Raw genomic sequence first — 72,089 nt, 5'->3', positions numbered from 1 at the left:
TAAAGATTTACAGTGGCAATCCTCACACCAATGCTCCCTTGGCCCAGAGCAGTGATAGGAGGGTGCATGCACCCTTTCTTCCCTCGGAGCACACCCTTATTTTGGGGCTCCTGCCTGATGGCAGTTAAGGTGCCCTTGGCGTTATGAATGTTTTATGGGTGCAAGGCATGAGATGTAGGTGCTGTGGCTGGCAAATGGTGCGGGAGTCGGTAACCAGGCCAGTTGTAGAAAATGAGCAAGTCTCACTTTACTAAAGTGCAGAATGGGAGTTGCAGTACATCCGACGGTATCGAAAAACAGTTCCAATCAGTTCTCAGTGCAAATATTCCCAGATAGCAATATAGGGACATAGAACAAGCCAAAAAGATGAGGACAGCCGTTGTGATGATGAGGTTCTTTAATCCATAGAAATGATCCTATAAACCCAAATACATGCGACGTTTCGGCTGACACTCAGCCTTCTTCAAGCATAAACCTTGGATCCAACTTCCAAGAAGGTACTTTCAACTTTCTTGTGGACAGCCACACAGAATCACCCACTATCAAGGCCCGGACCATTCATACGTCTCTTGCCATACGTTTATACTTGTTGCCCATTATTTTTTTAAAGATTATTTTGAATTTTCCGCCAAGTAGATGACAAAGAAGAGGAAAATCGTTCCTCTTCAGGTATACCAGAAAATATACCTCCGTACCAAAAAATGTGCCAAATTGCAGGTGGAACCCATATGCCCCAAAAAACATGACTTATCAGTGGACTCCTGTCTATGGTTATTTATGGCAAACTCGGCTAAAGACAGAAATGAGGACCACAACTGGTTCTCCGAGACAAAACATCTCAAATAAGTCTCCAGATTCTGGTTAGTGCGTTCAGTCTGTCCGTTCGAGGATGAAAGGCCGAAGAGAAGGACAATTGTACCCCCAGACGAGTACAGAATGCCTTCCAGAAGTTGGAAACAAAGTCCCCCTATCAGTCACCACATCTTAAGGAATACCATGTAATTTCACGATGTTGTCGACAAACACTTGTGCAAGAGTCTTAGCATTAGGTAACCCAGGCAATGCTTTAAAGTATGCCATCTTACTAAAGCGATCAACAACCACCAACATCACAGTTTTCCCTGATGAATTAGGTAAATCTGTGCTAAAATCCATGGATAGATGAGTCCAAGGTCGGGATGGGACGAAGGGTGAGCGAAACCCGGGTCGGGCAGGAACACGAGGGCTTGCAACTTTTATGAAATGTTTTGAAGTCGTCTATGTTTGTGAGTATAATAATTTTTTTAAAATTGTCCTTGGCTGACAGTGCATTACTATCTGTGCGACCCCTTTGCTGATTCACAGAATGGCTCACTGAGAAGGAGATCGGCTTATGTGGATACCGTTGTCCTATATCTGAAGGTGCATATGGCTCCAAATTAAAGAGGAACATTTCCTGAAGATTCTGAGCAGCGCGGTCCGATAAATACAAAAACAGTAATAGGCTGTTTTTATGTGCGCTTTATGTGCGCTTTATATGCGTTTTATATGCGTTTTATATGCCTTTGTAATGCGTTTTTTTATATATACATCATGTGTCTATATGCTAATTTATTAGGGACCCTACAATGACATTTGGTCGTATATGTGAGTAAATTGAACCTGAGATCGATCCAATCAACATTGAGTTCAGTTCCAGGATTTAGAAGTGTCCTGATTACCTCAAAGAACCTGGGGTATATAAAGTCCATTGAAGCAGTCTATTGTTATGACCACTGATGAAGGGGTGTAGACCCTGAAACGCGTTTGAGTTGGACAATAGACTTGACATATCTCTTACAGAGAACTCCTAATACGGATATTCACGATATAAATTCTGATAATTCCGTACCTACATTTTCCAAGGCGGCTGTCCCGGAGGCTGAGGTGAATCTAGGACCCAGCGAACAACAAGGAAGCTGCTGGAGGCAGATGCAGGGTCACGTGGGACGATACGTTTGAACCTAGAGACCGCGCGGGACATCGCGCTGGTCCTGCCAAAACTGAAAACCGGAGGGTGTATGAACCGGACATCTCGGGAGTGGTAAAGTAATACAATTGCAGTGTAACTAAGGGCTCTTTCACACTTGCGTTGTCCGGATCCGTTGTGCACTCCATTTGCCGGAGGTGCCCGCCGGATCCGTAACAACGCAAGTGAACTGAAAGCATTTGAAGACGGATCCGTCTTCAAAATACGTTCAGTGTTACTATGGCACCCAGGACGCTATTAAAGTCCTGGCTGCCATAGTAGTAGTGGGGAGCGGGGGAGCAGTATACTTACAGTCCGTGCGGCTCCCGGGGCGCTCCAGAATGACGTCAGAGCGCCCCATGCGCATGGATGACGTGATCCATGCGACACGTCATCCATGAGCGTGGGGCGCCCTGACGTCACTCTGAAGCGCCCCGGGAGCCGCACGAACGGTAAGTATACTGCTCCCCCGCTCCCCACTACACTTTACCATGGAAACCAGGACTTTAGCGTCCTGGAAGCCATGTTAACCATTCAGAAAAAGCTAAACGTCGGATCCGGTAATGCGCTGAAACGACGTTTAGCTTAACGCCGGATCCGGATTAATGCCTTTCAATGGGCATTAATTCCGGATCCGGCCTTGCGGCAAGTGTTCCGGATTTTTGGCTGTAGCAAAAAGTGCAGCATGCTGCGGTATTTTCTCCAGCCAAAAAACGTTCCGTTCCGGAACTGAAGACATCCTGATGCATCCTGAACGGATTTCTCTCCATTCAGAATGCATGAGGATAATCCTGATCAGGATTCTTCCTGCATAGAGCCCCGACGACTGAACTTTCTTGCCGGAACCCAACAACGCAAGTGTGAAAGAGCCCTAACCAACTCTCTCCACCTGAATTATATCTACTAACATGGCTTACCTCTATTGAGTCGAGCCTATACAGCCATACTGCTATTGAGTCGGGCTATACAGCCATACTGCCACTGAGTCGGGCTGTGCACATTGAAACTGCCGGTGATTTTAGCACTAGTCCGGACTTATCAATTGAAATAGACACTACTTGATCCAGGGGACACATCCACTACAGTGCCCTTGGGACTATCCCATCATTTGTGCCTATTATTGGAGTTTTTTTTAACCGCATGTTTTTTTTTATATGTATGTTATATGTATTTTAGTCAAGTGTAATTGAAGCCAATGCATTAAACATTATTCTTGTGTACCGTAATTCCCATTTAGCGAGTGCCCCTCCATAATTCTATACTAAAAGCAGTAATAGGATGAATTGCTCCCTCCAAAAATGACACCACTCCTCAAAAGCCAACTTGATGGCCAGCAACTCTCTATTACCCACATAATAGTTTCTCTCTGCGGCCGAGAGTTTCTTAGAGAAGAATGCACATGGGCGCCATTTACTAGGTGAAGGACCCTGCAACAAGACTGCTCCTACCCTTACCTCGGATGCGTCAATCTCCACAATGAATGGTTGTGACACATCTGGTTGCACCAGTATAGAAGCAGAAGCGAAACATTCCTTCACTGCTGAGAAAGCTTGTAATGCTGCATCAGACCAGGTTAAGACATCCGAACCCTTTCTAGTCATGTCCATTCAAGGTTTAACCACAGACGAGTACCGAATTTTTCGCCCTATAAGACGCACCTGCCCATAAGATGCACCTAGGTTTTTGAGGAGGAAAATAAGAAAAAAAATATTTGAACAAAAAGGTGTGCTTTTGGTGGGTTTTGAACTAATGGTGGTCTGTGGATGACACTATTATGGGGATCTGTTGAGGACACTTATGGAGGATCTGTGGGTGACACTGTTATGGGGGATTTGTGGGTGACACTGTTATGGGGGATCTGTGGGTGACACTGTTATGGGGGATCTCTGAATGGCTCTTATTGGGGTCTCTGGATGACACTGTTATGGGGATCTGTGGATGACACTGTTATGGGGGGGATCTGTGGATGACACATATATGTGTCATCCACAGATCCCCTCCATAACAGTGTCCCTGTAGTGTGAATGACCCCCAATACAGGGGGTGGGGGTCGCATCTCTTTTTATAATGACAGCGTGGCCCGTGCAGTGACTGTATTCTACTACACGGGCCCCGCTCACTGTATATACCGTAATCTTATCTATAATTGTGGGATTGTTAATAGTAATCAGCGCTTGTATTACTTACAACAAGCGCTCGGTAGCAGAGAGGAGGGAGGAAGCAGGCCGGGAGGACGGGCGCTGGCAGCGTGAGTCACTATGTCATGCGCCCATGCCGCCTGCTTCATTTATAAAGTGGGCGGCGCAGGCGTAGTGACTCACGCTGCCAGCGCCCGTCCTCCCGGCCTGCCTCCTCTCTCCTCTCTGCTACCGAGCGCTTGTTGTAAGTAATACAGGCGCTGATTACTATTTACAATGCCACAATTATAGATAAGATTACGGTATATACAGTGGCGGAAATAATTATTTGACCCCTCACTGATTTTGTAAGTTTGTCCAATGACAAAGAAATGAAAAGTCTCAGAACAGTATCATTTCAATGGTAGGTTTATTGTAACAGTGGCAGATAGCACATCAAAAGGAAAATCGAAAAAATAACTTTAAATAAAAGATAGCAACTGATTTGCATTTCATTGAGTGAAATAAGTATTTGAACCCTCTAACAAAAAAAGACTTAATACTTGGTGGAAAAACCCTTGTTTGCAAGCACAGAGGTCAAACGTTTCTTGTAATTGATGACCAAGTTTGCGCACATTTTAGGAGGAATGTTGGTCCACTCCTCTTTGCAGATCATCTCTAAATCCCTAAGGTTTCGAGGCTGTCTCTGTGCAACTCTGAGCTTGAGCTCCCTCCATAGGTTTTCGATTGGATTAAGGTCCGGAGACTGACTAGGCCACTCCATGACCTTAATGTGCTTCTTCTTGAGCCACTCCTTTGTTGCCTTTGCTGTATGTTTTGGGTCATTGTCGTGCTGGAACACCCATCCACGACCCATTTTCAGTTTCCTGGCAGAGGGAAGGAGGTTGTCGCTCAGGATTTCACGATACATGGCTCCGTCCATTTTCCCGTTTATGCGAATAAGTTGTCCTGTGCCCTTAGCAGAAAAACACCCCCAAAGCAAAATGTTTCCACCCCCATGCTTGACGGTGGGGACGGTGTTTTGGGGGTCATAGGCAGCATTTTTCTTCCTCCAAACACAGCGAGTTGAGTTAATGCCAAAGAGCTCTATTTTGGTCTCATCAGACCACAGCACCTTCTCCCAGTCACTCTCTGAATCATTCAGGTGTTCATTGGCAAACTTCAGACGGGCCTGCACATGTGCCTTCCTGAGCAGGGGGACCTTGCGAGCCCTGCAGGATTTTAATCCATTGCGGTGTAATGTGTTTCCAATGGTTTTCTTGGTGACTGTGGTCCCTGCTAATTTGAGGTCATTAACTAACTCCTCCCGTGTAGTTCTAGGATGCTTTTTCACCTTTCTCAGAACCATTGACACCCCACGAGGTGAGATCTTGCGTGGAGCCCCAGAGCGAGGTCGATTGATGGTCATTTTGTGCTCCTTCCATTTTCGAACAATCGCACCAACAGTTGTCACCTTCTCTCCCAGCTTCTTGCTAATGGTTTTGTAGCCCATTCCAGCCTTGTGCAGGTCTACAATTTTGTCTCTGACATCCTTGGACAGCTCTTTGGTCTTTCCCATGTTGGAGAGTTTGGAGTCTGCTTGATTGATTGATTCTGTGGACAGGTGTCTTTTATACAGGTGACTAGTTAAGACAGGTGTCTTTAATGAGGGTGACTAATTGAGTAGAAGTGTCTAACCACTCTGTGGGAGCCAGAACTCTTAATGGTTGGTAGGGGTTCAAATACTTATTTCACTCAATGAAATGCAAATCAGTTGCTATCTTTTATTTAAAGTTATTTTTTCGATTTTCCTTTTGATGTGCTATCTGCCACTGTTACAATAAACCTACCATTGAAATGATACTGTTCTGAGACTTTTCATTTCTTTGTCATTGGACAAACTTACAAAATCAGTGAGGGGTCAAATAATTATTTCCGCCACTGTACAGTGAGCGGGGCCCGTGTAGTAGAATACAATCACTGCACGGGCCACGCTGTCATTATAAAAAGAGATGCCGGCCCCAGCCCCTCCTCCCTCTTAGCTGATACACCCGCGGCGCGGCATTGCGGCGCGGCATTGCGGCGCGGCATTGCGGCGCGGCGTATCATTGACAGTTCGGCAAAATGCAGCATTCGCCCCATAAGACGCACTGCTATTTCCCCCCCACTTTTTTGGGGGGGGAAAGTGCGTCTTATAGGGCAAAAAATACGGTAGTTCAAAATGAATTTACGGTAGTAGTTGGTGAACCCCAAAAAACGCATAAGCGCTTTCAAATTTTCGGGTTGATCCCAGTCCAACACAGCACGGACCTTCTCTGGATACATACGAAAACCTGAAGGTGAGAGTAGGTACCCCAGGAATTGCACTTCCTGAACTGCAAATAAACACTTCTCCATCTTAGCATGCAATTTATTCTCTCTTAGGATCTGTAAAACCTGTCTCATGTGATCCTGATGAGTCTCCTTGTCTGGAGAATAAATTAGTATGTCATCCAGATAAACAACAACAAACCTCCCAACCAGATGATGAAAGATATTTAACAAAATGCTGGAAAACCGCAGGAGCATTAGTTAACCCAAACGGCATGACCAGACTCTCAAAATGACCCTCTGGAGTATTAAACGCCATCTTCCATTCATCCCCTTCTTTGATCCTGATCAAATTATGTGCACCCCTTAAATCCAACTTGGAGAACACCTTGGCACTGACAATCTGGTTAAACAAGTCAGGAATCAAAGGAAGGGGGTACGGATCACGGACTGTAATCCGATTGAGTTCACAGAAGTCCAGACATGGCCTAAGAATTCCGTCTTTCTTCTTTACAAAGAAAAACCCTGCCACCACTGGGGACTTGGAAGGTCTAATATGTCCCTTAGCCAAACACTATACCCTCACATGAATGCTCTTTTGGGTTCAGAAAGGTTATATAGCCTAGATTTGGGCAATTTCGCTCCGGGAATAAGATTGATATGACAATCATATTCCCGATGTAGGGGTAACCCCTGGCAACCACTCTCAGAGAAAACATCAGAAAAATCTGAACTGAAGGAGGGAACAGCGTTACTGGTCAAGACAGCAAGAGATGTATTAAGGCAGTTGTCCATGCAATAATTACACCAATCCAGAATCTGTCTTGCTTGCCAGTCAATAGTAGGATTATGTTTGCTCAACCATGGTAAACCCAGAACCAACAGAGCAGGCAGACCCTCCAGCACAAAACACAAAATGGATTTCTGATGAAAATCACCCACTCTTAAACGGATGTCCTGCACCATCTGTGACAAACATTTCTGAGTAAGTGGTGCGGAGTCAATTGCAAACACTGAAATATTTTTCTCTAATGCACTTGTTGTCAACCCATGTATACGGACAAACTGACCATCAACTAGGTTAACCCCTGGCCCACTGTCAATAAACACCTCAATTCCCACAGTTTTGGACTCTAGCGCCACCTCGGCAGACAGGAGAAATCAGGTACTACCAGTAAATTACAAAAGTAAGTTCTTTGACTCCAGACCCACACCACCAAGAGTAAGATGGAAATTAGATGTTTTCTTTCTTTTGTTTTCACCTTGATGCTGAACGTAAGGACAAACATTAACAACATGTCCCCTTTTTCCACAGAAAAAACATACTCCCATCTTATGACTAACACTCTTGCAAGCAGTTCCAGGGGTAGGTCCCCCTAACTGCATAGGTTCTTCACCAGGCCTAAACTCAGGAGTCTCTCCACCCAGAGTGTCAGAGGAAGCCGCCACATTATATGATGTTCGTCCTGAGAGTGAGGGACCTTAGATATCTCTCTCAGGCATCTATCTATACTTACAGGAAGGGTCATAGCCGCTTCTAATGATTCGGGATTTTCTTGAAAAGCCAACGCTATAGCCTCTCAGATAATCCCTGGCAGAATTGGCTACGGAGAGCTGGATCATTCCACTCCGTATCCGTAGCCCATCTCCTAAATTCAGAGCAATAAATCTCTGCAGAACACCCTCCCTGCTGTAAACCACGTAACTCCGTCTCAGCCAGGGAGATCCGATCCGGGTCATTGTAAATAAGACCTAGAGCTCTGAAAAATTCATCTACCGACCAGAGGGACAATGATCCAGTCGGTAGAGAAAAAGCCCAAGACTAAGCGTCCCCTTTAAGCAATGAAATGATAATACCAACTCTTTGACTATCATCCCAGATATGAGGGGACGTACAGTAACTTAAAGTACAATTAACACAACTCTTTGAAGCAAATGAAATTATCGCTTCCCCAAAAAAAATCGGTCAGGAAGTGCGACCTTGGGTTCAGGACAGGCCTGGTAACTACTACGGGCACCAGCAGCCTGTAATCCCTGGATATGCGTGCAGAGGTCAGCTACCTCCAAAGACAGACCCTGCAATTGTCCAGCTAGTGCAGCAATAGGATCCATAGCCTCACTGACACAAACAAAAATGGCGGTTTTCGGTGGTTGATAATGTCACTGTGCGGTGTGGGGAAAACACTCCACACCGAACACAGGAGGGAGGGGGGAAAGGTACTGGGCCTGGAAACTAGGGATACCACCTCAATGGTAGGAGTGTTCATACGCTGTAACCTAGGCCCTATCTCACCCTAACAGAGCCCTGGAGATAGTGTCAGTACAATAGGTGGCCTGTTCCTTCCAAGCTGAAGGAATAGGAGACCCCCTCAGGCCTAATACCAAAAGGAAGGGGAAAACCACAAACAAACAAACAATAGGAAAAAGAGACACTTAACTCAGAAGTATGCGGACGATCAGGAACTCAGAGGAGAACCAATACCAGCGCTTCCACAACAAAAGGAGCTATCAACCTGATAGCATGATGGGTGAGGTCAGACTAAATAGAGAAGTATGAATTACCATTTAAGCTATACCTGAGACCAGAGGTGTGGTCATACCCAGCAACAACACAGAAGAGTGAAACCAGAGAGGCTGTCAGCTCACATCACGTGCAGCCAGTCTCCTAGATCTTCTGACCCCTGTCCCAGTAGAGACCGTGACACTATATTGACAGGGAGCATTCCACAGGTTTGGCACTTAGCAAATGTGGTGTCAATATAAAAAAAAAAAATGTCAAAATCAGAGCCCGGAAACTTTAGATAAGTTTAACATCTGTCGTGGGTAAACTGTTTTAAGGTTTTCTAAGAGATGCTATCCTGGAGTATCTCAATGAAAATAAGTGTATAACACAGTATCAGCATGGCTTCATGAGGGATCGGTCATGTCAAACTAATTTAATCAGTTTAATCAATTTAAGTTATAGACTTGGCTGGGGTGAGTCAATGGATGTCATATATCTTGACTTCTCCAAAACATTTTATACTGTGGCCCATAAAAGGTTAGTATATAAAATGAGAATACTTGGACTGGAAGAAAATGTGTGTATGTGGGTAAGTAACTAGCGTGATAGAAAACAGAGGGTGGTCATTAGTGGTACACACTCAGATTGGGTCACCAACACCGTATTGGGCCTTATTCTCTTCAATATACATATTTATTAATGATCTTATAGAGGGGTTGCACAGTAAAATAAAAAAAAATCGGATTACACTAAACTGTGTAAATTAATTAACACAAAAGAAGACAATATGAGGTTTAACACTGGCAAATGTAAGGTTATGGACATGGGTAGGAAAAATGCAGGTCAGTCGTACATACTAAATGGTAAAACACTGGGTAACACTGACATGGAAAAGGACCTAGGAATTTTAATGGACAGAAAACTTAACTGTAGAAACCAGCGCCAGACAGCTTCTGCCAAGGCCAGTAGGAATATGGATTGGATCAAAAAGAGTATAGATGCACATGATGAGAACACAGTCCTGCCACTTTTCAAATCGCTAGTCAGACTACACATGAATTATTGTGTACGGTTATGGGCTCCAGTGAACAAGACAGACATAGCAGAGCTAGAAAGGGTTCAGAGGAGGGCAGCTGAAGTAATAACTTGAATGGGTGGACTACAGTACCCAGAAAGATTATCAAAATAAGAGTTATTCAGTTTAGAAAAAAGACAACTAAGGGGAGATATAATAACTATGTATAAATATATCATGGGTCAGTACAGAGATGTCTCCCATCATCTATTTATCCCCAGGACTGTGACTGTGAAGAGGGGACATCCTTTGCGCCTGGAGGAAAGAAGGTTTGTACACAAACATAGAAGAGGATTCTTCACGATAAAAGAGGTGAGACTATGGAACTCTCTGTCTGAGGAGGTGGTGATGGTGAATTCACTAAAGAGGGGCCTGGATGTATTTCTGGAGTATAATTATATTACAGTTTATAGTGATTAGATTTCTGGAGAAGGGTAATTAACCCAGGGAGTTATTCTGATTGCCCTATTGGAGTCAGGAAGGATTTTTTTCCACTAAAATGAGGAAATTTGGCCTCTACCACACAGTTGTTTTTTTCCTTCCTCTGGATCAACTTGCAGGATAACAGACTGAACTAGATAGACAGATGTATTTTTTCAGCCTTACAAACTATGTTACTATGTTAACTATGTTACTATGTTAAACCAACAAATCCCAAAAATGGAAAATCTAACATTAAAAGGGTTTTCCAAGATTTTATAACTGATGACCTATCCTCAGTTACACATATACAACCCTGCTGGAAATTCTGTATGTTCGCTAAAAGGCATATGCTTGGAAAGTAGGAAGGGGAGGTTAATGCGCTTCTTTATGTCTTTTCATGATACAATGGTATCTTGAGAAATACTGAATATTTGAAAAATTGTAGCAGCTTGGAATATCTTGTGTGTAACTGCTTTTAAATGCCATGGAGAGGCTAGCACTTTCGCTGACGAATAAGAGGAATAATGAGAATGAATCCAACATATGTCTAAAGAGACACGTAATGTTGCAGCCCTAATGTTGGGCAAATTTAGGCCACCAACTGGTTTATACAACATGGGATTCTGAAGTGCCACTATATAATTTGTCTAATCATCTTTTTGTTTAATCACTTCATTACCAGAGCCTTTAATCCCCTTCTTTACCAGGACACGTTTTCATTTTTAGCAATGGGCCTTTCTAACTGCAAATAACAAATTAATTTCTAAGCCAAACTACATGTTCTACTTGATGGGCTCCCCATAAGACTTCAAAGGACTAGAGTGTATTTTGGATTTTCTATTTTTCTATTGCTGGTTCTATGGCACCTGTACTTTCAGTACTTTCAACACAGATGCTGTTCAGCGCTAAAACATTAGAAGCCCCTTCAAAGTTTTGTTTTTTGTGTTGTCCCCCTAAGGTATTAATCTTGGGAACATTTGAACATTTTAAGCTTTTGTATTTTTTTTACAAATAAAAATGCGTTTATTTGTATATTTTACACAGAATTTATTTTTACTACACTTAATATAGCTAACGCAAATACCTATATTTAAAAAAAAAATTAAGAACGCAAAAAAGAAAAAAGATTTGTGTAAGTTTAGATATTTTACACACAAACGCTTTACTATTGCTAATACGAATACATTTAAATTTTAATTTTATTTGTGAACGAAAAAGAGGGAATGGGTGTATGTGTGTGAATGTAGTCTGCTGTACTATTGCTAATACTAATAACTATAGCTATAACTTTTTTTTTTTTCTTTTCTTTATTTCAATTTTGCTTTTTTTATTATTATTTTTTTATTGTATTGATTATTTTTTTTTACTTTTTATTTATTGTTTTTAATGGAAAAAAAAACTGAGACTGCAGGCTAACATATAAAGTCGTGCAGGAGTAAGCAAGTGGTTAAGTAGCATTGGGATCGTCTGGAGAGGATATAACAACCTAGGAAAATGTATTATCTTGATCAAATGATAACGGACAAGAAATAAAAGGGTGAGATGTTGCCACTGACTTAATTCAGAGTATAATGCTGTCCAGTCAACGCAGACAGCTTAAGAGCAGTAGATGCAGCGCGATCTTTCGAGATATACCTAGTCATCCGAGATCACGCTGTGTTTTTACAGCAGTCCGTGTCCACAGGATTCGGGAGTTTGATGGATGCACACCCAGCAACAGAGCCTTCTAAATTTTTTAAGATGTTTTTGATTATAAAATGATTATGGCAGGGCACAATAGATTTGTTTTTTTGCCTGGAATTTTGCTTTTCTTAGAATATACTGTAGCTTTGAAATTTAATTTCTCATGGACATAAAATCAAGAACCGTGTGTACTAATGTCTGAAGCAGGGAAGTATTTTCCTGTTAGCTTCCCTTTCATATCACTGACTTATGCAATCAAACTTGTAAACAGAAACATCAGTGTATCTAACAAAACAGGAAGTATAGCAATTTTTCATAATGTTTTTAATTTTTCGAGAACCTCACGATAAATACACTTACTCAGGAAATAATGTAGAACCTGCTAATCGATTACGCTTACTGTTGTGTTGTCATCAAAAATTGTTTTATATCTGAGGTCCATTTATTTAGTAGAGAAGCAGATTGCGGAGAATTTACTAAGATTGGCATTTCATACACCAGTCTTAGGCCTCTTTCACACTTGCGTTGTCCGGATCCGGCATGTACTCCACTTGCCGGAATTACACTCCGGATCCGGAAAAACGCAAGTGTACTGAAAGCATTTGAAGACGGAACCGTCTTCCAAATGCTTTCAGTGTTACTATGGCACCCAGGACGCTATTAAAGTCCTGGTTGCCATAGTAGGAGCGGGGAGCGGGGGAGCGGTATACTTACAGTCCGTGCGGCTCCCCGGGCACTCCAGAATGACGTCAGAGCTCCCCATGCGCATGGATGACGTGATCCATGCGATCACGTGATCCATGCGCTTGGGGCGCCCTGACGTCACTCTGGAGCGCCCGGGGAGCCGCACGGACGGTAAGTACACTGCTCCCCCGCTCCCCGCTACACTTACCATGGCTGTCAGGACTTTAGCGTCCCGGCAGCCATGGTAACCACTCTGAAAAAGCTAAATGTCGGCTCCGGCAATGCGCCGAAACGACGTTTAGCTTAAGGCCGGATCCGGATCAATGCCTTTCAATGGGCATTAATTCCGGATCCGGCCTTGCGGCAAGTGTTCCGGATTTTTGGCCGGAGCAAAAAGCGCAGCATGCTGCGGTATTTTCTCCGGCCAACAAACGTTCCGTACCGGAACTGAAGACATCCTGATGCATCCTGAACGGATTACTCTCCATTCAGAATGCATTAGGATAATCCTGATCAGGATTCTTCCGGCATAGAGCCCCGACGACGGAACTCTATGCCGGAAGACAATAACGCAGGTGTGAAAGAGCCTTTAATTAGATGTGTGCTACAGTAAAATGGGCCAAATTTTCTAAGAAATTTCAAATTTGGTGCATCTTCTGGCAGGTTGTACACCTAAAAAGCAAAGTTACACCAGCATGAGCAGAAATAGAGTTGCACTATAATTTATTCCACTTTCTGGCAAAAAATGAACTAATCTGTTTGGCTCTACAGTCATGTCCCCTTAAGGCTGGGTTCAGACCTGAGCGTCTTTGATATGCGCGTTTTTGACGCGCGTTTTTGACGAGCGTTTTTTGCAATAGTAAACGCGCGTTTGACGCGCGTTTGTGTGATTGACTGCAATGTCCTATGGCCACAAACGCGCGTCAAAACGCCCCAAAGAAGCTCAAGTACTTGTTTGAGCGTAGGGCGTTTTACAGCGCGTTTTTCAGCGCTGTAAAACGCTCAAGTGAGAACCAGGGCCATAGGGAAGCATTGGTTTTCATGTGTTGAGCGTTTTACAGCGCGTTTGAACGCGCTGTAAAACGCTCAAGTGTGAACCCAGCCTAAGCCTCCTCTCATACACATTAGACTATTTTTGTCTAAACCCACCATTTTCAGCAGGTCTAGCCAACAACCTAATGTGTATTTGGTTAGTAATTTCCATCAGTTGTTGCGAGTCAAAACCAGTAGTGAAGCCTACACATAGATTAGGTAGAATGGGCAGATTTGTTTTTGACGTGCACCTGGTCCTGGCTCACAATAACTGATGGAAATAACTGACCAAATAATTGAAGTGTGAACTAGGCCTAACTCTCTCCCACAATATCTGTTGAATTTTATTCCCCAACCCTTTAGTTCATATGGGACATAGGTAACTGGCAGTGTTTTTCCTCTCTCTCCCGATTCAAAATACATGCTTGGCTGTGTAGAGTATTCATGTGTATCAAGGATTGGGGAAATATGGCTGTTCAGCCAAATGTTAGTGATATTGTATGGCCTTTAGAGGTATAGCAGATAAAACTGTTAAATCGTATTAATCAGGTTCCTATCTTATTAACTAGGTCAAATGTTCCTCCCTTGATTCCTCATTACAGGTGCTATATACTCTCATACAATCATATGGAAATGGGCTAGCTATCCTGAGTGGACATCCCTTTTACACAGAAGCATAGTCTTAAAATGTTATGATATAAAACCCATCACTGTTAAATCATAATTAGTGAGATGCTTATAGACCTATTGTACTCTTTAATATTCTTTCTTTTCTAAAGAGGTCCTCTATTTTGAGGTCATTTGGCCATTGTTTGCACATTTTTTTTTTAAATAAACTGGTCCAAAAAGGGAAGAAGCAAGGAGTCATTACCAAAGGAGAAGCTGAGTTTATAAACATCCAATTTCCAAGAACACCAATCTTCTACTGTCTACCTAAAATCCATAAGAGTAAAACTCAACCACCAGGGAGGCCCATAATATCAGCGGTTTGACTTCTAACCTGTCGAAATATGTTGATGTTATTTTACAGAAATATGTACAGAAACTCCCCGCCTACTTGAAAGATACTCAACACATTTTGCAAATATTAGAAACCACGGAATGGAAATCGGGGTACATCCTAGGGACGTTGGATGTAACCTCCCTATATGCCGTGATTGAAAATAACAAAGGCAAGGAAGCTACCGAATACTTCCTACAGAAAGAAAAAGAGTTGCCAGCAGAACAGATTGATTTTATTGGAGAATGTATTTTGTTTATTTTAAACCACAATTTTTTGAAATTCGAGGAAACCTTTTACCTACAGACCTGGGGGACCGCTATGGGGACCAGATTCGCACCGAGTTTCGCAAATATATATATATGGGAAGATGGGAGGAGCTTACCATCTATCCCAATGGTAAGCTCCACGCGAATCTGGTCCTCTGGCAGAGATTTATCAATAATATTGTTTTTATATGGAGCTGCGGAGAAGACGCCCTCCATGAATTCTTATTGGAAATAAATAAAAATGAATTTTATTTACAGTTTACCCCAACTTTAGTACAGAAAAGGTACATTTCCTGGACTTAACTATTAGTATTCAGAACAATCAGATTCATACCCAGACCTATTCCAAATGAACCGATAGCAACAGTTTTATTTCATTAGATAACTGCCACTGACCTGTGTGGCTAACTAAGATTTCTCGGAGTCAATTTATAAGACTGAGGAGAAATTGTAGAGCGTTGGATACGTTTGAAAAAGAGGCAGATAATTTACAGAAATTTGAGGAAAAGGGTTATGAGAAAGGTGAACTAGAAAGAATTAAAGAGGAAGTAAGAAAAACAGACAGGAAGACATTGCTGAATAAAATAAAAAAGGACCAATCAGAACAGAGCAGAAAAGAAGCTGCTGAATTTAAAGTCCCTATTATCACCCAATGCAACCAAAAGGAGTTTATTCTCAAACAAATTGTGAAACAACGCCACTGGGAGATCATAAAACAAGATAAAATTATAGGGGATAAACTACCCCAAAACCCATGTTTCATATTTAAGAAAGCACAAAATCTGGGAAATTTAATAGCCCCTTCTATTAAAGCTAATTTCAAAGAATCAAAATCTCAAACAGTCCGGAATACTAAGTCTGGTTTCTTCCCTTGCAAAGTATGCAAGTCATGCCATCTTGTAAAACAGAATGAACCAGTGAAAACAATAGAAACTGCACACAACATTTATAGAATAAAGAATCACCTTACGTGCCACACTGGGGGCGTTATCTATTTTATAAAGTGCCCGTGTCCAAAGTTATATGTGGGTAGAACCAAAAGAACGCTATTAACTAGAATAGGGGAACATATTAGAAATATAAATAAAATGTTTGAGGGCCATCCGCTCTCATACCACTAGCAAGAGATACATAACAGGAAATTTGGGGGTCCAGGTTCAGAGCATTGGAACAAATAAAACCTGACCCTAGAGTGGGAGACTTCATTAAATGAATGTCAAGAAACTAAACAAAGTGGATCTATGACTTAAATAGCCTTGCACCAGCAGGGCTTAACCAAGAGATTGAACTATTCGTATTCTCATAAACACAAATATAAACATAAAAATAATGCAGATAGGGCCACACCAACATCCACTAATGTGGGTACATCAAATCAAGTAATTTTTGATAAATATATCTTCAAACACATACTTTAATATCAGCCTATACCAGTGCTTCTCAAATAGTGGGGCGCGAGGCTCCGTAAAGGGGGGCTCGTTTGACCTCGGCAAACACTGTCATATTGGATGTCCAGATCGGATTATCCGACTCACTCGCAAGCGGCGTCCCACACGGCGTCAGTTGCCTAGCAACTCTACGGCTGGAGAGAGGGAGCAGCGCGGCGCGATCACTGGAGATTGTTGTCCCAGCGCAGCCCCAGCAGCAGCCCGACGCGGAGGACCACGTGACCGCCAACGCACGTGACACATGCAGAGGACCCGTGGAGACATACAGGAATCAATACCCCGGTTCCTAGTGCCACTCACAGAGGAGAAAGAGCAGGACGCCGGCATGTCATCAAGGCAGAGTCGCAAAGATACATCCGCAGCATCACCAGGTGGAAAAACAAGAGCTGAAGCACAGAAAGAACATAAAGAGCAGGGGTCAAGGAGAGGAGGTAGGACAAACACAAAATCTGATAATAAAACTGAAAAGGGGAAAAGAAATAGTAACTAGGGGATGGAGGAGGAAAAAGTATACGAACTAGAAGGCAGTACCCTGGATGATGCTCTATCCTGATTGGCCAAACCCGCCCGTGTGACTTTTAGACCCGGAAATCGGTCCTCTGTACAGAAAAACGCCTGAAAGAAAGGAGTTGAACACACATAAAGGGACACCGCCGATTCAGCCAAAAAAGGTCAGTGTTCTGATGAAAAGGCTTTTATTATGCTTTGAAACGCGTCAACGCGACCTGTAGGGGGCATTCATCCATCTATGCCTTATTGCCATTGCTCCACAACTGATGTAAGTGTGGCTCATTTTTATGCTTTTAATCTTTGTATTTTACAAACTTCTTTTTTTATTCTCTTATACGTTAATAGGGATACAGTGTTATGCAGAGGTGTACTTATTACAATTTTATAGACAAATGATACTATTTACAGTCGCGCGGGGGGCGCAAAATGTTTTCTTCTTCCTAGGGGGGGCATGACAGAAAATAATTGAGAAGCACTGGCCTATACTGATAAGACGGATCCATATAGAAAAGTTATAGGAGGTGGAACGAGATATGTCATCTACAGTAAGTGGTCTATGGAACACTGAGATGAATAGGACTGGTAACCATGGAAATGAACGCCTATTTATCCGTGAGCAGGAGGGACCAGAATAATCCCTGAGGAAGGAGCTCGACAGGTCCAAAACACGTTGCAGGAGTTTTGGTCCAAGTAGGCATCCATACCTGGTGTGATGTCACACAGAAGATTCACTCCATTGGATTACTAGCGTGGCTTCCCTCGCGTGCACGTGTCACCAGCTGGGACCGGGCGCGCTGGCAGTGGAGGCTAAAGACCTGCTAAACTTATAGCTGAACAGTGAAACAGCACCACCGCTCCTGTTTAGAGAAACACCGCTCGCAACAAAACAGGCAAGTAGTGTGCTTCTCTCGCATCACCGACCTAAATTGATGTAACCCCTTTATTACTATCAAGCAACAGCATGGAAGACAATAGCCCTTAACAATTGATAAAATACACTATAAAAATTAAAAATAAAGCTAATTAATACATAGTATCTCTAATAAGTGTATTACTGCTGAATATATAGTTTAACCCCTTCAGGACACAGCCTTATTTCACCTTAAAGAGGACCTTTCACTAGAATAGAAAATCTAAACTAAGTATACAGACATGGAGAGCGGCACCCAGGGATCTCCCTGCACTTACTATTATACCTGGGCGCCGCTCCGTTCTCCCGGTATAGGCTCCGGTATCTTCATATGTTCGGCTCCACCCAGTGGAGCCTGCCGGCGTCTCCTTCTCCCATGCTGTAGCGCCGGCCAATCAAAGCGCTCAGCTCATAGCCTGGGAGGTTTTTTTTTCTCTCTCAGGCTATGAGCTGAGCGCTGCGATTGGCCAGCGCTACAGCATGGGAGAAAGAGACGCCGGAAGGCTCCACTGGGTGGAGCCGAACATATGAAGATACCGAAGCCTATACCGGGAGAACGGAGCGGCGCCCAGGGATAATGGTAAGTGCAGGGAGATCCCTGGGTGCCGCTCTCCATGTCTGTATACTTAGTTTAGATTTTCTATTCTAGTGAAAGGTCCTCTTTAACCACCTCAGCCCCCAGTGCTTAAACACCCTGAAAGACCAGGCCACTTTTTACACTTCTGACCTACACTACTTTCACCATTTATTGCTCGGTCATGCAACTTACCACCCAAATGAATTTTACCTCCTTTTCTTCTCACTAATAGAGCTTTCATTTGGTGGTATTTCATTGCTGCTGACATTTTTACTTTTTTTGTTATTAATCGAAATTTAACGATTTTTTTGCAAAAAAATGACATTTTTCACTTTCAGTTGTAAAATTTTGCAAAAAAAATGACATCCATATATAAATTTTGCTCTAAATTTATTGTTCTACATGTCTTTGATAAAAAAAAAATGTTTGGGTAAAAAAAAAATGGTTTGGGTAAAAGTTATAGCGTTTACAAACTATGGTACAAAAATGTGAATTTCCGCTTTTTGAAGCAGCTCTGACTTTCTGAGCACCTGTCATGTTTCCTGAGGTTCTACAATGCCCAAACAGTACAAACACCCCACAAATGACCCCATTTCGGAAAGTACACACCCTAAGGTATTCGCTGATGGGCATAGTGAGTTCATAGAACTTTTTATTTTTTGTCACAAGTTAGCGGAAAATGATGATTTTTTTTTTTTTTTTTTTTTTTCTTACAAAGTCTCATATTCCACTAACTTGTGACAAAAAATAAAAACTTCCATGAACTCACTATGCCCATCACGAAATACCTTGGGGTCTCTTCTTTCCAAAATGGGGTCACTTGTGGGGTAGTTATACTGCCCTGGCATTCTAGGGGCCCAAATGTGTGGTAAGGAGTTTGAAATCAAATTCTGTAAAAACTGACCAGTGAAATCCGAAAGGTGCTCTTTGGAATGTGGGCCCCTTTGCCCACCTAGGCTGCAAAAAAGTGTCACACATCTGGTATCTCCGTATTCAGTAGAAGTTGGGGAATGTGTTTTGGGGTGTCATTTTACATATACCCATGCTGGGTGAGATAAATATCTTGGTCAAATGCCAACTTTGTATAAAAAAATGGGAAAAGTTGTCTTTTGCCAAGATATTTCTCTCACCCAGCATGGGTATATGTAAAAAGACACCCCAAAACACATTCCCCAACTTCTCCTGAATACGGAGATACCAGATGTGTGACACTTTTTTGCAGCCTAGGTGGGCAAAGGGGCCCATATTCCAAAGAGCACCTTTCGGATTTCACTCGTCATTTTTTACAGAATTTGATTTCAAACTCCTTACCACACATTTGGGCCCCTAGAATGCCAGGGCAGTATAACTACCCCACAAGTGACCCCATTTTGGAAAGAAGAGACCCCAAGGTATTCGCTGATGGGCATAGTGAGTTCATGGAAGTTTTTATTTTTTGTCACAAGTTAGTGGAATATGAGACTTTGTATGAAAAAAAAAAAAAAAAAAAAAAATCATCATTTTCCACTAACTTGTGACAAAAAATAAAAAATTCTAGGAACTCGCCATGCCCCTCACGGAATACCTTGGGGTGTCTTCTTTCCAAAATGGGGTCACTTGTGGGGTAGTTATACTGCCCTGGCATTTTCCAGGGGCCCTAATGTGTGGTAAGTAGGTAAATGACCAGTGAAATCCGAAAGGTGCTCTTTGGAATATGGGCCCCTTTGCCCACCTAGGCTGCAAAAAAGTGTCACACATCTGGTATCTCCGTACTCGGGAGAAGTTGGGGAATGTGTTTTGGGGTGTCTTTTTACATATACCCATGCTGGGTGAGAGAAATATCTTGGCAAAAGACAACTTTTCCCATTTTTTTATACAAAGTTGGCATTTGACCAAGATATTTATCTCACCCAGCATGGGTATATGTAAAATGACACCCCAAAACACATTCCCCACCTTCTCCTGAGTACGGAGATACCAGATGTGTGACACTTTTTTGCAGCCTAGGTGGGCAAAGGGGCCCATATTCCAAAGAGCACCTTTCGGATTTCACTCGTCATTTTTTACAGAATTTGATTTCAAACTCCTTACCACACATTTGGGCCCCTAAAATACCAGGGCATTATACCTACCCCACAAGTGACCCCATTTTGGAAATAATAGACCCCAAGGTATTCGCTGATGGGCATAGTGAGTTCATGGAAGTTTTTATTTTTTGTCACAAGTTAGTGGAATATGAGACTTTGTATGAAAAAAAAAAAAAAAAAAAATCATCATTTTCCACTAACTTGTGACAAAAAATAAAAAATTCTAGGAACTCGCCATGCCCCTCACGGAATACCTTGGGGTGTCTTCTTTCCAAAATGGGGTCACTTGTGGGGTAGTTATACTGCCCTGGCATTTTCCAGGGGCCCTAATGTGTGGTAAGTAGGTAAATGACCAGTGAAATCAGAAAGGTGCTCTTTGGAATATGGGCCCCTTTGCCCACCTAGGCTGCAAAAAAGTGTCACACATCTGGTATCTCCGTACTCGGGAGAAGTTGGGGAATGTGTTTTGGGGTGTCTTTTTACATATACCCATGCTGGGTGAGAGAAATATCTTGGCAAAAGACAACTTTTCCCATTTTTTTATACAAAGTTGGCATTTGACCAAGATATTTATCTCACCCAGCATGGGTATATGTAAAATGACACCCCAAAACACATTCCCCAACTTCTCCTGAGTACGGCGATACCAGATGTGTGACACTTTTTTGCAGCCTAGATGCGCAAAGGGGCCCAAATTCCTTTTAGGAGGGCATTTTTAGACATTTGGATACCAGACTTCTTCTCACGCTTTGGGGCCCCTAGAATGCCAGGGCAGTATAAATACCCCACATGTGACCCCATTTTGGAAAGAAGACACCCCAAGGTATTCAATGAGGGGCATGGCGAGTTCATAGAAATTTTTTTTTTTTGGCACAAGTTAGCGGAAATTGATATTTTTTATTTTTTTCTCACAAAGTCTCCCGTTCCGCTAACTTGGGACAAAAATTTCAATCTTTCATGGACTCAATATGCCCCTCACTGAATACCTGGGGGTGTCTTCTTTCCGAAATGGGGTCACATGTGGGGTATTTATACTGCCCTGGCATTCTAGGGGCCCTAAAGCGTGAGAAGAAGTCTGGAATATAAATGTCTAAAAAATTTTACGCATTTGGATTCCGTGAGGGGTATGGTGAGTTCATGTGAGATTTAATTTTTTGTCACAAGTTAGTGGAATATGAGACTTTGTAAGAAAAAAAAATAATAATTCCGCTAACTTGGGCCAAAAAAATGTCTGAATGGAGCCTTACAGGGGGGTGATCAATGACAGGGGGGTTGATCAATGACAGGGGGGTGATCAATGACAGGGGGGTGATCAATGACAGGGGGGGTGATCAATGACAGGGGGGGTGATCAATGACAGGGGGGGTGATCAATGACAGGGGGGGTGATGAATGACAGGGGTGGTGATCAATGACAGGGGGGTGATCAGGGAGTCTATATGGGGTGATAACCACAGTCATTGATCACGCCCGTGTAAGGCTTCATTCAGACGTCCGGATGCGTTTTGCGGATCCGATCCATCTATCAGTGGATCCGTAAAAATCATGCGGACGTCTGAATGGAGCTTTACAGGGGGGTGATCAATGACAGGGGGGTAATCAATGACAGGGGGGTGATCAGGGAGTCTATATGGGGTGATCACCACAGTCATTGATCATGCCCCTGTAAGGCTTCATTCAGACGTCCGGATGCGTTTTGCGGATCCGATCCATCTATCAGTGGATCCGTAAAAATCATGCGGACGTCTGAATGGAGCTTTACAGGGGGGTGATCAATGACAGGGGGGTAATCAATGACAGGGGGGTGATCAGGGAGTCTATATGGGGTGATCACCACAGTCATTGATCATGCCCCTGTAAGGCTTCATTCAGACGTCCGGATGCGTTTTGCGGATCCGATCCATCTATCAGTGGATCCGTAAAAATCATGCGGACGTCTGAATGGAGCTTTACAGGGGGGTAATCAATGACAGGGGGGTGATCAATGACAGGGGGGTGATCAGGGAGTCTATATGGGGTGATAACCACAGTCATTGATCATGCCCCTGTAAGGCTTCATTCAGACGTCCGGATGCGTTTTGCGGATCCGATCCATCTATCAGTGGATCCGTAAAAATCATGCGGACATCTGAATGGAGCTTTACAGGGGGGTGATCAGGGAGTCTATATGGGGTGATCACCACAGTCATTGATCATGCCCCTGTAAGGCTTCATTCAGACGTCCGGATGCGTTTTGCGGATCCGATCCATCTATCAGTGGATCCGTAAAAATCATGCGGACGTCTGAATGGAGCTTTACAGGGGGGTAATCAATGACAGGGGGGTGATCAATGACAGGGGGGTGATCAGGGAGTCTATATGGGGTGATAACCACAGTCATTGATCATGCCCCTGTAAGGCTTCATTCAGACGTCCGGATGCGTTTTGCGGATCCGATCCATCTATCAGTGGATCCGTAAAAATCATGCGGACATCTGAATGGAGCTTTACAGGGGGTTGATCAATGACAGGGGGGTAATCAATGACAGGGGGGTGATCAGGGAGTCTATATGGGGTGATCAGGGGTGATCAGGGGCTAATAAGGGGTTAATAAGTGACGGGGGGGGGGGGGTAGTGTAGTGTAGTGGTGCTTGGTGGGACTTTACTGAGCTACCTGTGTCCTCTGGTGGTCGATCCAAACAAATGGGACCACCAGAGGACCAGGTAGCAGGTATATTAGACGCTGTTATCAAAACAGCGTCTAATATACCTGTTAGGGGTTAAAAAAAACACATCTCCAGCCTGCCAGCGAACGATCGCCGCTGGCAGGCTGGAGATCAACTCTCTTACCTTCCGTTCCTGTGAGCGCGCGCGCCTGTGTGCGCGCGTTCACAGGAAATCTCGCGTCTCGCGAGAGGACGCGTATATGCGTCCAGGAGGAATGAATCAACCACCTCCAGGACGCGTCTGTGCGTACAGCGGTCCGGAGGTGGTTAAGGACCAGGCCATTTTTTGCAAATCTGACCAGTGTCACTTTATGTGGTGATAACTTTAAAACGCTTTTACTTAGCCAGGCCATTCTGAGATAGTTTTTTCGTCACATATTGTACTTCATGACACTGGTAAAATGGAGTCAAAAAAATTCATTTTTATTTATAAAAAAAATACCAAATTTACCAAACATTTAGAAAAATTTGAAAATTTCTAACTTTCAATTTTTCTACTTCTACAATACATAGTAATAACTCCAAAAAAAGTTATTAATTTACATACCCCATTTGGGGATTGCTATTTTATTTTTTGGTGACGTTACAAGGCTTAGAAGTTTAGAAGCAAATCTTGTAAATTTTCAGAAATTTTCAAAAACCCTTTTTTTAGGGACCAGTTCAGGTTTGAAGTCACTTTGTGAGGCTTACATAATAGAAACCACCCAAAAATGACCCTATGTTAGAAACTACAGCCCTCAAGGTATTCAAAACTGATCTCACAAACTATGTTAACCCTTTAGGTGCTCCACAAGAGTTATTGGCAAATGGGGCTGAAATTTCCGAATTTCATTTTTTGGCCAATTTTTCCATTTTAACCCATTTTTTCCACTAACAAATCAAGGGTTAACAGTCAAACAAAACTGTATCTTTATTGCTCTGACTCTGCCGTTTACAGAAACACCCCATATGTGGTCGTACACTACTGTACGGCCACACGGCGGGGTGTAGAGGGAAAGGAGCGCCGTGTGGCTTTTGGGGGGCTGATTTTTATGGGCCGGTTTATTTACACCGTGTCCTATTTCAAGACCCCTGATGCACCCCTACAGTAGAAACTCCCTAAAAGTGACCCCATCTAAGAAACTAAACCCCTCAAGGTATTCAAAACTGATCTCACAAACTATGTTAACCCTTTAGGTGCTCCACAAGAGTTATTGGCAAATGGGGATGAAATTTGAGAATTACATTTTTTTGCCAATTTTTCAATTTTAACCCATTTTTTCCACTAACAAATCAAAGGTTAACAGTCAAACAAGACTGTATCTTTATTTCCCTGACTCTGCTGTTTACAGAAACACCCCATATGTGGTTGTACACTACTGTACGGCCACACGGCGGGGTGTAGAGGGAAAGGAGCGCCGTGTGGGTTTTGGGGGGCTGATTTTTATGGACCGGTTTATTTACACCGTGTCCTATTTCAAGACCCCCTGATGCACCCCTACAGTAGAAACTCCCTAAAAGTGACCCCATCTAAGAAACTACACCCCTCATGGTATTCAAAACTGATCTCACAAACTATATTAACCCTTTAGGTGCTCCACAAGAGTTATTGGCAAATGGGGATGAAATTTGAGAATTTCATTTTTTTGCCAATTTTTCCATTTTAACCCATTTTTTCCACTAACAAATCAAGGGTTAACAGTCAAACAAGACTGTATCTTTATTGCCCTGACTCTGCCGTTTACAGAAACACCCCATATGTGGTCGTACACTACTGTACGGCCACACGGCGGTGTGTAGATGGAAAAGAGCGCCGTGTGGGTTTTGGGGGGCTGATTTTTATGGACCGGTTTATTTACACCGTGTCCTATTTCAAGACCCTCTGATGCACCCCTACAGTAGAAACTCCCTAAAAGTGACCCCATTATGGAAAACGGAATAAGGTGGCAGTTTTTTTGGGACTATTTTTAGGGTACATATGTTTTTTGGTTGCTCTATATTATATTTTTGTGAGGTAAGGTTACCAAAAATTGAAATTCTGAAATTTCATCTCCATTTGCCATAAACTGTTGAGGAACACCTAAAGGGTTAATAAAGTTAGTAAAATCAGTTTTGAATACCTTAATGGGTGTAGTTTCTTAGATGGGGTCACTTTAGGGAGTTTCTATTCTAGCGGGGCATCAGGGGGGCTTCTAAAAGGACATGGTGTCAATAAAAAAGGCCATCAAAATCGGCCTTCCAGAAACCATGTCGGTCCTTTCCTTTTGCGCCTCCCTTTTACTGATACAGCAGTTTACAACCACAAATGTGGCGTTTCTGTAAACTGCAGTATCAGGGTAATAAATATTAAGTTTTGTTTGGCTGTTAACCCTTGGCTTTTACCGGAAACGACGGATTGAAATGGAAAAGTGCCAAAAATAGCTGTTTTGGCACCATTGTAAAAAATTTTTTTGGACAGTGTTAATCTGGGGGGTTGGGTCATGGGGTATTTTTACAGAGGAGATTATTACGGATGCGGCGATACCTAATAAGTCTATTTTTTTACAATTATTTAGGTTTTAAACTATATTATCTTTTTGGATACAAAAAAAGAAATTTTTGGTATCTCTATAGTCTAAGGCCTCCTGCACACGACCGTATGGCTTTTTCAGTGTTTTGCGGTCCGTTTTTCATGGATCCGTTGTTCAATTTTTTGTTTCCGTTTCTGTTCCGTTTATCTGTTCCGTTTTTCTGTATGGCATAAAGAGTATACAGTAATTACAGTTGCAAGAAAAAGTATGTGAACCCTTTGGAATGATATGGATTTCTGCACAAATTGGTCATAAAATGTGATCTGATCTTCATCTAAGTCACAACAATAGACAATCACAGTCTGCTTAAACTAATAACACACAAAGAATTAAATGTTACCATGTTTTTATTGAACACACCATGTAAACATTCACAGTGCAGGTGGAAAAAGTATGTGAACCCTTAGACTAATGACATCTCCAAGAGCTAATTGGAGTGAGGTGTCAGCCAACTGGAGTCCAATCAATGAGATGAGATTGGAGGTGTTGGTTGCAGCTGCCCTGCCCTATAAAAAACACACACCAGTTCGGGTTTGCTTTTCACAAGAAGCATTGCCTGATGTGAATGATGCCTCGCACAAAAGAGCTCTCAGAAGACCTACGATTAAGAATTGTTGACTTGCATAAAGCTGGAAAGGGTTATAAAAGTATCTCCAAAAGCCTTGCTGTTCATCAGTCCACGGTAAGACAAATTGTCTATAAATGGAGAAAGTTCAGCACTGCTGCTACTCTCCCTAGGAGTGGCCGTCCTGTAAAGATGACTGCAAGAGCACAGCGCAGACTGCTCAATGAGGTGAAGAAGAATCCTAGAGTGTCAGCTAAAGACTTACAAAAGTCTCTGGCATATGCTAACATCCCTGTTAGCGAATCTACGATACGTAAAACACTAAACAAGAATGGATTTCATGGGAGGATACCACAGAGGAAGCCACTGCTGTCCAAAAAAAAACATTGCTGCATGTTTACAGTTTGCACAAGAGCAACTGGATGTTCCACAGCAGTACTGGCAAAATATTCTGTGGACAGATGAAACCAAAGTTGAGTTGTTTGGAAGAAACACAAAACACTATGTGTGGAGAAAAAGAGGCACAGCACATAAACATCAAAACCTCATCCCAACTGTGAATTATGGTGGTGGGGGCATCACAGTTTGAGTCTGCTTTTCTGCGTCAGGGCCTGGACGGATTGCTATCATCAAAGGAAAAATGAATTCCTAAGTTTATCAAGACATTTTGCAGGAGAACTTAAGGCCACCTGTCCACCAGCTGAAGCTCAACAGAAGATGGTTGTTGCAATTGGGACAACGACCCAAAGCATAGAAGTAAATCAACAACAGAATGGCTTAAATAGAAGAAAATACACCTTCTGGAATGGCCCAGTGAGTCCTGACCTCAACCAGATTGAGATGCTGTGGCATGACCTCAAGAAAGCGATTCACACCAGACATCCCAAGAATATTGCTGAACTGAAACAGTTCTGTAAAAAGGAATGGTCAAGAATTACTCCTGACCGTTGTGCACGTCTGATCTGCAACTACAGGAAACGTTTGGTTGAAATTATTGCTGCCAAAGGAGGTTCAACCAGTCATTAAATCCAAGGGTTCACATACTTTTTCCACCTGCACTGTGAATATTCACATGGTGTGTTCAATAAAAACATGGTAGCATTTAATTATTTGTGTGTTATTAGTTTATGCAGACTGTGATTGTCTATTGTTGTGACTTAGATGAAGATCAGATCACATTTTAGTACCAATTTGTGCAGAAATCCATATCATTCTAAGGGGTTCACATACTTTTTCTTGCAACTGTACATAGATAAAATTGGGCTGGGCATAACATTTTCAATAGATGGTTCAGCAAAAAACGGAACGGAAACGGAAGACATACGGATGCATTTCCGTATGTGTTCCGTTTTTTTGCGGACCCATTGACTTGAATGGAGCCACGGAACGTGATTTGCGTGCAATAATAGGACATGTTCTATCTTTAAACGGAACGGAAAAACGGAAATACGGAAACTGAATGCATACGGAGTACATTCCGTTTTTTTTGCGGAACCATTGAAATGAATGGTTCCGTATACGGACCGTATACGGACCGTATACGGAACGCAAAAAACGGTCGTGTGCAGGAGGCCTAAGAGTCATTTTTTAAAGTTTTTTAGCTGATTGTATTAGGTAGGGGCTCATTTTTTGCGGGATGAATGGACAGTTTTATTGGCACTATTATGGGGACTATATGAATTTTTGATCGCTTGCTATTACACTTTTTATGTAAGGTGACAAAAAAAATATTTTTTTGCACCGTTTTTTTTTTTTTTTTTTGACCGTGTTAATCTGGGGGGTTGGGTCATGGGGTATTTTTACAGAGGAGATTATTACAGACGCGGCGGTACCTAATAAGTCTATTTTTTTTACAATTATTTAGGTTTTAGACTACATTATCTTTTTGGATACAAAAAAAGAAATTTTTTGTATCTCTATAGTCTAAGAGTCATTTTTTTTTTTTTTTTTTTAGCAGATTGTATTAGGTAGGGGCTCATTTTTTGCGGGATGAGGGGACGGGTTTATTGGCACTATTTTGGCTATATGACTTTTTGATTGCTTGCTATTAGGCCCCTTTCACACGGGCGAGTATTCCGCGCGGATGCGATGCGTGAGTTGAACGCATTGCACCCGCACTGAATACCGACCCATTCATTTCTATGGGGCTGTTCAGATGAGCGGTGATTTTCACGCATCACTTATGCGTTGCGTGAAAATCGCAGCATGCTCTATATTCTGCGTTTTTCACGCAACGCAGGCCCCATAGAAGTGAATGGGGTTGCGTGAAAACCGCAAGCATCCGCAAGCAAGTGCGGATGCAGTGCGATTTTCACGCACGGTTGCTAGGAGACGATCGGGATGGAGACCCGATCATTATTATTTTCCCTTATAACATGGTTATAAGTAAAATAGCGCTGGAGGGGTTAAAAAAAATAAAAAAATAATTTAACTCACCTTAATCAACTTGCTCGCGTAGCCCGGCATCTCCTTATGTCTCCTTTGTTGAAGGACCTATGGTGAGCATTAAATACAGTTACAGGACCTTTGATGACGTCACTCCGGTCATCACATGGTACGTCACATGATCTTTTACCATAATGATTCACCATGGTAAAAGATCATGTGACGTACCATGTGATGACCGGAGTGACGTCATCAAAGGTCCTTTACCCAGGTCCTAAAGAAAGAATACAGAAGCAGATGCCGGCTGCGCTATCAAGTGGACTAAGGTGAGTTAAACATTTTTTAAATTTTTTTTAACCCCTCCAGCGCTACTTTACTTTGCATTCTGTATTCAGAATGCTATTATTTTCCCTTATAACCATGTTATAAGGGAAAATAATACTATTTACAGAACACCGATCCCAAGCCTGAACTTCTGTAAAGAAGTTCGGGTTTGGGTACCAAACATGCGCGATTTTTCTCACGCCCGTGCAAAACGCATTACAATGTTTTGCACCTGCACATTTTCAACGCCCGTGTGAAAGAGGCCTTACACTTTTTTTTTTATGTAAGGTGACAAAAAAAACATATTTTTTTGTTTTGTTTTACCGTGTTGATCTGGGGGGTTAGGGGTATATTTACAGAGGAGATTATTACCGACGCTGCGCTACCTAGTAAGTCTACTTTTTATTTTTTTTAGTACGACAAAAAAAATGTTTGGGGTGTCTCAAGTTTGAGAACCATAGTTTTTTTGAATAGTCAGTGGCTAAGTTGGTGAAGGGGATTATAAATTTAGAACTCCATGGAAGTGTGGTACTCCCTGAAGCAACCAATAACGCAGAGGCCCGGATGATCGGGGCACGTGTCACATTAAGTAGTGGTGTCCTTCCGTATCCCCCTCCTGCGACACACTCTGCATTTTTTTGGGGTTCGTCCCTTCTTTCCAGTATGGGGGACCACACCTGGAAAGTGTTGGCCAGGGACGATCCGGGCGCCTCCAATTCCCGAGGTACTCCCACCTGCTCTTTCCCGGTCAGAAAAGATCAGGGTCTTGAGGACTGCCTCATAGAACTGGAGGAATGTCCCTGTGTTGCCAGCGCTCTGGAACAGTACAAAAGAGTTGTACATGGCAACCTGCACCAAGTAGACCGCAACTTTTTTGTACCATGCCTTGGTTTTGCGCATGGCGTTATATGGCTTGAGGACTTGATCAGAGAGATCAACTCCTCCCATATACCGATTGTAGTCGACGATACAATCGGGCTTGAGGACCGTTCCCGCGGTACCTCGCACAGGGACAGGGGTGATGCCGTTACCGTGAATTGTGGACAGTACAAGGACATCCCTCTTGTCCTTATATCTGACCAGCAGCAGGTTTCCACTGGTAAGGGCACGGGTCTCACCCCTGGGTACCTGGAGGGGGTAGGCATGGAGGCCATGCTGATTTTTCCGCACCGTCCCACAAGCGAACATGGACCTGGTGGCGAGGGACTGGAACAAGGGGATACTAGTATAAAAGTTATCCACGTATAGGTGGTAACCCTTATCTAGCAGTGGGTGCATAAGGTCCCACACAAGTTTCCCGCTAACACCCAGAGTGGGGGGACATTCTGGGTGTTGAATACGGGAATCTCGCCCCTCGTACACACGAAACTTGTAAGTGTACCCTGAGGTACTCTCACAAATTTTGTACAGCTTCACGCCATACCTTGCCCGCTTTGAGGGAACATACTGGCGGAAAATGAGTCTCCCCTTGAACGCAATGAGAGACTCATCAACCGCGACCTCCCTTCCAGGTACATAGGCCTCCATGAATTTGGCCCCAAAGTGATCGATGACCTGCCGTATCTTATACAGACGGTCATAGGCAGGATCACCTTGGGGGGGACATGCTGCATTATCTGCATAATGCAGGCATTTCCAGATGGCCTCAAATCGGGAACGTGTCATGGCCATACTGTAGAGTGTGGGTCTGGTAGAGGACGTCCCCACTCCAGTACAGCCTGACACTGGGCTTTTTGACTAGGCCCATATGCAGCACGAGGCCCCAAAACGTCCTCATCTCGGCTGCACTGACTGGGGTCCAGCCACCGGGCCTAGCCAAAAACGAGCCCGGGTGTTGAGCGACGAACTGTTGGGCGTACAGGTTCGTCTGCTCCACCATCAGATTTACCAGTTCCTCACTGAAAAAAAGACTGAAAAAGTTGTATTCAGTGAAGCCCACTGTGTAAATCTGGATTCCTGATTCACCAACAAAATCAGGAATTGCGGGCTCAAAGTTCTCTGGGGTACACCAGACAAGTCCACCTGCAGGGTCCCTAGCATGGGGGTCCCCTCGATCCACCTGGCAGCGTCTCCGCCACCTTGGGGGCTCATCATCGCTTGATGATGAGGAGGATGCGGATGACAACAGGAACGTGGGGTCATCCTCATCCTCACTGGGGCTCTCGGACTCGGAGGCAAGGAGGGCGTATGCCTCCTCGGCCGAGAACGTCCGGCGGGCCATAGGGGAGTGTGTGTCTGCGTGTGTATGTGCGTGTGTGTAAATCTTTATTAGGTGTGCGTGTGTGTGGGGCACGGGTGTTCACGCACTTACCCTATAGCTATAAAAAAAAAAAAAAAGATCCCTAACTAAAAAAAGTTTTAAAAAAAGTGTCAAAAATAAAAAATAAATAAAAATGCTCTGTGGGGCGGGGTGGGCGATGCGCTAACAGTGGCCAGACGCAAAGAGTGCCGGCCACAGATAGCGCATGCAAAGAAAAAAAAAAACTTGCACCCCCAAAAAGTGTGTGTGTGGGGGGGGGGTCTAGGGTCACACAGCTAACTGCTGTGGACCCCAGACACCCGATCAGGGGGCTTACAGACCCAAAAAGTTTTTATATTTTTTTACCTAATCTAACCCTAAACTTGCCCTAACTACCCCTGCCTACACCTCCCACTACCTGCCTGCCCCTGCCTGTCCCTGCCTCCTAAGGTGCCTGATGGCACCAAAAACTCACAAGATGGTGGGCAGCGTGATCTCCTGCTGCTCTCCCCGCTCCACGGACCGGACAGAGGGAGGAGAGCAGCGGCGGAGATTCCAACTTGCCGCGCTCCACCCACATGCCGCATGGGGACCAATCGCAGGCGATCCTGAGAGGTGACGTGATCGCCACCTCACAGGATCGCAGGACGGTGATTGGTGGTGTATAATCACACCACCGATCACTGTCCTTTCCGGGTTATCGGGTCATCAAAGACCCGAATAACCCGGAAACGCAGAAAACCGCAGGTCTGAATTCACCTGCGGTTTTCTGCGATCGCCGACATCGATCGCCGATCGCTGCGGTGATCAGAAATTCTCAGGACGTACCGGTACGCCCTGTGTCCTTAAGTAACCTGTGTCCTGAAGAGGTTAAGGGGTCACATATTTAAGTGGGCGTTATACATATTATCTTTATATCATTATACAGCACTGAACAATCAGCGCGGGTCTAGTTGTTTATCTTTTTCTTTCTTGAATTAAATTGAGGGGTGAAGCCATTAATAGTGATAATCGAGCACCAAAGTATTCGGGTGTTTGGGCCGAACACATTGCTATATTCGTGTGCTCGGCTGAGCACTCGAGTATAATGGAAGTCAAGGGGAGACAACCAGGCACCCCCTGCTCTAAAGAGGGGAGGGTGCCTGGTCCATTGGAAAAGGTCAGAAAGTGACAGAAATGCCACCTAAAAGGATCGGGAACACCATGGGGACGATGTCTGGATGTATCTTGGACTCTCAGGAAAAATTGTTAGGAAACATTCTTTCCTGTATATTCAATTGTATATAAAGTGCAAGTGCTGCAATACAATTACAAGGAAGAGGTACTCCGATGCAACCTGTATATCACATAAAGGAGGGCCTCATTCACATTGTGGTGATATCGCCGTTTGCTCCTTTGTCTCATTCTCACAACCGAAAACGACCGCCAGAAGTATAATCGGGAAATCCTTGGTGTAGTTTGCATCGATGTGTGCGCAATTCCTCCAAAATAATGTCACAGAGACGTTCTCAAGTAGGATCCAATAATGTGCCTGCTTCCAACAGCTAGGCGAGGTTTATTTATACCAGAAGTTGGAAGGCGGTTTTACAATCATGACCAATGGGGAGACAGGTGATTGGCTGGAAGGCCGTCTTACAATCATGACCAATGGGGAGACAGGTTATGGTATGAAGTGATTGGCTGGCGAAGATGTGAATGATCACGCAAACATATTCGCACCCTTTTGTTCGTCGGTCCCCATCCCTCCCGCCTCAGCCGGCGCCGTGACACTAGTATCCTGCAGTAATACCAGGCCAGGCACAAATCAGCTACAGGTCGGGACGACCAGACCATCGTGATAAAGTTTCTGCGCATTAGTCAGACCACACATGGAGTACTGTGTACAGTTCTGGGCTCCAGTGAACAAGGCAGACATAGCAGAGCTGGAGAGGGTCCAGAGGAGGGCAACTAAAGTAATAACTGGAATGGGGCAACTACAGTACCCTGAAAGATTATCAAAATTAGGGCTATTCACGTTAGAAAAAAGACAACTGAGGGGAGATCTAATTACTATGTATAAATATATCAGGGGTCAGTATAGAGATCTATCCCATCATCTATTTATCCCCAGGACTGTGACTGTCATGAGGGGACATCCTCTGCATTTGGAGGAAAGAAGGTTTGTACACAAACATAGAAAAGGATTCTTTACGGTAAGAGCAGTGAGACTATGGAACTCTCTGCCTGAGGAGGTGGTGATGGTGAGTACAATAAAGGAATTCAAGAGGGGCCTGGTTGTATTTCTGGAGTGTAATAATATTACAGAATATAGCTACAGTGATACCTCGGTTCACGAACGCTTCTGTTCACGAACAACTCGGTTCACGAACAGAAAAGTTCATAAAAATATGCTCCGGTTCACGAACTCCGCCTCGGTTCACGAACAGGAGCCGCAGCCTTTTTAATGCTATTTCCAGGCTGTCACATGGTCGTGACTTCCTGTAGGAAGACCGTGGAGAGAAGAAGAGACACAGAAAGAAGTACTGTGAGTACTCTGCAAACATTTTAAGTGATTTTTTGATTTTTGGTGTGCTTTTTAGCACATACAGTACTGTACAGTTCACTGGACACCCAATATGGCTCCCAAGAAGCATAGTGGAAAGAAGAAAGTGCGGAGCAGCAATGAAGGTGACAAGAACAGCAATGCAGGTGACAATGTGCAAAGTGGAAATGCAAGTGACAATGTGCAAAATGGAAATGCAAGTGACAATGTGCAAAGTGGAAATGCAAGTGACAATGTGCAAAGTGGAAATGCAGGTGACAAGAATGTGCAGCGCAAGCATGGTGGCAAAAAGAAAGTGCAGAGCAGTAGTAAAGGTGACAGCAAGGTTGTGAAAAAAATAACCATTGAGCTATACTATACTGTACTAATGTGTATTGTAATTTGTTTCATATTTTTGTGCTTCAAAAACCCCCAAAAAAAGGTCAGCACGGATTAACCGGATTTACATTGAACCCTATGGGAAAATGTGCCTCGGTTCACAACCAATTCGGTTCGCGACCAGAGTCAGTTCACGAATTAAGTTCGTGAACCGAGGTATCACTGTACTAGAAAGGGGTCGTTGATCCAGGGAGATATTCTGATTGCCTGATTGGAGTCGGGAAGGAATTTTTTATTCCCCTAGTGAGAAAAATTGGCTTCTACCTCACAGTTTTTTTTTGCCTTCCTCTGGATCAACTTGCAGGATGACAGGCCGAACTGGATGGACAAATGTCTTTTTTCGGCCTTATGTACTATGTTACTATGTAATGCGAACGCGAACGAATCTGCGCATTTCCATAGGATACATGACGACCATACGGCGAACCATAATTTTGCACAACAGTTCCCCCCTTTTTCGCCATATGTCGTCATTTCAGCTGCTCCCTAACACTACAATCACTCAAACCAGACCTCTAAAGGGAATAAACATGTAAAGGGGAATATGCTACACTACAGATGAACTAACAAGAAGAACCTGGCCTGGCATTCTTGGGCCTCTTCGGTTGCTTGACCGCGACGTCCAGCAAGGGTAGTGACAGTGAAAAGTCTTTAAAGTGTCTCTAATAAAGAAATGCCTTCAAAAGGAAGGGTGATTCTCCATGACGGATCCTTAAAATGCGGTGGTTCTTCTTGGGTCGGTCCTCCTGGAGTAAGAATCCAGTTGCTCCGGGCAATGGTTATCTGCGATCATAACGTGGTCCGCTGAACGGCTCATCGCGACTCGATTCATCAAGCAGCAGGTCATTCTCACCGCCACATAGAAAAGAAATAGAAAGCACAGCAGTAACAGGACATACACTCCTATTTCCTTAAGGCTTGCCCCTGTAAGGCCTTAACTCTAGATACTGTCACCAGTATCTTTCACCCAGGTGCAGCAATCCTCCCCGATGAATTTACAGAAACCCTCCTTTTCAGCTAAAAGATAGTCGAGAGCCATCTTCTCCTGGAGGAGAAGAGTTTTTAACTGTCGCTGTTCAGAGGAGACTTCTCTCATGGCTTTGACTGTCTCTTTGAACATCTCATCTACCATGGTAGAAAATTTGTTCAGCCGCTTCATAAGTTCTATACCCCATCTGGTCCATGCCGGAAAGCATGCCCAAGCACGGTCCCCTGCAGAGAACAGCTCCCTCCTAGTGCTTCTTCCCATACTCACCCTCCTCTGCACCATCAGATCCTCATGACCATCAGCAATGTAGGAGGCGGGGACTAACCTGACTAAGGAGCATGACCCTCTAGCATTCATGGGAATGACTCTGTAAGCAGCCTGCCCACACAAGAAGTAATAGGGCCCAGTTAGAGAGACACAAAGGTCATTAGGGTTCCGGTTACGGGGGTGGAGCAACAGCTGGATGGATAAAGGGATTGCTGCACCGTCCTGAATGTCACACCCTCCCCCCCAACAGATATAGTTGTGTCTGGTGGTTAGGTTGTTGTTACGGTCAGGAATTCTATGGTCGATCTGGACAGTGATCCCAGATGGGCATTCGGTCCAACCCATGGACAGCTCCAAATCCAGAGCTGATATTAAAACAAATCTGGGGTCGCCCTAATTGACCAGATACCCACATGGGTCTACTAAGCCTACTATAAGTCTCAGGGCTGATATCAAGACCATAAGTGACGTTACCATCTAAGAATGTATGGTTGAACTCTATGGATCGGTGACGCTCCACAGATTTACCTAAAGGGTTGATTTTTCTCATGCCCACCCTGATGTCATAAAGGGCATGAACTGCCACCATGGCTGGGAAGCTTTGACCCGGAGGTGGTTTGGAGCACACCCAACAGTTGGATCTATTTGCCGTCTTTGCTAACTGCAAATGCATTCTGAATAACAAATTCGGATGTGACTCCTTATAACATTTTCCAAAGTGCATTAGACAGAAAGAATAAAGGAATACGCTTTGTGATCCAGTAGCTTTTTGCAATGGCTGGCGTGGATCCACCAGTCACCTTCCTCGACCTTGAGGGAGGTTGGTGTTGTAAGTAGAACCTGGTACGGCCCAGTATATCTCGCCTCCAGTCCCTGGCGCTGATGTTTTTTAATGACCACCCAAACTAAACAAATAAACAAAAGTGATTCTCTTCATTCTTTGACTTAGTTGAGCAGCTTCTTGCAATGATTGGTGTGGATCCAGTTGTCTCGTCCCTCGAACTTCAGAGAGTTTGGCGTCATCAGCAGCACCTGGAATGGCCCAAGATATCTCGGCTCTAGTCCCGTCCTCGGATATTTCTTTAGCACGACCTAATCACCTGGTTGACTAGAACGAACACTGGTTATTGAGTCTGGGAGAGACTCCCGAACCCGGTGGTGGACATCCCGGATGGAATAAATGATTACAGCGGAACATTCAGGCCATGAATCGGCCGTGATTTTTACCTTCTTTTCAAAAATCTGAGAGAGAGAGAGAGAGAGAGAGAGGCGACCCTGTCAGTAGTGGAGGAAAGAAATAGAAAGAAAAAAGTATGCTAAGATCGCAGCCAAAATATGAAAAAGGAAAAACTGAAAAAACCTTGATTACAACAATAAAAACCTAAAAATAAAAATAGGTTAGTAAAAGAAAACCTGTAAAAAGGAGCGAAAAAAACAACATAGAAAACTTCAGTTACAGGAAGTCTTGCTATATACATTAAGATTCAGTAAAAAGTAAATGTTAACTTAAAACCAAAACTGAAATACAAAAAAAAAAAATACAAAACCTTAACACATACAATTGTATAGGACTGAATTAAAACATCAATGTCTTGGAGGGTTCCCCTGAAACCGTAAAAACTGGCAGGAGAATTTGTACCCACCCAGTCATTGAAATGCTAATTTGCCCAGCCCCAAACCAACTTCAGATTCATTTACCAAAGAAGCAGGATTTAACATTACAAGGTCCCAAAACCGGTTTCCAGGGGAAGGGAAAAGTCAATTTAAATTAGGTCTTAGAGTTCCTCCATTTTCTTTAAATACAAACAGTAAAATGGTTTACAAAGACCATAATTTACACTTCTCTGGCACACAAAATTAGAAACTCTACTGAATTCCAGGAACCGGTCTCTTTCCTCTCTGAGCTTCACATTTTCACATTTTAACCGTTCATATTGGGATTTAAAATCTTTGTGTGGCTGTCATGGCCCATGAACAGGTAGGAACTAGTGTTAGGGACCACTCATTAGAGGCGACCTTGACGTGGTGAGTGGCTTATTACGCTTTGGCCAAAATTACACCAATGCCTCATCCAGCATGGAGGAATGCTGGATGTAGAGTGCTATGTTGGTACTTGCATCCCTGGATCCGATCAAAGCTGTAATGGCACCGGACGGGGTTAAAAGCAGAGTGTGCTTGGCGTGTATGCTGACCTGCATTCCCTGGACTTTGTGTGGCTGTCATGGCCCATGAACAGGTAGGAACTAGTGTTAGGGACCACTCATTAGAGGCGACCTTGACGTGGTGAGCGGCTTATTCCGCTTTGGCCAAAATGTACACCAATGCCTCATCCAGCATGGAGGAATGCTGGATGTAGAGTGCTATCACATTTGTATTTTTCGTTTGTATATGTATTTCGCCATAGTGATGTGCACCTACATACAGGTTGTGCTGACCCAATCCCCCACATTTTTTCATTTTACACAACAGTGGTACAATTGTTCATGTAGTGGGACTCCTACACTCATAAAGCATATGCACTAAGTGAAAGAGCTGCCAAAAATTACAAGGAACCGGCACTCCAATACACCCTTTGTTACACATACAGGAGGGCATCATACACAGCCTTGAAAAATTATGATTGATGGCCTGATGGTGACCCTATAAAACATTTTGAGCAAGGGCCTGCTGATCTGACCATCTAAAACATTAGGGGCGAGGGCCTGCTGCCCCATTGGTGACTCTAGATAACCTTTGGGCGATTGCACGTCCCCGTGACGGCGACGATCCATTCGGATGTCTGCCCTATCAACTTTCAATGTTCTTTTCTATATATTTTTCCCTATATCTGGGCCTGACAACCACACAATGTATTGAAGCGCAGATATCACACAATTCACGGATTGCACCGTTGACAGCAAAAATGTGGACAGATTATGGGAGTGATTGACAACTGTGTCTCATTATCATCCACTTCGTGAACGAATGATTGCCGTTCACCGCCGTCATCTTCTTGAGACCGCGAAGGCTCAAGAGGTTGGGAATCAGGGCACAATATCTCAGGTCCCTCTTCAAGCGTGCTGGGCGTGAGGGCCAAATGTAATTGTGACGCTGGAAAAAGCTTCTTGGAATATCCGAGTGTGGGATCACTCGATTGGCAAGCCTCTCCATGGTGGGAGGAAGGATGATCAGAGTGAGGATTCGGTTGACCAGACTCTTGGCTACAAAGACTGGACTTGGTGGAAGAGAGGGTGGTGCTTAACCGACTGGAAGCATTATCTTCAGCAATCCAACCAACCAACTGTTCGCACTGGTCCGACTTGGGTACGGTGAATGTTTTTTTTTCTGGTGCACTGGCAGCAGGCACAGTTTCATTGCGCCCAGGGCCACGGCCTCTGCGTGCACCATCAGAATCACGCCCACTTCCCCGTCCCTTGGTGCTCGCCTTCTTCATATTAATGGTTTTGGCGCTAGATGTGGCGCAGATTGTTTTACAGTCCGCTAAAGACACCATTTTCTGATGCAGGACAGTATATGTCACAGAAACACACAGATTATGGACACTAGATTAAGACCAGACTTTTGGAACTTGCCCTAAAGAAACTGTTTTTAGATGCAGGACAGTATATGTCACAGAATCACACAGAATATGGACAGATTAGGCCCAGATTTTTGGAATTTTCCCTAAAGAAACAGTTTTTGGATGCAGGACAGATTAAGGCGCTCTCTCCCTAAGGAGAGATAGTACCCCCCTAACCCTGATAGGCCTCTCACCCAGTCAAGGCAGTACTCTCTGCTCTGCACTGATGAGGGGAAATCACCCCGAAACAGCTGTCTGCAGATGAGGTGCTGGCTTATTTAATATCCAAGTCATGTCTCAAGGCTTAGTTAAAGAGCTGAACATTGACTTATAGGATAGCTGCCTTACACTGGTGGCATTAGAGGCAGAGCTTGTTAAGAGCTCATTTGCATCCCTTATGTCACAGAAGCACACAGAATATGGACACTAGATTAGGCCCAGATTATTGGAATTTGACCTAAAGAAACAGTTTTTGGATGCAGGACACTATATGTCACAGAAACACACAGAATATGGACACTAGATTAGGTCCAGACTATTGGAATTTGCCCTAAAGAAACAGTTTGTGGATGCAGGACAGTATATATCACAGAAACACACAGAATATGGACACTAGATTAGGACCAGATTTGGGGAATTTGCAATACAAACTCAGTTTTCGGATGCAGGACAGTATATGTCACAGAAACACACATAATATGGACACTAGATTAGTCCCAGATTTTTGGAATTTGCAATACAAACTCGGTTTTCGGATGCAGGACAGTATATGTCACAGAAACACACATAATATGGACACTAGATTAGGCCCAGATTTTTGGAATTTACTAAACAAACTGTAAGGGGTTACACTCTCAGGTAGGGCGGCGATGACAGATTCTCTTGCAGACCACAGGGTTAAAGTCCAAATGTTGCTTTATTTATCACACTCCAGCAATACAGGCAACCCCAGTTATAATTCACTGGGTAAGGTGAAGGTCCAGCACCACAAAACATAAACCAAACCAAAATAAACACCTGCCCGTCTGGGCTCTGGCTAATACAGTGAAGTTCCTAACTCACCTATTGAACACAGTTCACACAGAGAATTCGGCTTCTCTAGCCAGCAGGGCAGCCAGCTTCCCAGACTTTCTCCAGGCATCACTCTCCCCAGGCTGACAGCCTGGACTGTGCTTTATTTCCCCTTGACGATCCCAGCTGGCTTCAGCTGTGGATCCCTAAGGCTAGGGGAAAACTTGTCCCGGAATGGGGTGGACTGGGGAGGTACCTCTACCAATCCTACCTTCTCCCAGTCCAATAAAATCCAGCCCATAAACTTAACAAACCTGTCTCAGCAACCTACACATTTCTGAGACCATTTTAACCTACTGGATTTTATTTACCTGACCCATTTGAGGAAGCTGGGTGGGATATACACCCCTTCCAGGACTTTACCATACACCTTTCTGTTCACCTTACCACAAAACTCAGTTTTTGGATGCAGGACAGTATATGTCACAGAAACACACAGAATATGGACACTAGATTAGGCCCAGATTATTGGATTTTGCCCTAAAGAAACAGTTTTTTGATGCAGGACAGTATATGTCACAGAAACACACAGAATATGGACACTACATTAGGCCCAGATTTTTGGAATTTGCAATAGAAACTCAGTTTTTGGATGCAGGACAGTATATTTCACAGAAACACATAGAATATGGAAACTAGATTAGGCCCAGATTATTGGAATTTTCCCTAAAAGAAACAGTTTTTGGATGCAGGACAGTATATGTCCCAGAAACACACAGAATATGGACACTAGATTAGGCCCAGATTTTTGGAATTTGCACTCAAGAAACAGTTTTTGGATGCAGGACAGTATATGTCATAGTAACACACAGAATATGGACACTATTTTAGGCCCAGATTATTGGAATCTGCGGTACAGACACTGTTTTCTGATGTAGTTTATATTTATATTTTTCCCTATATCTGGTCCTGACAACCACACAATGTATTAAAGCGCAGATCACACAATTTCACGGATTATACTGTTGACAGCAAAAATGTGGATAGATTATGGGAGAAAAATTGTTTTCTGTATTATATCCCCCCCCCCCCTATATCTAGGCCTGACAACCACATAATGTATTGAAGCGCAAATCACACAATTCATGGATTGCACCGTTGACAGCAAAAATGTGGATAGATTATGGGGAAAAAAATAGTGTTTTCTGTATTACAATTTTTTCCCTATATCTAGACCTGACAACCACACAATGTATTGAAGCGCAGATTACACAATTCACGGATTACACCGTTGACAGCAAAAATGTCGATAGATTATGGGAGAATTTTTTTTTTCTGTATTTACATTTTTTCCCCTATATCTAGGCCTGACAACCACACAATGTATTAAAGCACAGATCACACAATTCACGGATTGTACCGTTGACAGCAAAAATGTGGATAGATTATGGGTAAAAAAAAGTGTTTTCTGTATTATAATTTCTTCCCTATATCTGGGCCTGACAACCACACAATGTATTGAAGCGCAGATCACACAATTCACGGATTACACCGTTGACAGCAAAAATGTGGATAGATTATGGGAGAAATTTTTTTTCTGTATTATATATTTTTCCCTATATCTGGGCCTGACAACCACACAATGTATTGAAGCGCAGATCACACAATTCACGGATTACACCGTTGACAGCAAAAATGTGGATAGATTATGGGAGAAAAATTGTTTTCTGTATTATAATTTTTTCCCTATATCTGGGCCTGACAACCACACAATGTATTCAAGCTCAGATCACACAATTCACGGATTGCACCGTTGACAGCAAAAATGTGGATAGATTATGGGAAAAAAAATAGTGTTTTCTGTATTATAATTTTTTCCCTATATCTGGGACTGACAACCACTAAATGTATTGAAGAGCAGATCACGCAATTCACGGATTACACCGTTTACAGCAAAAATGTGGATTATGGGAAAAAATATATTATTTTCACTAATATTCTTCCTATCTCTGCACTTTCTATACAGCAAAATAATCGCTATTTCGAAAAGTATATAAAAAATAATCATTTTAGTACAACTTTGAACAATTGAATTGCTGCCATCACACACAATAGTTCTTAAAAGGACTTTTGGGTCTTTGAAACATTTTAAAATTGAATAAATTGCGATCACAAACTCCCTACTCTATCTGTCCCTTCCTAAGCGCAGCTCTCCCTGACTCGCAATGAGCCGAATCCGCGTCATCGGGTGCTATATAGCACCCGATGACGCGTTCCGGCCAGCCAATCACTGTAATGCCAGCAGCCAACATGGTTACTGGCATTACAGTGATGGCAGTACTTACCTGCATGTTTATTGGCTGATTAGCAGCCACGAAACGTGCAGGGAGGAGACTCGAGCATGGCGCTCGAGCAGATGTGGTACTCGGCCGAGTACCGCCATGTGCCGAGCATAGTGTTGCTCGAGCCGAACAAGTATTCGGCCAAACATGCTCGCTCATCACTAGCAATTAACCCTCTCTAGCCCAAGCAGCAAGGCACTCTTTGGTGTGTTAATTAGTGCAGTATTCTCCCCCTACTTACTACGGCAGCGCGGGTTCCATAGAACTTTTTAAATCATTATTAGTGTTAATTGTTTTCAAGATCTAGTGAATGAAGGCATAATATGAGGGCCAGTCTTGTCTTGACCCTCCAGCTGATTGTAAAATATTCTAGAGGGCCAGTCCTGGACATCTTTCTCTGTAATACAATTTTTAGTGATGTCATAATTCTAATGCTGTCAAATGACTTTTTCTTAGAGTGAAATTCTGAGGAATAAAGCAGCTTCTCTTGTCTTGTGATCCCAGTTGAAAAAAATCCAGGAAACTGCACTCTACAAACATACACACTGAATATGTTTTCATTTTTTCTTTGAAAGTGGTGCCAAGCCGGATAACGCATGAAACCCTCACATACAAATATCCTTAAAGAAATCCAGCTCTACTTCTATGGACACTTTTATAGATAGCAAAGACTTAATTTTTGTAGATTTCCAGAGTGTGTTTAAAAACAGATCATATCTTTGTGATGAACATTTCGAATAAAATGAAACCCTACTTATCATATGTATGGCAGTAATAAAATATCAGCAGAGAGATATAGTTGAGTGCACATGCTCACACCTATCCTGCAGCTTTGTTTGAACAGTATTTTTCACCCTATAAGATGCACCTGCCCTTAAGACGCACTTAGGTTTTAGAAGGATCTTACGACTTTTTGAAGGATCTTACGACGATTTCATCATTGACTGCCTGGCATGATGTTTTCACCCACTCACAAACTTGAGTGATAGTCGTCTTTTTCCATCCGTCCAGTGGGTTTCAGGTCATGATTCCCAGCAACCATCTATTTGTTCCATTCCTCCCTTATGAAAAATGGCTTGTTAATAGAAACGTCCAGAGGTTGCAACTGGCTGGTAAGCCCCCAAGAAATTATCACTAGATGAGTGTTCACTTCCTTAGAACTGGTTTTTGTGGTTTCGCTGATATGTGTCCTAAACTGGTCAAGAACTAGTAGGGCTGGTTTCTTCAGAAGCCCTCCAGGGTGTTTGGACCACACTTTTTTGATCCATATTTTCATGCCATTTTCGTCCATCCATCCTTTGTGAACATACACAATAACTCCTCTTGGAATCGCCTCTTTTGGCATGTTTTCCTCTTGAAGATCAGCATTGGTGGCAGTTTGGTGCCATCTGCAATAGGTTTTCTTGTGTCCTGAGGTTTTCACCATTATGAGGTTTTCACCATTATGGTTTTTGCACCTTTCACATCACTAGTCCTGTTTGACATCAAAGGTTCGATGGAACATCAAAGGTTAACAGGACTTCATCCATATGCCCTATTTTCAAATCCAGAATATTGCTTCATGGCTGTTGACATAGGGATTTACAGAAAGAACCAATGGCTCCCTTGTACTAAAATTCTCTGCTGTGGGAGATTAGGGGAAATTTACCATCCTCCCTGTGCCAGTTGTCTTGTGTAAGAGCTTGTGTAGAGCTGAATTAATTAAAAACATGAGCTTCTGGACACTGACTAATAGGGGATTAAAGAATTAAAGAATGATAGCAAAGATAGTGTGTGGAAGGCCTGTTTTTTAAGACAGTGGGTACTGTATACAAGACAGCCCTCTTTTTGCTTGGAGCTGACTGCACCCCACTCCTGCTCTACATTAGAAATATTTTGTGGGGTTTTCTGAGGCTCTACACAAGTGGAATCCAAACTTTATCTCGCACCTTAGGTGCTCACCTGTCGCTCACCCCAACAACTATTTCCTCTCCAGCTGTGATACCAGAACCCTCGTGATATCCTCGGACCCCCCCCCCCATCCCCCTCCAGAGGACCCACTTGGTCCTTCTACGCTGATTGGAGACTCTAAATTGCCAAGCTGCTATGAGGAAAGTTAACCAGGACCTGTGGGCCACTACCTTACCTCCTTCTCATCTGCACATGTAAAATGCCACTCCTTCATTTTGAGAAAATATCCCCTCTGTGCCGCTGGTAGCCTTTCTCAGCTCCTTCTCCTCCTTGATCCTTCACTAACATCCACAATGCAGAGTCACTGTAAGAGATGTCAAAAATATGCACCCCATAAGAATAAACTAATATCTTTATAATGTCTAGCTTCAACAGTCCACAAGTATGACTGTATTATATTAAATTCATGACATTGCTATTTACCACCAGTAGATGGCAGCAGAGCGAAAGCTTGAATAGCAGAGCTACAAACAGCAAAGGGGAACTGAATAACGCAGATCTTGGTTTATGGGAGGACAGGATTTACTGCTACATTTCCTGTATCCCCATACTGAAGGTTATGTGTTTGTTCATTCCAGGTAAGGGAACACAAATTCAGAGCCATAAATAGGCTAAAATGATGTAAAACACATTCCTATAATCAGCTAAGGCTGCTGTGATGCAGTGTGAGTATATAAAATATGCACAAGTGCTAGTGAAGTACAATGAGGTTTCACATGGTACTAATATGTACTGTAGTGACTATGATTACTATAGAAGCTGATGTCACTCTATGATATTATACTGCACTATTGGTTTACTGTGATGCAGATTAAAGAATCCAAGAGCAACTCTCATGTTAATGGTTTAATATCTTATATAGGAAAGTTATACCTGTTATTGAGAATGTATTTTTGAATATAGAGATGTGTATTAATGTGGGAGGACAGGATTTACTGCTACATTTCCTGCATTCCCATACTGAAGTTTATGTGTTTGTTCATTCCAGAACATGTTCAATAAAATCACTTCTGTCTTCACCCAGCCCGCTCCCTTCGCACATTGGAATTATTGACCATACTTTCAGCATATGTGCAACAAAATTGGTGGCCCGTACGGGGAGCGGGTGAAGAAGACACGGTCCCGGAAGTGGAAAAAAAAACCGGTTACACGAAGCATAGATTAGAAATTAACCCTTGCCGCATCACCAGCGAACACAAATGGATCGAGAAAGCCTGCAGGATGAAATCAGTGGTCAACTAATCTACTTGCCAGTGGGTGATCTCATAGAGATTTGCCAATTCATCAAAGCCCCTGAAGCCAGCATGGCGAAAGGAAAAACCCGAAGCCATTTTATGCGGATCATTAATGAGGTAATAGATGAACTGGTCGAAGCTGAAAGTGAGGAGGCGGTGACACAATTTCTGCAAGCCACAAAGGGATTCATTAGCGAACTAGAGAAGAAGAGGGACAATGCGGAAGTCCCAAGCTTCAGTGAGAAAGACCTTCAATCGGAACAACAATTGGCCGACTTAAACCCACAGTATCACACTATGCAGGAGAGGTTCCAGGAAACGTCCAGAATAATGGAGGAACAGATTAGAGAGCTGAGTACCAGAAGTAAAGACTCAAGTAACAGTCAGCCAAAACCAGTGCCAGTCCCGATTACTCAGAGACTACACCATGGTAGCTTGCCAGAGGTGACAATCAGAAAAGACTTCAAAATCACAGGCCAGATTGGAGAAAAAGAGCATAAGGATAAGCTGTCCTGCACCAACCTAATGCACCAAATCGACCTGGGACTACAGAAAGGATATCCTGAGACTAAGATTATTGAAGCAGTGGTCAAAGCTATTAGCCCTGGCCTAAGCCTTAGAGGTATGCTGGAGATGAAAAATGGACTGACTCTAGTGCAACTTAGACGAATCTTTAAAAGTCACTACAAGGAAGAGAATGCCTCAGAACTGTACCAGCAACTCCTTAATATTTCCCAGAAAAGCGATGAGACTCCACAGAATTTCCTGTTCAGAGCTATTGAATTGATAGATCGGCTGCTATTCGTCTCCCAAGGTGAAGGCTCGGAAGAACATTTTGGGACTGAGCTGATCCAGAAGAAATTTCTAAGATCAGTGGGTACTGGACTAGGAAATGACCACATCAAATTCCAATTAAGGCAGTATTTAGATGACCCTTCCATTCCAGATGAGGTGCTCATAGAGAAAACAAATGGAGCCGCTAATATGGAGATTGAAAGGGAACAGAAGCAAAAGAAAGCTCAACATAGCAGTTCAACCAAAGGCAAAGAATGTCAGTCTAACACCTTACAGTGTCCTCAGGAACCAAGCGTCCTGACAACAACTGCCAACACCACACCTTGGTCTCCACCACAGGCAAGTAGCCCAACAATTCAACAGCTATCGAAGAGCAACTCTGACATGGAAAAGCTGATTCTGCAGATGCAAAAAGAGATGATAGAGATGAAGACACTCCTCCAAGATTCAAGGACCCAACAAGACCGTGAATTCCGAGGGCCTCAGGCAACAGTGGGTACGAGTAATGGATGTTGTCAATCCTGTAAAAGGACTGGTCGGACAAGTACCTGTGATCATTGCTTCAACTGTGGACGATCTGGACATAGAGCAAGATATTGCCAAACACCCAGACCAAACCATTTAAATGGGAGAGGGTTGCTGTTAAGGGACCGACAGTAACCTGCACTAGAACCAACCCTGTGTCCCAAAGTGCAGCCCCTGTAAGTAGCAAGCCAGCAAGCTTCAAAACAACGGCTGGTATAACCAAAGATGCCTTCAGATGGCTGAGCAAGTACCAACTCACGTGGATGGCGTGACCATGAGACAGAACCACAAGCTACTGAGTCTCGTTGGGAAAAGGTGCCTTGTGAACTGTGAAATGGACAATACTCCTGTCCAAGCCCTATGGGACACTGGCTCCCAGGTGAGCATCACCAATGAGAACTGGAGACAGCGGGTTCTGCCACATACAGTGCTCCGATCTTTGGAAGAATTGCTGGGGCCAGAAGTCCTCTGTGGGAAGGCTGCCAATGAGACTGAAATTCCTTTTTCTGGCTGGATTGAGGTAGTCTTTCAACTAACAGCGGGATGCAATAACACCAAGCAGCTAGTAGTGACACTTGTGGTATCATCAGATGAGAAAGTCACAGAGATGCCAATCATTGGATATAATGTCATAGAAGAACTCTACAAGGAGACAGCTGCCAAAGGAAGGAGAACCATTACAGGGCTCGTGGACCTACTAGGAGCCGCCTTGGAGTTGCCGACCCCCAAAGCAGAGGTCCTGGTGAGTAAACTACAGGCCAGCCTAAGAGAAACTGGTGGTACCGTACTAAAGACTGGTACAAAGAACCAAAGGATTCTGGCAAACACTGTGACGTGTGTCAGATGTAGGGCTCACGCCAAACCAGCCTTGCAAGAGCAGACGGTCTTGTTTATACCTGATGAGATTCAGGATGTGCCAGAAGGAATGTATATCGGGGAAACATTAGTGTCACTTAATAAGGGACAGTTTTCCAAACTATCAATCCCGATTTGGAACACCACCCAGCGAGACATTATCCTGCCAAGTCAGACCAGGATTGGGTGCCTCGAAACCATCAAGACAACATACCCAGCTCAGGTGAAACCAAAAGAATCAGTGCGTGTTGCCACTCACCCGGTGACTCATAGTCTACAGTCATCCAGATCAGGGCCAGAAGGTCGAATTGACAATTTAAACACAAGTCAGTCGCTGGTAAGTTAAGCTCATCAAGAACACTGGGATCCACCAGTACCTATAGGACACCTTTCCGAGGAAGATCAACAGATAGTCAAGGCAATGCTAAGGGAAGAATGCCACGCCTTTGCTAAAGATGATTCTGACATTGGATGCATCCCTTCCCTACAATTACAACTGCGCCTTAAAAACAATATACCAGTTAGAAGAACTTACATGTCAGTGCCAAGGCCACTACACCAGGGGGTGAAAGAATATCTGCAGGATCTTCTGAACCGTGGATGGATCGCAGAGTCAAAATCATCATACTCTTCACCCATTGTGTGCGTGAGAAAGAAGGATGGTAGTTTAAGACTGTGTTGTGATTACAGGGAATTGTACCAGAAGTCCATCCCTAACCGCCATCCAATCCCTAGGATCCAAGACATGCTGGACAGCCTAGGAGGAAGTTCATGGTTTTCTGTGCTAGATCAAGGAAAAGCCTACCATCAAGGATTTGTGGAAGAATCCAGTCGACCACTGACTGCCTTCATCACACCTTGGGGTCTGTATGAGTGGATCAGAATACCCTTTGGCCTTAGTTCTGGGCCAGCTGAATTCCAATGCAGCATGGAAACTTGTCTAATGGGACTGAGAGATGAGGTCTGTCTGCCGTACCTAGATGACAACCTGGTTCACAGCAGATCATTCAACGAACATGTGGAACATGTCCGGTTGGTACTGCAACGGTATCAGAAACATGGAGTAAAGTTAACAGCGAGGAAATGTGAACTTTTCAGAAACAAAGTCAGATTCTTAGGTAAAATCGTGTCCAAAGATGGCCATTCCATGGATCCAGCAGACATTGCACCTGTGCTGGCCTTGAGGAACAACCAGCCAAAGACTGTTGGAGGACTCAGGAAGTTATTAGGATTCATTTCCTACTATCTTCCTTACATCTAAAACTTTTCCAGGATTGCAAAGCCCCTGTATTACTTACTATCAGCGGATAAAACACCCACGATAACGCCAGTCGCAGCTCAACAATCTAAGACAAGGAAGAAGCCATCACCAAAACTAAAAGGTCAACTACCTTCTCATCAGTCTATAGTCTGGACTGACCACCACCAGGCAGTGCTGAACCAGCTCATTGACGTCTTAACTCATCCTCCAGTTAAGGGTTACCCTGACTACAGCAAACCCTTTGTTCTGCACTGTGACGCCTCTCAAGAAGGACTAGGAGCTGTGTTGTACCAAGAGCAGGAGAAAAAATTGAAAGTAATTGCTTATGGTTCTAGGACTCTAACACCTGCTGAGAAAAACTATCACATGCATTCAGGAAAGCTAGAATTCCTTGCGATGAAATGGGCCATATGTGAAAGGTTCCGAGGATACCTATACTACTGTCTATCCTTTGTAGTGTATACTGACAACAATCCACTAACCTATGTCCTAACTACTGCCAAACTTAATGCAACAGGCCATCAATGGGTTGCAGAACTCGCTGACTTCAATTTTACTATCAAGTATAGTCCAGGAAAGAGAAATGCAGATGCAGATGTACTCTCTCGTATGCCACTAGGTCCTGAACAATACATGCAGCAGTGTTCACAAGAAGTTGACCCCAAAGTCATCAATTGCATAACCCAAGCACTTCAAGTGCAACAGAAAGAAGAAACGCCTTGGCTGTGTCCAATAACCATCGCGGGTACAACGTCAACAATAGATAGTACCCAGAAGAAGGTAGCTCAAATACCTAAAGAGACCATAAGGACAGCACAAAAGGAAGACCCAGTGATCGGTCCAGTGTGGAAGTACAAAAACCAAAACAGGTTCCCATCAAAACAAGAACGACAAGGTGAGCAGCTTGATCTCTTTATACTAATGAAACAGTGGACCAAACTGTACCTCGACGAGGATGGAATCTTGAGACGGAAAACACCCTCAGGTTCTCAACTAGTGTTACCCAAGCTGTATCATTCACTGGTGTTGACAGAATTGCATGAAGAAATGGGTCACTTAGGAGTGGAAAGAACTGTAAACTTGATCAGAGAAAGGTTCTTTTGGCCGCATATGCAGAGAGACACTGAGCAATACATTAACCATCAGTGCACCTGCCTGAAAGATAGACGCCCTAATAAGCCTACCAGAGCCCCATTGACCAATATTGTCACCACTTATCCCTTTGAGATGGTCTCCATCGATTTCCTCCATCTGGAAACATGCAAAGAATGTTATGAGTACATACTAGTAGTAATAGACCACTTCACCAGGTTTGCTCAGGCCTATGCAACCAAAAACAAGTCAGCAAAGACTGTTGCCGATAAGATATTCAATGATTTTGTCTTGAAATTCGGATTTCCTACCAGAATTCACCATGACATGGGAAAAGAATTTTAAAATCAGTTTTTCTTGGCATTAGGGAAACATTGCCACATTCAGAATCCTCATACAACTCCGTATCATCCGGAAGGAAACGGCCAATGCGAAAGATTCAACCGAACTCTGTTGTCTATGCTTCAGACCCTGTCACCAGATTCCAAGAAAGACTGGAAGAACTCACTTGCCCAGGTAATACATGCATACAACTGCACCAAAAGTGAAGCAATGGGGTACTCTCCATTTTTCCTACTGTTCGGGAGATCTCCAAGACTACCAATAGACAGTATGTTTGACAGCCCAGTAACAGAAAAATATAAGAATCATTCTGAGTATGTAAAAACATGGACAGAGAGGATGACTGAAGCCTATAAGGTTGCTTCAAAGGTAGCTATCCAAGCTGCACAAAGGGGGAAAGAGCACTATGACAGAAAAATTCATGGAGTAGAACTTTCACCTGGCAGTAGAGTCCTTGTAAGAAACCTTTCTGAAAGAGGAGGACCAGGAAAACTGAGATCGTTCTGGGAAGACACTGTACATGTTGTCCTGAGGAAAAAGTCTGAAGATAGCCCAGTGTATGAAGTCAAGCCAGAAGCTGGAAAGGGACGAACAAGAATCCTGCACCGTAATTTGTTATTGCCTTGTGATTACTTACTCGTTGACCAAGGTCAGCAGATACCTAACAGACCAAGCACTAAAAGACGAGACCAAGTTTCAAAGACTTATCAACCAGCGACACAGATATCTGAAGAAATATCAGAAGAGGAATCAGATCTTGAACAAGAGCAATGGAGATCATTCATCCCTGTAACTCAGAGAAATCACACAAGGGAAGATATAGAACTGAATCCTGAAGCAGCAGAGTTCCATCCTTGCCAGTTGGAAACAAATGAGGGAAGTACAGAGGAAGCTACAATGGCAACTGCAGAGAATGAGCCGGTGATTCCGCCTGAACACATTACATGTCCAGTAGGAGGCACAGAAGAAGAAAAAACTTCACCAGAAAACCCAACAGAGACAGTTGACAGCGAGGAAGGCGAGTTCGAGGATGCTTCAGATGCCTTACCGCTACGCCGGAAACAACCCAGCAGAACCAGGAGACAGCCAAAAGTCCTGACTTATGACACTTTGGGTCAACCCAGTAATGTTGCCAGGAATGCAGCAGTAAAGGTTATAGACTGTGTTTATACCCCACAAGTTTACCCTAACTGGTATCTAAGCTCAGACCTTTTTACTGAGGATTCTAAAAATTGGTAACCGTATCCATGTCTTCAACGCTATGGTTTATTATTATCTTCTTATGTTGAAAATGTTAAATGTTATGTTCTGTGGTTAACAAAAGGAACTTTCTTGCACTCTTACTGCAGACACTCCAAGTAGAATAACCTTCAAACAATGAAAACTAGGTAAAGAGAAAAAAAAAGGGACAAAAGTAATAAGGTGTCCCCTAGTTTTATATAAATTCTTATCTTCACAATAACATGCACAAATCTGTGTTAAAGGGGTTTGTACTAGTTAGCTAAAGGCAACAATATTCCCCCAGGCTTCATAGCGCTGTGGGCCAGGTGGGAAACTGTGACATAACCGGGAGTAGATGTCGCAAGGAGGACAGTTCCTCAAGTAAATCTGTTACTATTTAACCTTGGCTCCCCATGATTGTGGAAGATGAGCAAGAGAATTATGATTCTCATACTAAAGTCTGCGTATGTCGAGGACGACATTACATTTTGTGGGGGAGAGTGTAAGAGATGTCAAAAATAGGCACCCAATAAGAATAAACTAATATCTTTATAATGTCTAGCTTCAACAGTCCACAAGTATGACTGTATTATATTAAATTCATGACATTGCTATTAACCACCAGTAGATGGCAGCAGAGAGAAAGCTTGAATAGCAGAGCTACAAACAGCAAAGGGGAACTGAATAACGCAGATCTTGGTTTATGGGAGGACAGGATTTACTGCTATATTTCCTGTATCCCCATACTGAAGGTTATGTGTTTGTTCATTCCAGGTAAGGGAACACAAATTCAGAGCCATAAATAGGCTAAAATGATGTAAAACACATTCCTATAATCAGCCAAGGCTGCTGTGATGCAGTGTGAGTATATAAAATATGCACAAGTGCTAGTGAAGTACAATGAGGTTTCACATGGTACTAATATGTAGTGACTATGATTACTATAGAAGCTGAAGTCACTCTATGATATTATACTGCACTATTGGTTTACTGTGATGCAGATTAAAGAATCCAAGAGCAACTCTCATGTTAATGGTTTAATATCTTATATAGGAAAGTTATACCTGTTATTGAGAATGTATTATTGAATATAGAGATGTGTATTAATGTGGGAGGACAGGATTTACTGCTACATTTCCTGTATCCCCATACTGAAGGTTATGTGTTTGTTCATTCCAGCCCGCACCCTTCGCACATTGGAATTATTGACCATACTTTCAGCATATGTGCAACACCACCTCTACCGGCCTTAACATACTGGTGCTCTTGGCATCACCGCTGGTCATTTTACATAAGCAACCCTAAGCTGTCAATCACATAGGAGGATATTTGAACCATCTCTAATAGAAATGCATCATACTGTAGTACTGTACTATTGCACTCCATTGGCTATTCCCCTCCAAAAGGCAATACTTTCCACAAACAACTTGCTGTCTCTAGGCCTCCTCCGCTTTATGTATCACTGTTGAAGGCTACTAGAGAGGTCAGTGTTTTTTCCTATAGTGTGCAAGCACAACCACTATTGACGAATTGCAGGGTGGTCATAACTAGTGATGAGCGGCAGGGGCTATATTAGAAATTGCGATATTTCACAAATATTTTGTAGAATATTCGTCATATATTTGCAAATTTCGAGAATTCGAGATTATTTTCTTGAATTCGAAAAATCAGCAATGTAAAAATCGCGTAATGCGAATTCGTAATGCGAAATACAGGTGTGGGTCACTTTGGCTACATTTTTCAAGCTGGTATAAGTTTCCTGAGACTGGAGAAAATGGTTGGCAAGGCAGAACATTAGAATAGCTTTATATGCAGATAGAGTCAAGTGCTCCAATATATATTGCGCTAATCGGCAGTGATTAGAATATTTTTTCGCACTACGTGCAACTTCACATTTTAGCAGGTCTGACTACAGATTACTGATTGGTGCACTAAGTATGGTTGTGAACTTGACATTGCTTCCTTCTCATTTGCCCACAAGCAAGAAGCAGAGAGGAATCATGTTTTCGGATGGAAAAAAAATGGCGAATATTCGATATAACGAATATATAGCACTATATTCAAAATATTCGCGAATTCTCGAAGTGGCGATATTCGCAATAAAAATTTGTTATTCGAATATTCGTGCTCAACACTAGTCATAACCATGGAAGCGAGAAGTGTATAATGTGATGCATTATGATGCATTATGGATAATAAAAATGCATTAGTAAGTGCCTTGTATTAACTTTCTCTATATGATAAATGCTTCTTGCTGAAGTGAGACAACCCTTTTAACATCTCCATTGAAATGGCCCTAGATTCTACTAGCAAATACCCCTTGATTAGTCACAAATTAATCAATCACTGTGGAAACTTAAAATTATCCTTTCTTCCCTCAACCTTAGAGATACATGGAGAACACCTCTTTCCTCTCAAAAGGACTGCACTTTTTTTTTCTAAAACAGACACCATATATATTACTATCTGTTTATACCCTACCTCACAATCTATTCTACACTGCGTGCAGAATTATTAGGCAAATGAGTATTTTGACTACATCATCCTCTTTATGTATGTTGTCTTACTCCAAGCTGTATAGGCTCGAAAGCCTACTACCAATTAAGCATATTAGGTGATGTGCATCTCTGTAATGAGAAGGGGTGTGGTCTAATGACATCAACACCCTATATTAGGTGTGCATAATTATTAGGCAACTTCCTTTCCTTTGGCAAAATGGGTCAAAAGAAGGACTTGACAGGCTCAGAAAAGTCAAAAATAGTGAGATATCTTGCAGAGGGATGCAGCACTCTTAAAATTGCAAAGCTTCTGAAGCATGATCATCGAACAATCAAGCGTTTCATTCAAAATAGTCAACAGGGTCGCAAGAAGCGTGTGGAAAAACCAAGGCGCAAAATAACTGCCCATGAACTGAGAAAAGTCAAGCGTGCAGCTGCCAAGATGCCACTTGCCACCAGTTTGGCCATATTTCAGAGCTGCAACATCACTGGAGTGCCCAAAAGCACAAGGTGTGCAATACTCAGAGACATGGCCAAGGTAAGAAAGGCTGAAAGACGACCACCACTGAACAAGACACACAAGCTGAAATGTCAAGACTGGGCCAAGAAATATCTCAAGACTGATTTTTCTAAGGTTTTATGGACTGATGAAATGAGAGTGAGTCTTGATGGGCCAGATGGATGGGCCCGTGGCTGGATTGGTAAAGGGCAGAGAGCTCCAGTCCGACTCAGACGCCAGCAAGGTGGAGGTGGAGTACTGGTTTGGGCTGGTATCATCAAAGATGAGCTTGTGGGGCCTTTTCGGGTTGAGGATGGAGTCAAGCTCAACTCCCAGTCCTACTGCCAGTTTCTGGAAGACACCTTCTTCAAGCAGTGGTACAGGAAGAAGTCTGCATCCTTCAAGAAAAACATGATTTTCATGCAGGACAATGCTCCATCACACGCGTCCAAGTACTCCACAGCGTGGCTGGCAAGAAAGGGTATAAAAGAAGAAAATCTAATGACATGGCCTCCTTGTTCACCTGATCTGAACCCCATTGAGAACCTGTGGTCCATCATTAAATGTGAGATTTACAAGGAGGGAAAACAGTACACCTCTCTGAACAGTGTCTGGGAGGCTGTGGTTGCTGCTGCACGCAATGTTGATGGTGAACAGATCAAAACACTGACAGAATCCATGGATGGCAGGCTTTTGAGTGTCCTTGCAAAGAAAGGTGGCTATATTGGTCACTAATTTGTTTTTGTTTTGTTTTTGAATGTCAGAAATGTATATTTGTGAATGTTGAGATGTTATATTGGTTTCCCTGGTAAAAATAAATAATTGAAATGGGTATATATTTGTTTTTTGTTACGTTGCCTAATAATTATGCACAGTAATAGTCACCTGCACACACAGATATCCCCCTAAAATAGCTAAAACTAAAAACAAACTAAAAACTACTTCCAAAAATATTCAGCTTTGATATTAATGAGTTTTTTGGGTTCATTGAGAACATGGTTGTTGTTCAATAATAAAATTAATCCTCAAAAATACAACTTGCCTAATAATTCTGCACTCCCTGTATATCAGAATTTGAACTAGACATGATCTAAATTTCGGACCAAGCTCCTACCTCCTTTGTTTTTCACCTTAGCTCCTGCGGTATGCCAGACCAAACAGGGGAATTATACGTGAGGTCACGGTGTGAGCAATAGGTGGGCGGAGGTAAATACAGTTCTGGTTACTTACGGTTACGTCGTCCCTGGGCAGGCTCGCATGAGTGAAGAGGAGAACGGCACAGGAATTCTCTGGGGCACACTTTGGTGTAAGAGACACAGGCCAGATGGTGGTTCGAGGTGCCCTTGATGGTCTGTATTAATGTGCCTATGGCAAGGACCCTTGTAGTCGTGACGCCAGTACCTTTTGTATGGAGGTACAACCATTTACTTAGTGTTAATTGAGGAACTTGAGATTGAGACAAGAAGGATGAAATCCAGGGTTGAACTTTACTGAAGATAAATCCTGGTAACAGTACATCCAAGTAATAACAGTTTCTTGGTACAGCCAGATATTAAATGCAGTCTCTCATGCATATGGGGGAAAGGAAAATGCAAGTCCTAGGTCTGAGCTAATCTATATATACACTGCTCAAAAAAATAAAGGGAACACTTAAACAACACAATGTAACTCCAAGTCAATCACACTTCTGTGAAATCAAACTGTCCACTTAGGAAGCAACACTGAGTGACAATCAATTTCACATGCTGTTGTGCAAATGGGATAGACAACAGGTGGAAATTATAGGCAATTAGCAAGACACCCCCAATAAAGGAGTGGTTCTGCAGGTGGTGAACACAGACCATTTCTCAGTTCCTATGCTTCCTGGCTGATGTTTTGGTCACTTTTAAATGCTGGCGGTGCTTTCACTCTACTGGTAGCATGAGACGGAGTCTACAACCCACACAAGTGGCTCAGGTAGTGCAGCTTATCCAGGATGGCACATCAATGCGAGCTGTGCCAAGAAGGTTTGCTGTGTCTGTCAGCGTAGTGTCCAGAGCATGGAGGCGCTACCAGGAGACAGGCCAGTACATCAGGAGATGTGGAGGAGGCCGTAGGAGGGCAACAACCCAGCAGCAGGACCGCTACCTCCGCCTTTGTGCAAGGAGGAACAGGAGGAGCACTGCCAGAGCCCTGCAAAATGACCTCCAGCAGGCCACAAATGTGCATGTGTCTGCTCAAACGGTCAGAAACAGACTCCATGAGGGTGATATGAGGGCCCGACGTCCACAGGTGCGGGTTGTACTTACAGCCCAACACCGTGCAGGACGTTTGGCATTTGCCAGAGAACACCAAGATTGGCAAATTCGCCACTGGCGCCCTGTGCTCTTCACAGATGAAAGCAGGTTCACACTGAGCACATGTGACAGACGTGACAGAGTCTGGAGACACCGTGGAGAACGTTCTGCTGCCTGCAACATCCTCCAGCATGACCGGTTTGGCATTGGGTCAGTAATGGTGTGGGGTGGCATTTCTTTGGAGGGCCGCACAGCCCTCCATGTGCTCGCCAGAGGTAGCCTGACTGCCATTAGGTACCGAGATGAGATCCTCAAACCCCTTGTGAGACCATATGCTGGTGCGGTTGGCCCTGGGTTCCTCCTAATGCAAGACAATGCTAGACCTCATGTGGCTGGAGTGTGTCAGCAGTTCCTGCAAGATGAAGGCATTGATGCTATGGACTGGCCCGCCCGTTCCCCAGACCTGAATCCAATTGAGCACATCTGGGACATCATGTCTCGCTCTATCCACCAACGTCACGTTGCACCACAGACTGTCCAGGAGTTGGCAGATGCTTTAGTCCAGGTCTGGGAGAAGATCCCTCAGGAGACCGTCTGCCAACTCATCAGGAGCATGCACAGGCGTTGTAGGGAGGTCATACAGGCACGTGGAGGCCACACACACTACTGAGCCTCATTTTGACTTGTTTTAAGGACATTACATCAAAGTTGGATCAGCCTGTAGTGTGTTTTTCCACTTTAATTTTGAGTGTGACTCCAAATCCAGACCTCCATGGGTTGAAAAATTTGATTTACATTTTTGATTTTTTTTGTGATTTTGTTGTCAGCACATTCAACTATGTAAAGAACAAAGTATTTCAGAAGAATATTTAATTAACTCAGATCTAGGATGTGTTATTTTTGTGTTCCCTTTATTTTTTTGAGCAGTGTATATATATATATATATATATATATATATATATATACAAGTGTAGTACACCCTAACTAGGCCTGTGGAATCACATTGTGACATGGGAGAATATGACATGAGATGAAGTACAAAATGCAGGCATATTACATGACATTAAAACATAATAAAAACAGGTTTGCGGTTCCCACGGTCACGTAGTGGGACACCGCACTACCACCCTAGGAGAGTGTATACATGAAATGAATAATGAAATGATTTTTCCAAGATTCTAAACTCAAACCTTTCATCTGGAAGACTTTCTTTCCGAATAATGACAGACCAGATGTCTACCCCCTCCCCCTGTTATTTGGGAATCACATGAAGTGGTTATGAGAGGTACTTTTAGTATCTCTTCCACTGTGAAAAAAAACTATGAGAAAAGCATCTCAACTTCCTTCTATCCCAAATTTATAATATAGAAAATCTATGCAATCACTCTAAAGCACTTTCCGCCCAAGAGGATCTCTACTCTCTTGGAACTCAATTGAGAAACTTGTTAAACCACACATCTGCAAAGGCCTTTCTCATCTGTAAATTTAAGCATTATTTACATCTTTCTTGATCAAAAAACATACGGAGAAAACTTTTATTCATGCTATCAAACACTGCTCAAGCACTAAACTCCCCTCAGAGATAAAAGCGATCTCCAAAGAGTTCTGATCCTATTAAAACTCACTTGTTTTCATCACCATAATCTCCAATGATGGCAATGCTTTGTTCAAGCTACTGCTCTATTTCTTCACTTAAAGCTAACCTTTCACCTGGATTTCACTTAATAAACTATTACCAGTACCTTATAGATTATCCTCATTCTGTTTCAATGCATTCTTGTGCCGCTTTCCTGGGATGTATATTCATGAAAAAAACAACTTATAAAGTCCTCGTCTCCAGCTCCTGAAGTCACGCTAGAAGTCAAGGGGGTAGCCCTTCCCTCACTCCGGGCTGTAACTCCCCTGCCCTAACCCCTCCTCTAAGTAGTGTAATTGACACCCGGCTCAGTCGCCGGGACCACGCTTGTACAGGCGGCGCATGCGCCGTCGGACTCAAGCGCGATCCTGTAACTGAATCGCGCGTGAGGAAGAGAAGACAGGCAGGCATCGGGGACGGCGCATGCGCGATTCAGTTACAGGATCGCGCTTGAGTCCGCGCGATAGACGGGATCGCGCTGCTACTGAAACCGATGGCGCATGCGCCGCCTGTACAAGCGCGGGTGTCAGTTACACTACTTAGAGGAGGGGTTAGGGCAGGGGAGTTACAGCCCGGAGTGAGGGAAGGGCTACCCCCTTGACTTCTAGCGTGACTTCAGGAGCTGGAGACAAGGACTTTATAAGTCGTTTTTTTTCATGAATATACATCCCAGGAAAGCGGCACAAGAATGCATTGAAACAGAATGAGGATAATCTATAAGGTACTGGTAATAGTTTATTAAGTGAAATCCAGGTGAAAGGTTCGCTTTAATATAGATGAGTGGGCAAAGACTGTGCCACTAGAGTCGACCATGTTTTGTCAGACTTAGTGGGACCTGAGAAAATGGGATTTGTGCTCATAAGAGAGGGTGCATTTAACACTACTAGACTAATCCATGCTATCTACTATGCTAATGAACACAACCTTCCTGTTATGCTATTAGGTACAGATGCAGAAAAAAATATATGTTCAATCGAATAAATTGACATTATATGGATGCCACACAACTGAAATTTCCATTTTACCCCAGCTCTCATTAGAGCGGTCAAATCTCTCTATTCATCCCCATCTGCCCGCATCAAGGTCAATGGCACTTTGTGAGTTTGTCAGACTTGTTTCATCTCATGAATGGAAAGGAAAAATGCACCTAAAACATTTTTGCCACAGCTCCGCCTCCTTTATGTCCTGCAAACAGTTCTATTAAATTACCTAAATCCTTTTTCTCCATAAAACCAGCTAGCATATACTTATTTGACCCAAAAGAAACAACGAAGAGTTTTTGCACACCCAGATCTTTACCAATACTATCGCTCAAACCTGCTCTCCTGCTGGTTAAATTTAATCTCCGAGCTGTTGATTTCTCTTTTTTAGAGAGACCCTATGAAGATTGCTCAGTTGTGGGCAAATGTAGACCAACTTTTTTGCTTGGAGAAGCTTTATGGCTGAGAGACAAACTCTAGACATAAGATCCTGAAAACTTTGGGTCCCTGGATGACTTATAAGTACTAGCTGTCGCGCTTGCTCACCCACTCTCATGGGCAACATTTTATTACATGGTTCTTAACTTTAATTTGTCTTCCCTTAGACAGTTTTATTTGGCAATGGTTCCTTTGTGGGTTTTTTGTCCTAGGCATAATCATGGAACTGCAGTCCAGCTGTTCCAGCGTCCACCTACATGAAAAAATGCTCTGATTTACTGCTATACCACATAATCCATTTATGCTGGGTAAACACTCTTATGGTGCACAATTTATCGGCTAGACTTCTACTTTCTTTTTTGTATTGTTTTTACTTGGTAAAAACATAATAAAAACAGATTTCTTAAGAAGACCTCTAAAATAAACCAAGTTAAAAATTAAAACAATATGAAAAATTACTTGAAACCAGTAAGCAAAAAAAAAAAGGAACCAAAAATACACAAATAAAAAATGTTTTCAAAAATATATTAATGATGAGAGATATAGAAATACCATATATACAGTGGATATAAAAAGTCTACACACCCCTGTTAAAATGTCAGGTTTCTGTGATGTAAAAAAATGAGACAAAGATAAATCACCACCTAATATAAGTCCTTAATGTGACCTATAAATTGTACCACTCAATTGAAAAACAAACTGAAATCTTTTAGGTGGAGGGAAGAAAACAAAACATAAAAAATAATAATGTGGTTGCATAAGTGTGCACACCCTCTTATAACTGGGGATGTAGCTGTGTTCAGAATTAAGCAATCACATTCAAAATCATGTTAAATATGAGTCAGCATACACCTGTCATCATTTAAAGTGCCTCTGATTAACCCCAAATAAAGTTCAGCTGCTCTAGTTGGTCTTTCCTGAAATTTTCTTAGTCGCATCCCACAGCAAAAGCCATGGTCCACAGAGAGCTTCCAAAGCATCAAAGGGATCTCATTGTTAAAAGGTATCAGTCAGGAGAAGAGTACAAAAGAATTTCCAAGGCACTAGATTTACCATGGAACACAGTGAAGACAGTCATCATCAAGTGAAGAAAATATGGCACAACAGTGACATTACCAAGAACTGGATGTGCCTCCAAAATTGATGAAAATACGAGAAGAAAACTGGTCTGGGAGGTGACCAAAAGGCCTACAGCAACATTAAAGGAGCAGCAGGAATATCTGTCAAGTACTGGCTGTGTGGTACATGTGACAACAATCTCCCGTATTCTTCATATGTCTTGGCTATGGGGTAGAGTGGCAAGACGAAAGCCTTTTCTTATGAAGAAAAACATCCAAGCCAGGCTACATTTTGCAAAAACACATCTGAAGTCTCCCAAAAGCATGTGGGAAAAGGTGTTATGGTCTGATGAAACCAAGGTTGAACTTTTGGGCCATAATTCCAAAAGATATGTTTGGCGCAAAAACAACACTGCACATCACCAAAAGAACACCATACCCACAGTGAAGCATGGTGGTGGCAGCATCATGCTATGGGGCTGTTTTTCTTCAGCTGGAACTGGGGCCTTAGTTAAGCTAGAGGGAATTTATGAACAGTTCCAAATACCAGTCAATATTGGCACAAAACCTTCAGGCTTCTGCTAGAAAGCTGAACATGAAGAAGAACTTCATCTTTCAGCATGACAACGACCCAAAGCATACATTTAAATCAACAAAGGAATGGCTTCACCAGAAGAAGATTAAAGTTTTGGAATGGCCCAGCCTGAGCCCAGACCTGAATCCGTTTGAAAATCTGTGTGGTGATCTGAAGGAGGCTGTGCACAGGAGATGCCCTCGCAATCTGACAGATTTGGAGTGTTTTTGCAAAGAAGAGTGGGCAAATCTTGCCCAGTCAAAATGTGCCATGCTGATAGACTCATACCCAAAAAGACTGAGTGCTGTAAAAAAACAAAAGGTGCTTCAACAAAGTATTAGTTTATGGGTGTGCACACTTATGCAACCATATTATTTTATTTTTATATTTTTTCTTCCCTGTACCTAAAAGATTTGTTTGTTTTTCAATTGAGTTGTACAGTTTATAGGTCACATTAAAGGTGGAAAAAGTTCTGAAATTATTTATCTTTGTCTCATTTTTTTACATCACAGAAACCTGACATTTTAACAGGGGTGTGTAGACTTTTTATATCCACTGTACGTGATATAATTATACTAAAATAAAATAGAAATTTAATGAACAGCTACAAATCCCCTTTTAATAAAGACAAATATGCATAGACACAAAAATACATTGTCAAAAGTATTCACTGGGAGGCCAGTATCCAGCACACAAAATCATGCTGTAGTGCTGTCTCCGGAGCTCACATAATACACTAGAGCTCACTAGGGCAATGAAAAAACTCAAACTGCACACAACAGATCATGTTTATTTATATCCGTCATTCATTAACTTCAAAGTTTAAAAAAAAAAAAACTGAAAGATCCTTTTGGCCATGTTCTCTTTATTTTGGATGGGAAAAAAAGTCCTGCCTGCAGACAAGACTTTTTCTCCCGCCCAAAAATAATGGGAACATTATGAAACTGAGTCATTTCCACAGGAAAAGTGTGTACGTACCTTAAAACACTGTTTTGTTGCTAGTTATTGTTTTATTACGAAATAAATGGTATCAATGTCTCAGTGAGATATAACTTCCTTTGCTTAAAATAGAATGCTTGCTGTTGGATCTCCCATGGTATGAAATGGTCCACGTTTCTATTTTAAGAGGTGGACAGTGCCTTGGGCCACCAGTTAAATTCATTTTGGGAGGGGGGCACTGAAAAGTTACATGCAAATATTATCTGTTTATTCAGCTTGTTAAATAATCTACCCAGTTTTTATATGAACACAGGCTAGTTCAGATGATGCATGGTGTCTATACAGTGCATTCTGAAAGTCTGAGGCCTTGTGCTAATTTTTTTTTTAAAAAGTTACATTATTTCCGCATCATTCTCCACTCAATACCCCATAATGACAAAGTGAAAACAGGATTTTAGAAATTTTTGCTAATTTATTGAGATGGAAAAACATAAATCTTGCATTGAAATAAGTATTCAGATCCTTTACTTAGTACTTCGTTTAAGCACCTTTGGTAGTGATTAGAGCCTCCATCCTTCTTGGGTATGATGCCACAACACACAGTTTGCATACCTAGACTTAGGGCTTTTGTGGCATTCTTTTCTACAGATCCTCTCGAGCTCTTTCAAATTAGATGGGAACAGTTTTCAGGTCTATCCAGAGATGTTTGGTTTCAATTTAGGGCTCAGGCTGGGCCACACAAGGACATTCACATAATTTTCCCTAAGCCTGTCCTGTGTTGTCTTGGCTGTAAGCTTAGGGTCATTGTCTTGTTGGCAAGTAAACTGTTGGCTGAGTCTGAGGTCCAGAGCACTCTGGGTCAGGTTTTCATTAAGAATATCTCTATACTTTTTCCACTCAGCTTTCCTTCAACTCTGACCAATCTCTCTGTCCCAGCCACTGAAAAACACCTCCGCAGCATGATGCTGCCATCACATGCTTTACTGTAAGGATGGTATTTGGCAGGTGATTAGCAGTGTCTGGTTTCCTCCAAACATGACACTTACTGTATAATTGAGGCCAAAAAGTTCAATCTTGGTTTCATCAGACCAGAGAATCTTGTTTCTCACAGTCTGAGAATCCTTTAGGTGTTTGCAAACTTTAATGTGTTTTTTACTGAGGAGAGGCATCTTTCTGGCCACTCTTTCATAAAGCCCAGATTCAGGGGCGTAGCTAGAACTGACTGGGCCCCACAGCAAATTTACCACATATTGATGACCTATCCTGATGACAGGTCATCAATAGTAAAATAGTAAAAAAAAAGTTTTTTTTATATCTGGATATGAGTAGTAGTGCTCTAATTTTTTATATATATATATATATATATATATATATATATATATATATATATATATATATACAGGGTGGGCCATTTATATGGATACACCTTAATAAAATGGGAATGGTTGGTGATATTAACTTCCTGTTTGTGGCACATTAGTATATGTGAGGGGGGAAACTTTTCAAGATGGGTGGTGACCATGGCGGCCATTTTGAAGTCGGACATTTTGAATCCAACTTTTGTTTTTTCAATAGAAAGAGGGTCATGTGACACATCAAACTTATTGGGAATTTCACACGAAAAACAATGGTGTGCTTGGTTTTAACGGAACTTTATTCTTTCATTAGATATTTACAAGTTTCTCTTTGTTTACAGCCATTGACATGTCGCCGAGGTTAACACGTGAGGAGCGGATAGAAATTGTGTTGATGTCTGGTGAACGCAGTAACCGGGTCATTGCAGCAGATTTCAATGCAAGACACCCTACGAGACCACCCATCTCCCATGCTACAGTTAGCAAACTGCTTGCTAAGTTTCATGAAACTGGTTCAGTGTTGGATTTGCCAAAATGTGGACGCATGAAATCTGTCTCTAATGAAGAAACATCAGTGGCTGTTCTAGCTTCATTCAGCAAGAGCCCACAGCGTAGCACTCACCGCATGTCACTGGAGAGTGGCATTAGTCGAACATCCCTTCGGCGGATATTAGCTACTCACAAATGGCACCCTTACAAACTCCAGCTACTGCAGCATCTCAACGAGGATGACCCAGATCGGCGCACTGAATTTGCAGAATGGGCAAAAAAAAAATTGGAACAGGACCCTCAGTTTACGCAGAAGATTTTGTTCAGTGATGAGGCAAACTTTTATGTGAATGGTGAAGTTAACAAACAAAACCACCGCTATTGGTCTGACACTAACCCACATTGGATAGATCCCTCCAAGACTGTTGGAACAAAAAAATTTATGGTATGGTGTGGTATATGGGGTACAAAGATAGTGGGGCCATTCTTCATCAATGGAAACCTCAAGGCCACTGGATATGCGAAATTGCTACATGATGATGTGTTTCCTTCTTTATGCACTGAAGCTGGCACGTTCCCTGAGTTTTTCCAGCAAGATGGTGCACCACCACATTATGGGTGTCAGGTCCGAGCATTCCTAGATGAACAGTTTCCTGGAAAGTGGATTGGTCGTCGTGGGCCAGTTGAATGGCCCCCAAGGTCTCCCGATCTGACCCCCTTAGACTTTTATCTTTGGGGTCATCTGAAGGCAATTGTCTATGCTGTGAAGATACGAGATGTGCAGCACCTGAAACTACGGATACTGGAAGCCTGTGCTAGCATTTCTCCTGCAGTGTTGCTATCAGTGTGTGAAGAGTGGGAGAAGAGGGTTGCATTGACAATCCAACACAATGGGCAGCACATTGAACACATTTTATAAGTGGTCAGAAACTTGTAAATAACTCATGAAAGAATAAGGTTACGTTAAAACCAAGCACACCATTGTTTTTCTTGTGAAATTCCCAATAAGTTTGATGTGTCACATGACCCTCTTCCTATTGAAAAAACAAAAGTTGGATTCAAAATGGCCGACTTCAAAATGGCCGCCAAGGTCACCACCCATCTTGAAAAGTTTCCCCCCCTCACATATAGTAATATGCCACAAACAGGAAGTTAATATCACCAACCATTCCCATTTTATTAAGGTGTATCCATATAAATGGCCCACCCTGTGTATATACACTCACCTAAAGAATTATTAGGAACACCATACTAATACAGCGTTGGACCCCCTTTTGCCTTCAGAACTCCCCTAATTCTACGTGGCATTGATTCAACAAGGTGCTGATAGCATTCTTTAGAATTGTTGGCCCATATTGATAGGATAGCATCTTGCAGTTGATGGAGATTTGAGGGATGCACATCCAGGGCACGAAGTTCCCGTTCCACCACATCCCAAAGATGCTCTATTGGGTTGAGATCTGGTGACTGTGGGGGCCATTTTAGTACAGTGAACTCATTGTCATGTTCAAGAAACCAATTTGAAATGATTCGAGCTTTGTGACATGGTGCATTATCCTGCTGGAAGTAGCCATCAGAGGATGGATACATGTTCTCATTCTGTTTACGCCAAATTCGGACTCTACCATTTGAATGTCTCAACAGAAATCGAGACTCATCAGACCAGGCAACATTTTTCCAGTCTTCAACAGTCCAATTTTGGTGAGCTCGTGCAAATTGTAGCCTCTTTTTCCTATTTGTAGTGGAGATGAGTGGCACCCGGTGGAGTCTTCTGCTGTTGTAGCCCATCCGCCTCAAGGTTGTGCGTGTTGTGGCTTCACAAATGCTTTGCTGCATACCTCGGTTGTAACGAGTGATTATTTCAGTCAACGTTGCTCTTCTATCAGCTTGAATCAGTCGGCCCATTCTCCTCTGACCTCTAGCATCCACAAGGCATTTTTGCCCACAGGACTGCCGCATACTGGATGTTTTTCCCTTTTCACACCATTCTTTGTAAACCCTAGAAATGGTTGTGCGTGAAAATCCCAGTAACTGAGCAGTTTGTAAAATACTCAGACCGGCCCGTCTGGCACCAACAACCATGTCACGCTCAAAATTGCTTAAATCACCTTTCTTTCCCATTCTGACATTCAGTTTGGAGTTCAGGAGATTGTCTTGACCAGGACCACACCCCTAAATGCATTGAAGCAACTACCATGTGATTGGTTGACTAGATAATTGCATTAATGAGAAATAGAACAGGTGTTCCTAATAATTCTTTAGGTGAGTGTATATATACAGTGCTGCCCATAATTATTCATACCCCTGGCATATTTTGACTTAAAGTTACTTTTATTCAACCAGCAAATAATTTTTTAACGGGAAATGACATAGGTGTCTCCCAAAAGATAATAAGACGATGTACAAGAGGCATTATTGTGGGGAAAAAAAACATTTCTCAGCTTTTATTTACATTTGAGCAAAAAATACAAGATGTTCCACACTGTGGAACATCTCAAAGGACGTGGTCGGAAGCCAAAAGTGACACCTGTGCTGGCCAGGAGGATAATTAGAGACTTGAAAAAGAATCCAAGGATTACCACCAAGGCCATCCTGGTGAACCTGGGCTCTGCTGGTGGCAATGTCTCAAGGCAGACAATCCAATGGACACTGCACAATGCAGACCAAGGAGGACGCCACTAATCCAGATAAGGGACACAAAAGCTCGCTTGGCCTTTGCAAAAGCTCATCTGGACGAAGAAGACTTCTGGTCTTCTGTGTTATGGTCAGATGAAACAAAAATTGAATTGTTTGGTCACAATGATGTTTCCTTCATTTGGCGTAAAAAGGAGAAGCCTTCAACCCAAAGAACACCATCCCCACTGTCAAACATGGTGGTGGGAACCTAATGCTTTGGGGGGGGGGGGGGGGGGGGTTCAGCCAATAGACCAGGGAACCTAATCACAGTAAACGGCATCATGAAAAAAGAGCAATACATGAGGATTCTCAACGACAACATCAGGCAGTCTGCAGAGGAACTTGGACTTGGGCACCAGTGGACATTTCAGCATCACAATGACCCAAAACACACAGCAAAAGTGGTGAAGAAATGGTTAGCAGACAACAACATTAACGTTTTGGAGTGGCCCAGCCAGAGTCCAGACTTGAATCCAATTGAGAATCTGTGGAGGGTGCTAAAGATCAGGGTGATGGCAAGAAGACCCTCCAACCTGAAAGATTTGGAGCTCATTGCTAAAGATGAATCGGCAAAAATACCTGTGGAGACATGCAAAAAGCTGGTCTGCAATTATAGGAAGCGTTTGATTGCTGTAATAGCCAATAAAGGCTTTTCTATAGATTATTGAGAAGGGTATGAATAATTTTGGACTGGACACTTTTTGCTCAAATGTAAATAAAAGCTGCAAAAAAAATTTCCCCACAATAATGGCTTTTGTGCATCGTCGTATTATCTTTTGGGAGACACCTATGTAATTTCAGGTCAAAAAATTACTTGCTGGTTGAATAAAAGTAACTTTAAGTCAAAATTTGCCAGGGGTATGAATAATTATGGGGAGCACTGTATATATATATATACATACTACTACCCATATCCAGATATCTCCTATATACACAATAAGCAGATGTTGACATAGATACACAAACACTCACATACTAACACACACATGCACAAACAGATATATACATACACACACAGATATACAGTTGCAAGAAAAAGTATGTGAACCCTTTGGAATTATATGGATTTCTACACAAATTGGTCATAAAATGTGATCTGATCTTCATCTAAGTCACAACAATAGACAATCACAGTCTGCTTAAACTAATAACACACAAATAATTAAATGTTACCATGTTTTTATTGAACACACCATGTGAATATTCACAGTGCAGGTGGAAAAAGTATGTGAACCCTTGGATTTAATAACTGGTTGAGCCTCCTTTGGCAGCAATAACTTCAACCAAACGTTTCCTGTAGTTGCAGATCAGACTTGCACAACAATGGTCAGGAGTAATTCTTGACCATTCCTCTTTACAGAACTGTTTCAGTTCAGCAATATTCTTGGTATGTCTGGTGTGATGTCGCTTTCTTGAGGTCATGCCACAGCATCTCAATCGGGTTGAGGTCAGGACTCTGACTGGGCCACTCCAGAAGTCGTATTTTCTTCTGTTTAAGCCATTCTGTTGTTTATTCACTTCTATGCTTTGGGTTGTTGTCCTGTTGCAACACTCATCTTCTGTTGAGCTTCAGCTGGTGGACAGATGGCCTTAAGTTCTCCTGCAAAATGTCTTGATAAACATGGGAATACATTTTTCCTTCGATGATAGCAATCCGTCCAGGCCCTGACGCAGCAAAGCAGCCCCAAACCATGATGCCCCCACCACCATACTTCACAGTTGGGATGAGGTTTTGATGTTGGTTTGCTATGCCTCTTTTTCTCCACACATAGGCCACACAAAGTTTTTTTTGCGGGTGTACGGGCCGTTTTTTTGTGGTCCGTATACGGAACCATTCATTTCAATGGTTCCGCAAAAAAAACGGAATGTGTTCCGTATACATTCCGTTTCCGTATTTCTGTTTTTCCGTTCCGTTGAAAGATAGAACATGTCCTATATTTGGCCACAAATCACGTTCCGTGGCTCCATTAAAGTCAATGGGTCCGCAAAAAAAAACGGAACACATACGGAAATGCATCCGTATGTCTTCTGTATCCGTTCCGTTTTTTCAGAACCATCTATTGAAAATGTTATGCCCAGCCCAATTTTTTCTATGTAATTACTGTATACTGTATATGCCATACGGAAAAACGGAACGGAAAAACGGAAAGGAAACGGAAACACAACGGAACTCAAAAACGGAACAACGGATCCGTGAAAAACGGACCGCTAAAAACTATAAAAGCCATACGTTCGTGTGAACTAGGCCATAGTGTTGTGTGTTTCTTCCAAACAACTCAACTTTGGTTTCATCTGTCCACAGAATGTTTTGCCAGTACTGCTGTGGAACATCCAGGTGCTCTTGTGCAAACTGTAAACGTGCAACAATGTTTTTTTTGGACAGCAGTGGCTTCCTCTGTGGTATCCGACCATGAAATCTATTCTTGTTTAGTGTTTTACGTATCGTAGATTTGCTAACAGGGATGTTAGCATATGCCAGAGACTTTTGTGAGTCTTTAGCTGACACTCTAGGATTCTTCTTCACCTCATTGAGCAGTCTGCGCTGTGCTCTTGCAGTCATCTTTAAAGTATGCCCACTCCTAGGGAGAGTAGCAGCAGTGCTGAACTTTGTGCTGATCCATTTATAGACAATTTGTCTTATCATGGACTGATACACAGCAAGGCTTTTGGAGATACTTTTATAACCCTTTCCAGCTTTATGCAAGTCAACAATTCTTAATCGTAGGTCTTCTGAGAGCTCTTTTGTGCGAGGCATCATTCACATTAGGCAATGCTTCTTGTGAAAAGCAAACCCAGAACTGGTGTGTGTTTTTTATAGGGCAGGGCAGCTGTAACCAACACCTCCAATCTCTTCTCATTGATTGGACTCCAGTTGGCTGATACCTCACTCCAATTAGCTCTTGGAGATGTCATTAGTCTAGGGGTTCACATACTTTTTCCACCTGCACTGTGAATGTTTACATGCTGTGTTCAATAAAAACATGGTATAATTTAATTTTTTGTGTGTTATTAGTTTAAACAGACTGTGATTGTCTATTGTTGTGACTTAGATGAAGATCAGATGACATTTTATGACCAATTTGTGCAGAAATCCATATAATTTCAAAGGGTTCACATACTTTTTCTTGCAACTGTATACACACACACAAACACATACATACACAGCTGCTTCCCCTGTAGTTACACCACTGCCCAGATTGGTGGAATGCTGCAGTGATGGTTGATTTTCTGGAATCTTCTCCCATCTGCACACAGGATCAGGATTTATGATCACCACTTTTACCAACAGCCTTTTTTTCCCGATTACTTACTTTGGTGGGGCAGCCAGCTCTAGTAACAGTCTTGGTTGTTCCAATGTCTCCCATTTAAGGATGATGGAGGACACTGTGTTCTTGGGAACTTTCAGTACAGCAGAAATTTTTTAGTACCCTTCTCCACACCTGTGTCTCCACACAATCATGTCTCTGAGGTCTACAGGCAGTTCTTTACTCCTCATGGCTTGGTTTTTGCTCTGATATGCTTATGTGAGACCTTATATAGACATCGCTGAATTTACCACAGGTGGATTCAATCAAGGTACAGACACTTCTCAAAGATGATCAAGAGAAATGGGAGGTTCCTATGGCAAAATTTCAACTGTTATAGCAAAGGGTCTGAATACTTATGTACATGCAAAATTTTAGTTTTTCCTTTTTAATAAATTTGCAAACATTTCTAAAATTCTGTTTTCATTTTCTTAAAAAGGAGGAATGAGTGCAGAATAATCGGAGAAAAATCGTTTTTTTTATGTTAGCACAAGGCCGCAACATAAAATGTGAAAAAAGTGAAAGGGCTTGAAGACTTTCCGAATACACTGTATGTACTGCAGTGCAGTCAGTCTACATATTCCACTTGTGCAAGGGCTGGAAGACTAGAGGCCCACCTTGCTCAGGGGCACACCAGGGGGTTAACCTGTTCCCCTCTGGGCCAGTCCAAGCCTGGTGGTGGAGGTATCTGTAAAGACAGGCTCATAGAATTTATTCGTGGCCTGTATACTTGTAGTATCAAGCTAATTATCAACTACATTATGGCTGTTCAAATTAATTCTTTAGTCTAAGCAGCCAGTCAAACACCACACAGTATATAGGACCCGCTTGGTCCCCACTAATTTGAGTAATGTGGGATTCTAGATGTAGACAACTTCCTGCATATTTGTCCAGACATCTCTCACCTACTAATTCCTCATGTTGTTCTAAGCATTTATGGCAGTCATCACCATCGAATGTTACGTCTTCTCTTATAGATAATAGAAAATACTTTTATTTCTTGTGCAAAGTAGCAGAATTTCCTCTCTAATCTTTCTAATCTTTACATATCAACTTACCCCTGCCCATTGCATGTATCTCTGTCTCAGATTCAGGAGCTAAGCACACATACTTCAATGGTGAGGAGAGACATATCTCTTCTTGAAAAAAGTTCAACATACATGATCATTGTTTTACCACTTCTAACAATAGTGGACAGGGCACTTGGAAGGCTCTCATTCAGGATATGTTCACACATGTTGGATATTCAGTCTGGATTTGAAGGTGGAAATTCTGCAGTATATTAGGCAACTGGCGCTGCGTAGCAGTGCACCCATTAAACTGAATAGGGTTACAGCACGGCTTGCAAGAATCACAGAAGATCCAACACCTCCAAGTCGCATTGCAACCCAATTCAGTTCTTAATTTAAAACTCCTTTATGCTCATCTGCATATCTGAAAGGCTTTCTTCCATTTCTGTAGTCAGGTAGCAACTCATCAAGCACCTGCATCACAGGATGCATTGCAATTAGTTCTGGTTCCACCCCTGCATAGAAAATAGTCCCTGCTTCTCTATGAGATCAGTACACCAGCACTGAGGGGAGGGGATAAGAACATTGAACTAATGGAGCGGAGCATGACAGTCCACCACTGAATGCATGAGA

General features: G+C 42.8%; 1 long non-coding RNA gene across 1 annotated transcript; it reads right to left on the bottom strand.

Annotated features, from left to right (window-relative positions):
• Positions 1-33,818: 33,818 nt before the first annotated feature.
• LOC120991499 lies at positions 33,819-63,672 on the bottom strand. The gene is made up of 3 exons (XR_005776692.1): positions 63,662-63,672; positions 49,501-49,512; positions 33,819-33,962 (listed from the first exon to the last, which is right to left on the bottom strand). It is a non-coding gene; the product is annotated as an uncharacterized LOC120991499 (long non-coding RNA).
• Between the last annotated feature and the right edge of the window lie 8,417 nt (positions 63,673-72,089).

This window comes from Bufo bufo, chromosome 2 (assembly GCF_905171765.1).
Source record: "Bufo bufo chromosome 2, aBufBuf1.1, whole genome shotgun sequence".
Lineage (NCBI taxonomy): Eukaryota > Metazoa > Chordata > Amphibia > Anura > Bufonidae > Bufo > Bufo bufo.
The sequence above is the reverse complement of the archived record's forward strand: the minus strand, read 5'-3'. Positions and strand labels throughout refer to the sequence as shown.